We start from the raw sequence: 72,089 nt of genomic DNA on the forward strand, positions 1-72,089 counted from the left end.
CGGCTATTTATTTTTTAAATTTTTAGGTCTTCCCTTTAAACCTGTAGGTCTAACCCTTTAAACTCGTAGGATTAGTCGTTTCCGAGCTTGCATAAAGAAAGGATTTCGGGGCAAAGCTTTATAAGGTGCAAGCCCCATAGAAATGGCATCTTAAATGAGACATTCTTATCATATGACTGGATTAATCGAGCAGTTTTAGCACATAGTTCATGCTCGTTAAAAAATAAACATAAGATCGAGCAAGTGTTTCAATCCGCGTTTAAGCTCGTTAAAAAATGAACTATCCTCCGGTAAATAACCACCGTGAATGTAACATTATCAGCCATTAAAGCCTTGGTCGTGTTTGCACCCTCACCTCCACTTTTCCATTTGGCCGATCATTCACCTCCATTTGATTGTTTACCCATTTTGAGGAACAGCTGCGAAGAGTGATTTCACTAGCCATCCCTGTAACACTGCCGTGATTGGAAAATTCCAACCCTTACCTGGAATCAGCTGCTACCCGTTTTATCACTCGTTCCTCAAAAGACGAGTCTTCTTTAAGCTCTTTTCATCTGACTTGTAAAATATGAAAAGATTGCCGAGTTTTGGCCTTCCAGCTCGTTAAAGCGACCGGAAGTGCTATCCCTCCTCTAGATTTTAATCTTTTTGGACCTGAGGGATTATTGCACAGAAAGATCGAGCGCTTGTTTTGTTCGGCTCGTTAAAACTATCGAAAACTCATCCCTTCTGTATTGTTTTATACTTTTTCAGACTTAAGGTATTAGATGAAGAAAAAGGACTTCTAGAGTTATCTTTATGTACCTTTTCAGACTCTCTAAAAATGAAAAGGGCCGAATTATCTTTGTCGTTAGACTCGTTAAAATGATTAATAGCGACAAACTTGTCTTTAGACGAGAACGAGTTTCACTATCACTAGGCTCGTTAAAACATAGCGATGGGTTTGCCCGAAGGGCAAATTATAGAACAAGCATATGTTATCCTCCTCAAGCTTGACAAAAATAAAGAGGTACTGGTCAGCAATGACTGGGGAAAATTGGGAAGAAACTCAAAGAACTTTTATTGGTAGCAAGTCGCTCTTGAACATGACACTTCCACTCCATGCCTGAGTCGGGTTGGGTTGTTTCATTCACCGGTCACATAACCATGGTCTCGCCATACCATCCATCTTTGGGGTAAATGCTACCAATCCATCACCTAAGTGTCGCCGATATGTTCAAGAGAAGTCATCCAGAGAAATCAACCGTGTCCCATCCACTACCATACATTATCCTTCATTCTTTCATGACCGCCACCCTGAACCATATATCATTAGATCATTTTCACCTCCATAAAAATCATTTGCTCCGTTTCGTGTCACTGATGTGGGATACATTAAGGCCCTCCTTTGACGGATCGCTTCTTGTCGACATCAGCTCATTATCCAAGAAGTTGATCTAGGAACACCCCCCTCAGTACTTTGAAGCTTGCATGCCTCAATGGCAAGTTTCTCACTTCCGGCGACAGGTATACATCAATGACCTTCGACCGAAAGATTTTGCGTGGTGTTCGACGCCAATTCCTCTATTCACACCATGTGAATTGTACTGCAGTACCTTGAGGGTCATTATCATTATTGGTGATTCCTCTCGCGCTTGTTAACAGTTTACATCATTGACTGGTAATCAAGCGATGTCTTTCCATGTTCGACTTCAGAACATTTCTCACATGGATCGACTTGTACTTAGAGTGAAGATCGGACGAGATTGAAGACCCTAGATCTAGTTTCATCCATACGGGCTGCGATATATATTCAGGAAAAATAAATACATTGACATGTACAGCATTGTAGCACAGATAATCATCCTACCAAAAGGATGATGATTTCATCAAAATCATCAGTCTACCATCAGACGATTGTCTGTTCTATGTATAGAAAAATGAATTTATAAAGCTGAGCATGGGAATGCCCGCCTCAGCTAGATCATGAAAACACTATGTGTTACACTAAAAAATGTCACCTTGACTACTTACAGTTAGTATGGCTCAAATCAACAGTCATGCTACCCTCTTAGGCAAGTCTCATGCCTCTGTTATCCATCTCAAACTCAAAGAAGAGAGAAAGTCTTGTAAAAACTATGTTTATCTCTGGGGTCGCAGGTTCTCTCTAGCCTTACCTGCGGGGACGCTGACCATGTTCACAAAATCTGCGTCCATGGACGCTCTGTATGTTAAGGGACAGGTGCGTCCCTCTGTAAAAGGCAAAATGCGCGAGTTTTATCTTGAAAAAGTTACTTGTGGTTACTTCTAGAACATTCTAGAGGTCGGTTTGATGAAATGGATGCGCCTCCAGTTGGTTCATGTATCTCTATTAAGGGGGAACTTATCCCATCAATAAGGGAGCTATCCCACCCAAAGAGGGGGATGATCCCATTGATAGTGGACCTGAATAACCTCTTTACAGCACTATAAATAAAGGCATTGAGCCAGAAGGAGAGGAGGTTGGAGCTATACATTTTCTTTGGGTAAATGCTGCAGGATTTAGGTCTTCCATTAGAGCCTTTGTGAGGAGAGATTGTCTTCACTTGATTCTACTTGGGAAGGGTGAGCTTTGTCAAAGTAGAGGAAAACCCTTGATGGACCCTGGGAGGAACTTGCACAACACCAAGGCCAGGTTGTAAGAGTTTCTTTGTTTCGTTATTAATACAAACTGGTTTATTTTTCTCAATAGCTTGTGTTAATGAGTTATTTCATGTGTTCCTTGGTCTGCATGTTGAATATATGTTTTATTATATGAAATGCAAGTGCTTGGTAATTGTTTGATTGTTTGTGGTTGCAGGAATTGACTTGAAGGAGGAGCTCATCCGGATCGTCAAGAACGGACTTCAACAACAGCGTTTTGGAATAAGGTAAGCCTAAACACTTGTAGTTTTCATGTTGTAAAAGGTGTATTTAGAGAAAGATCACTCCATTTTGTCTTGTTTGTCATTAGAATGTCTTAGACTTCTAGGAAGGTCAGTCGTGTCCGCACCCTTGACAAATTCCGTGTGACAAATTGGCGACTCCACTGGGGAATCCATTAATGAGAGAGTCTTTTCCTTTATATGAACTTTGCTTTGAGAAAATCATTTTTATTTTCTGGTTTTTGACTGTGAGAATTAGTATTTGGGTGGCTTAGCTTTAGATTTAGTTAGATTTGGTTTTTCTTCATTTTTTCAGAAGGACGCACCCTCTGAGTACTGCACAGTGCGTCTTTGGACGCGCTGTTGTCGTCTGCACAGAGCGGGGCCGCACCTGTGACAACGGGTTGCCTGCGTCTTCCTGTAAACTTTAAGAAAATTCCATTTTTGCTTTAAATTGCTTTTAGATTTTGTTTTTCCTTAGTGTTTTCTGCCCAGATCCTTTAGTACCCTGTCAAGAATTTTCACCTGAACTTGTTTTGTGAGCTTTGAGTGTTTTAGTGGTTTTCAACGAAGTTTAGACCTAGGGTTTGATTTTTGGAAAGGCTTTGTAGTGACTTTGATAGTAGAAAGTTGTCCAGCCTTAGATCTCTCTGGTTAGTCAACCTTCTTAGAAGTCGGGCCTGTCGTAAAGTCTCCTTTTGTGAGCAACTTGCCATTTGAGTTGTTTTGGGTCAAATTTCGAATTGCTTGTTTATAAAGTATTGATTTCCATTTTACAAAAAGAACAAAAAGATTAGAATTTTGTTTTGACTAGTTTTTGGTTCTGCAATAAGCTAGTCCTTGATTTGATTGTGATCAAGTAAAACACCTTAGAAATAATCATTGTTAGTTTTGGCCTCGTTAAGATTGCTTAGAGTAAATTTGCCTTTAGTTTGCTTATGAGTGCATTTTCATAGATTTTAAGAGTTGTTAAGATTGATTTTTGGTTATATTAGATTTATTTGCTTTATTAAAAGAAAAATACAAAAACATCTTCTTAAAAAGTCTTGTTTCAAGTAGCTTTTTGTTTTTGAAAGAAGAAAAGAGTTTTTTCGTGCATGTAAAGAGAGGTTATGTTTTTATGCTTGGAAAAGAAAAACGAATTGTTTCTTTGATTGTCTTCAATTAAGAAGTTGCTTTTATAAAGATTGCATTCTCTCAACTTTTTAGTTAAGCAATTCATCGAAAAAGTAAAGTAGTGGATAAATCATTCTAGGTGCATTTTGTAGTGGTTTCGAGTCGAGTCAACACACCACTGGTTTCACTTCCATCACCTTTTGACTTAAGAAACAACCTTAAAAGTAACGCTTAAATTAAAATCAATCTAGTAATCTTTATTTTTCTAGGGCTCTGAAGCACCAACATAGCTTAGGCTAGGGTCTTGGAGTAGGTGAGTACTTAACTCTCCAAGACTACAAAACCAAACAGATAGTCTATCTTGAGTAGAACAAATCCAATTGTTTCAGTTACATTCTGGGAAAGCTCCTCTTAAAGGAGAAGCACGAGCTCGTGTCCGAACCAGTGAGGGGATCATTCCTCCCTCGTTGGGAACGACGCCAGGCAGTACGTATTACAAACGGTAAACCTCGGATTAACCATTGTCGAGGAGCCAGGGGTCACTTATCGGTAAACCTTGGATTGTTGTCAAGGAGCCGGTAAGGGGATTGGAGCTTGCTACTCTGCCCTTGCGTGCTGTCGGAGTTTAGACTGTTCCCCCAGGTGTAATTGTTGTGATTGGTAACCTTAGTGGCCATAATATCTAGGATTCTACCCAAGGTGACGGTGGAGGGAAGGTCCCACTGTACCTGGAGCAGACGTCGGTTATACTCACTTGGATTTTCTGGGGGGTTCGCTTCACTTCGAGACGGTTAAAGTGGAGGAACTTGGTCCAGTCTATTCATTAAGCAGGTTGCCGGGGTAACTGTTCCACCCACCATTTCTGTACTGAATCCTGCGAGGTTGGGCCTAATCACCAACTAGCGCTTTTGGTCCGGAAGACTACTGTTTGTGTGTGGTTTGACGCTCTAGATTATTTAGGCGTGTGCTTCAAATTTGATTGGTTCTTTAGAAGACTTTAGGTGGTTTGATTTGAAATTTTTTACTTTGTTTTCGTGTGTTGTAGTTAAAATCTTTAATTGTGGCGGAATTACCGAGACAGTCCCGTAGACTTCGGGGCAAGTCTCCTGAGATTGTTACCGGAATAGATTTGTTAAGAAAACTCCGTAAATCGCGGGGTGAATCTCCTGAAGACATTCCGGGTCATTTAGAAGGGTTAAAGGTCCTTGTAACTCCTCCTAGTGGCAGTAGAGTAGGATCACCTGAAGAAGGAGAATCTTCCTTGGTAGTCCATCCAGATTACCAAAGTTTAGAAACAGGTTACAATCCCGAAGCTGTTACAGTTTCCGAGCTTGCTGGTAGTTTTTCATCTGCCAGTGAAACAGGCGAAGAACCTGAAATTTCCGAACCTGTTACTCCAACTCCTAGTGTTCCTGATTCACCAAGAATAGAAAGAATTATCACCGAAAATCTTCCTGTTGGATTAATTGCTATAGAAGAACTTGTTCCAGAGGAAGAAATAGGCGTTTCTGATTCTGAAGATCTAATTACCCTTGATCTAAGGGAGCGTGAATCCATCTTTTACAGTCCTCCTAGAAGTGAATCTTGGTACCTTGCATTAACCAATTTTTTAGACAACTCAGTAGGTTTTTCTACACCTCGTACTCCGGTTCCACCTAGAGGAATTCATTCTCCTGTAAATATGTCTGGTCAGTCATCTGTGTTTTCACAAAGTCCTGAATCATTTTTACATGGCGGTCCTTCTGTTCCTACTGGGTATCAATCACTTTCTGGTACCTTTGCGGGAGCATCTCCTCAACCCGTTGATCATGGGTTATTAGTTGGAAACAGTGGTAATGTACCATTGAGTATAGGTGACGTTTATATGATGTCAGGTTCAACTCCCATTAACCAACCTCAAGGTGGCCAATTACCGCCTGGGGGGCAACCTTCGTTAATGCCTGGGGGGCAACCTCAAGGTACTTCATTCGTGACTGGGGGGCAACCTCAAGGGTATCAACCCCAAGGGTATCAACCCCAGCCTCAATATGTACCCCAAAGTCAACCTCAGTATCAATATCAACCTCAAGGATGGCAACCTCAAGGATGGCAACCCCAAGGGTATCAACCCCAAGGGTATCAACCTCAAGGATACCAACCTCAAGGTCAAGGTCAACCCCAGTATTCGTATTTACCTCAAGGTTATCAACCTACGGGTCAATACCCTGGTCAAGGTTATCAACCACCTCAAGGGCAATCATATGGGACTGCACCTTACAGTTATCAACCCTATCCTCAATACGGCTATGGATCTCAGTATCCTCAACCTGTTACGAGTCAATACCCTGGAATGTTAACATGGGATCCGTCACAGGGTCAACAGATGTCGCAACCAAGTATACAGTCGGTACCTCAAGCAGGACAACCTGCAGTTCCTGGTCCACCCCAGCAACCGCAACCTGTCCAGTCAAGTGTTCAGACCCCTGTAACTTCCGTAGTTACTCAGCCGCCAATTGCACCTGGTACTCCACCTCACACGGCTGCAGCAACTACCGCTTCATCTACCATGCTTACTTCTGGAGTATCGGCAGCTCCGGTTTCTACTGTCCCTGTAACCACTCCTCAGACATCTGTACCGTTGTCTGGACCCACGGTTCAAACCACAGTCCAGATGCCTGCAGGCCAACCTGGTACAAGTACGGTTGTTACTACTCAACCTCAATTTGTTCAACCTCCGTACCAGGGACAGTATCAACCTGGGCAAGCTGCCCAACAACCGGTTTACCAGTATCAACCGTATCCTGGGTACACTTATCAACAACCTCAGCAACCCCAGTACGGTCCGGTTAATCCTGGTTTTCCAGGAGGATATAATATCCCAAATGCGACTCCTGTTCCTAGTTATCCTGGATATCCTCCTCCTGGGGCTGGTATTGTGACTCAGAGTTTTAGAGATCCTAACCGGCAGTTACCGTTTATTGCGACTTTAGATTTACCCGACTTGACGCGCCTAACGAACGATCCAATTCAATATCTTCAGTTCTGGCCGCCAATGCCAAATAAGTTGCCCAGCGATATACCCAAGTTCGAAGGTAAGTCTGGAGAGGATCCGTCTAATCACGTGATGACTTACCACCTCTGGTGTGCATCAAATTCCATCTCAGATGATTCCATCCGCTTACGTCTTTTCCAGCGTACACTCATTGGTCTCGCAGCCAAGTGGTACATTGAGTTACCACGGGCCTCTTTTTACAACTTTAGCCAGTTAGCTACCTCGTTCTTAACTCATTTTCAGTTACCAGTCAGATACGATAATGGTACAGAATTATTAACTTCGCTAAAACAATCGACATCCACGTACATTTCTGATCACATCCATGAGTGGAGACGTCGAAGAAGATTAGTGAAAGTTTTTATCCCGGACCAAATCTTAGCTGAATGGTTTGTCAAATCATTATTACCAAGAATTACTGAAGATGTAGCTAAGGCCGGAGTAGTTACTGAGGAGCAAGTCATTGCTCAGGCACAATACCTTGACTTAGTTTACACTCAGTCGGGTACGTTACACGAGAAAATTCCGGATCTTCCAAAGTCAAACCAAATCGCTGCTGCTCCTTCGGGATCTCATGCCGCTGATGGTATGATTGGTATCGTGACTACGAAGAGTAAGAAGAAGTCTTCCAAGACCTCCAATACTCCAATTATCACTTTGCCTGATTCTCCGACAGGAGAGTCTTCTCCTCCTGAACTTACCGCCGACATTCACGCTGTAGAGTCATCTACGGCCAAATCAAAAAACGGTGGAAAGAAGAAAGGAAAGAAGAAGGCTAAAGCAGACAAGGCTCCAAAGGAGAAAACGGAAAAGTCGGAAACCAATGACGAAAAGCGCAAACCTCGCTATCCTTGTCTTATTTGTGAAGAAGATCATTTTACGAGAGACTGCCCTCATCGGGCCGAGGTAGTGAAAATAGTACACCGCGTCTCCCCCATCAAATGGCTTTCCAAATCCCAGTGATAGTCAAAAACAGGCCTATTCATCGGACTGTGATTGATGAGGGAGCTTCTACGTGTATTATGTCGATTCAATGTTGGAGATCGCTTGGTTCTCCTTCGTTGAACCAATCCCCCACCATCCTTAAGGCCTTTGATGGCCGTGGGTTCCGTCCGTTTGGTATTCTACAAGAATTGCCTATAGGGGTCGAAGGTAAAACCGTTAGTCTGGATGTGGAAGTGGTTGATGCCCCTCTAGACTACAACCTTCTTTTGGGTCGAAGTTGGTCATATGCTATGACAGCGGTCGTTTCATCGGTCTTCAGAGTCATTAAGTTTCCACATAACGGTAAGATCGTGACTATTGATCAGCTGACATACTTTTCATCCGACCCAACCTCTTCAGAAACTATCCAGCATGTTGGTAAAACGACAATCCCTTATAGGGACATTGGTGTAGGTTTAGTTAAGGATTCCGGTTTACTGGGAACTTTTCCTCTCCCTCCACTCAATGCAGACCCTTCGTTTGCAACAATTCATATGATCACGTCAGAAAACATTATTTATGATGATCCTTGGTATGTTCCCTCTGACTCTGAGCTAGACTCACTCGGTGATGTTATGCCGTTGAGTCCGTATGAGATTGCTTATGAAGCTCTTATGTCTTTTACCGACTTTCATTCAACCGAAACCGACCAAATGAATGTGGTCAGTGAAGAGTCACTTTTCACCTCACCCTTAGAACGGATAACGTTTCCCGAAGAAGTGTCATCTGACGAACAACTTCGCGAAATCCTAAGTGTAGATGATCTACCATGGGAAGATCTCCATCACAGATCTTCGTTTTTACCTAAGGATGATGCATTTGAAAATGATTTTTCATCTATCTTTACCGCTGAATATGTCAAAGACGCTCAGGATCCAACGAAACATTCTGATTCAGAGCTGAATTTAGGGAATATTTCTCGTACTATTCCCATTGATATTTCAGTGAAGCCCGGAATCGAGGAGAACATTCATATAGGTGCCGCATGTACTGAAGAAGAAATCCAAACTTACAAGGCCCTATTCCAAGAATTCCGCGACGTGTTTGCCTGGTCTTACGAGGAAATGCCGGGAATTGATCCTGCCATTGTTGTTCATGAAATCAAAACCTACCCGGATGCTAAACCCATTCGGCAACGGTTGCGTCAGATTCACCCTCGAAAAGCGGCTGCGATTAAAGCAGAAGTCGAAAAGCTGTTGAAAGCAGGTTTCATTTATCCGATCCCGTTAACGGATTGGGTATCGAATATTGTTCCCGTCAATAAAAAACAAGGAACAATAAGAATCTGTATCGACTATAGGGATATCAATCGAGCTTGTCCAAAAGACAACTATCCTACGCCTTATATCGATCAAATTATTGATGATTGTGCCGGAAGTGAGATGTTTTCCTTCATGGATGGTTTCTCAGGCTATAATCAAATCAATATTCTACCTGCCGATCAACCAAAAACGGCATTCATTTGTCCATGGGGGACATTTGCTTATTGCAAATTACCTTTTGGGCTTAAGAATGCCGGCGCTACTTTTCAACGGGCGATGTCTTATGCATTTCATGACATCAAGCACATTGTGCAACCCTATCTCGATGATTTGCCTGCTCATTCTTTACAACGAGCTGATCACCTTGTCCACCTACGAGCAATCTTTATGAGGTGTAGGCATTATCGAATTCGGTTGAATCCCCACAAGTGTGTTTTCTGTATAGAAACAGGTCGATTGCTGGGATTTGTTGTTTCAAAAGCCGGCATTCGCGTCGATCCCTCGAAAGTCGAGGCTATCATCAAATTGCCTCCTCCTTCGAGTTTGCGCCAACTCCAAAGTTTGCAAGGGAAAGCGAACTTTTTACGCCGATTCATCCCAAACTACGCCGAGGTCACTAAAGGTTTTACACGGTTGTTGAAACAGAACGCACAATTCTTTTGGGACGAGATTGCCCAACAATCTTTTGATGCACTTAAACACGCGTTGACCCATGCACCGTTATTGCATCCTCCCAACTACAACCAGGACTACTTCTTATACCTCGCAGCTTCGCATTCCACCATTGGAATGGTGTTAGTTCAAGAAGATGAATTCAAAGCAGAGCATGTGATATATTATCTTAGTAGAACCTTAAATCCCACTGAGTTAAAATATTCGCATGTGGAGAAATTGGCCCTGGCAGCCGTTCAAGCTGTCCAGCGTTTTCGTCACTACATTCTTCTCCGCAAAACTACAGTTATTTCGGATTGCAACCCTATGATTTATATTTTGACAAAACAACTGCTAGGGGGCAAGTACTCTAAATGGATTGTTATCCTGCAAGAGTTCGACTTGGAGTTCGAGAAGTCCAAGTCTAAGAAATCTTTAGTTTTTGCGGAATTGATGTGTGATTTCCCGAGTGCTGACACAGAGACTGTGGCAGAGGAGTCCATTGCGGACGAATCTTTGTTTCTTATTAGCACTTTAGATCCGTGGTATGGGGATATAATCATCTATCTCCAAACCCAAACCTTTCGGCCTGAAGCTTCCAAGGAAGACCGTCGAAAAATTCGGTTTCGATCCCAGCAATACAGAATTATTGGAGATACACTTTATCGCCGGGGGGCAGACTTAGTTTTTCGACGTTGTTTAACTCACGAAGAGGCTGAGAGAGTTTTGAATGATTGTCACTCTGGAGCATGTGGCGGTCATATGTCTGGGTATGCCACAGCTCAGAAGGTGTTGCGCGCTGGCTATTTCTGGCCGTCTATGTTTAAAGATTGTATCCTTGCCGTCAGAAAATGCCACAACTGTCAAGTGTTTGATCGAAAGATGCGCGCTCCACCTGCTCCTCTCCACCCTATAATTGCCGCTGGTCCATTCGCCAAATGGGGCATTGACTTTATTACTTGTAACCCTCACTCGGCCGGGGGGCATGCGTATATCATCCTCGCGGTTGATTATTTTACAAAATGGGCCGAGGCGATGCCTACATTCGACGCAAGCGGCAAGACAGCTGCAGTTTTCGTATTCAATCATATCATAACTAGGTTTGGTGTCCCACAAGCAATCATTACTGACCATGGGAGCCATTTTCGAAACGTCATGATGACTGAGCTTACAAGCCAGCTTGGTTTGCGCCACGATAGCTCTACTCCTTATTATCCGCAAGCCAACGGTTTGGTTGAGTCAATCAACAAAGTTCTAGTCATCATGATTCGACGGATCATTGGTATCCATCGAACGAATTGGCATAACATGTTATTTTCGGCGCTATGGGCATATCGAACTTCAGTGAAAAATTCAACAGGTTTCACCCCTTTCCAGCTAGTTTATGGCTTAGAAGCTGTGTTACCTATTGAATGCGAAATCCCATCACTTCAAATGGCTGTCGAATTACTTCCAGCTACTTCCGAAGAGGAGAAACGGTTATTATACTTGGCTAAATTAGATGAGACTCGACGTGACGCTACTTTAGCTATCGAGACTCACGCGAAACGAATGAAAGCTCAGTACGATAAAAATGTAACCCCTCGAAGTTTTTCGGAAGGAGACCTAGTACTATTATATGATCAAGCTAACGATAAGCTAGGTGCCGGAAAATTCGTTCCCATGTGGCATGGGCCCTACATTGTAAAGCGAAAGCTAGCAAAAGGGGCTTATGAGTTAGTTGATTTTGATGGGGACTCTTTGGGTAAACCCAGAAATGGACTTTACCTAAAGAGGTATTATGCTTAAAATGATGGGTATGGAGAAATTTTTAGATAGGTTAGATTTCCTTTCTAGCTAGCAAGTGTGTTAGTTTAGTCAGTGTGCTTAGCTTAGCGAGTGTGGTTTTTCGTCATTATTCTGGCTTATCTTGGTTTTACTCTTGATATTGTAGATGTCGACGCCTCTCCAAACATACATTGGATTTGCTGATGGTGCTTGTCGTAATACACGGAATATCTCTTCCGCAGCTTGGGTTATCTATTCGCCCTCTGACGAGTTAGTTTCTATGCATGGGGTAAGCCTCGGTCAAACAACGAATAACATTGCAGAATACAGTGCAGTGGTTGAATTATTATCCGAATCTATTTCATTTGGAATTCGACGTTTGATAGTGAGGTTAGATTCTGAACTTGTTGTATTACAGCTTAATAGAGTTTATGCCATTAGAAATCCTGTGTTATTAAGGTTGTTTTTGAGAGTGCGTCTCTTGGAACGTGAATTTGATTACATTGAATATCAACATATTCCAAGGTCTTTGAATACATTAGCAGATGCAATTGCTTCTCGAATGTTGGACAGACATTTACGATAATCATGCAAGTAAATTTAAAAACATTTCATCACATATGTTAAACAAGATAAGCCGGTAATAGTGATATATATAGATAGAAGTGTGTCAAAAAATATATACATCGTCTTCGATCATAGGTTTAAAACACCTTATGATCGGCAAAATGATAGTACAAAAAGTCAAAAATGTCACATGTGACTACAAAAGTGACTAGTCAATCACTGGTGGTGCTCTCTGTACGACACCACTGCGCGGGCTACCTTACGCAAAAATCTCCTAAACGGTCCAGGGACCGCGACTACGAAGCGCTGAAGCCTGATAGGAATGTCGTCCATAGTAGTCTCAGGTATATCTGCCGTGAGACGCTCTAGATCATGCTCCAACTCAGCTAGTACTTCTGCTGTCGCATCCTGTGGGGCCGGTACCGGTGCAGCTGGATGTAGTCTATCATAAGGCCGGAGGTTGGCTGGACGCTGTGGACCAACATCTGCATTTTGAAAGATTTACTATTAGTTTTGAGACGATATATATAAAAAATACAAAAAATACATAATTAGAAAACTTGTGAAAATAAAAGTACCTCTGTCGTCCCATTGTTCTCCCTGTGGAAGAACCATGTCCGGATCACCTCTGAAATCCATTCCGGCATACGGAAAGTCCTGTATCACAAAAAGCTGGCCCTCTAACCAGTCAAAATAACTATCTGAGAATCGAACTACTGTCGCGCCCTCGTCAGGATGCCGGGCCATCACCGCAACCCATCGTATCAGCTTTGGCTGCCGAGGACCCAAGATATCAACAGTGAGTTGCTGAGGGATCAGCATTGGAATTCTCTCCAAGGCAAAGCTCACGACTATAGGCCCATATCCAAAAGTCTTTAGTCGTCCGTTCTTTGCCTTGGTCAGTTGGCTCTTCATATGAGCCGACACAGCTTCACACCAGTTGAAAATGGTGCCTTGGTAACAGTCAATTGCCATCCGCATTTGGGATCCGGAAGCAATGTGTAAAGCGGCCGCGCCGCAAATTCTGGTAACCGTGAACGCTATGACTTTGAGTTCCGGTAGAGTGATGTGTTTTATCTCTATGCCTTTTGAATGGTGAGCCCCACGTGTGCACCAATCCTCGCGGAGACTATCAAGGGATTGGCCACCCGGCCTAGTCCCCGCAAGACTGAGTTGCTCACCTCTGTTTGGCAAGCCAGTGAGAAAGTATACATCCGAGGGCTCTATCTCGAGCTGGTGCCCTCCTATGTAAAAGCATTGTTCTTGTACGTTCCATCGCTCAACCAGCCATTCCAAGAATCTTACCTGGCCCCTCATGCCCGGTATGGTCCAATATTTGTATAATCCGCATGCTCTTAGGGCATCCAGGGAAGGTTGATGATTTATTGCAGCTTCATCTTCCTCTACATGCTCTCTTTCTCTCCAGTCTAACATGATTAATGCCCTGCATATCAAAAATAGCAATTAGAAATTGATTTGGGAATTTTTGGTGGTTTTTTGAGAGAGTTGGGGTTTTGAAATGCGCATTTCTCGGAGGACGCACCCCGGCTTTGTAGCACAGGGCGCCCGGACGCAGCTGGCCTGAAGGCGGGCTGCGTCTTCCGACCGTTTTCCCGTATGAGAAAAAGTCGGGGGACGCAGGTCACCCGAAGGGCACCTGCGTCCGCCGAGAGGCGCATTCCAAAACCAAAACCCCCCCAAAAAATGAAACTAAAACCTAAAAATTGATTCTAAACGGATAGAAATGCAGAGTAGGATGTGTAAAATACCTGGATGAGACGGCGTTCGATTCCGACGGTCAGATTTTCCGCAGCGACCACGGGAAGTTTCTTGTCAAAAGCTCCTTTTTCAACCTCAACAGTGAAACGGTAAAAATGACATGGTAAAAGGTCTTTTTATAGGTTTTTTGGATGAATTAGTTCATTTTTTACCATGAAAAGATGTTTTTGAATGTATTTTTGCCTATTTTAAACAGGTATGAGTAATGTGTCGCTTTTGTGCAGGACAAAGGGATTTCGAGGGAAATTGTAATTTTTCACAAACAAAAATATCAGAGTCATCTTTTAAGCCCTTTTCTGACTCCTAAAACATGAAAAGATCGCCGAGTGTTTCTTTTACACTCGTTAAAACGGAATTAAAAGACGGTCCCCTTTTAGCTCTTTTCTGACCGCAAAATCAGGAAAAGATTGCCGGGTTTTTGTCGTTTCAAACTCGATAAGGAAATAAAACGACGTGTCCTTGATCGCTTTTTACTTTTCAGGTTGACGACACTATTATGAAAGTACTCCTTGGTCGCAAGATCAAGCGGTTCCCCCAGGTATTATTTTATACTTTTTCGGGCTTGAGGGACACAAATATACGAAAAAGTTCAACGTGGAGTCTCCTTTAGTTTTTTCAGACTCTCTAAAATTGAAAAACGCCGAGTTTCTCCTATACTGGGCTCGTTAAACTTTTACAGTAGAGGACCTGTTCAATTACAAACAGGAACGAACCACTCCTTCCTAGGGTTCGAATTTAAACTAGGTTGGACTCGTCCGAAGGATGAGCTTATAATCAAGCATATGTTATCCTCCTCAAGCTTGTTAAAAATAAAGAGGTACTTGCCAGAAATGGTGGGGGAAAAGAGAGAAGAATGAACCTGTTTGTCACCTTTTGTCTCAGAAGAAACTTTATTACCACTCTTGAACACGACACTTTTCATTCACCTGGGTTGGGAAATCTTTTACCTCACAGTTGACCAAACCACTTTGAAAGTCTTTAACCGGGTTCTGGGATTAACTTTGAGTTATTCGTCACCAAGCCATCTGTTGTGTCGTTATGTGTTCAAGAGGTCTGCAAGCAAAAACTTTCATCTGCAAAATACTTGTCATCCATTTGACCATCCCTGAGTCAGTCCTTACAGCAACATTTCTTCAACTTGAACAATGATTTCGTGTTGTGGGCTTGCCTGCAACGGGTCGCTTTCTATCGACATCGACACATTATCTAGAAAGATGACTTAGGAATCGACAGTACCTTGAAGTCTGCATGCATCAATGGCAGGTTTCTCGCCTTTGACGTCAGTTTACATCATTGACTTTCGATCAAAGGATTCCGTGAAGTGTTCGACATCAAAACATCTATTCACATTTCACGGGTTGTGCTTGGTACTTTGAGGACCATTGACATTACTGGTGGTTTCTCTCACGCTTGTTAACAGTTTACATCATTGACTGGTAATCAAGTGGTTTCTAACATGTTCGACATCGAATCATTTAATCACATGCTAGAATCGTACCAATTCGGGAAGTAGAAGTGAAGACCCTGGATCTAGTTTCTACCATCCAGGCTGCGAGGAGTTTTGTATTCATTATCTATGTAGACTAATCATAAACAGATGGCTGCGTCCATACTGTGTCTACAAAAGTCTATAAAAATGATGTACTGCAAGATCATTCCTGTATCAGAATAGTTAGTCCATTAGTTAAAGTTTTGAATCTGAGTATGGGAATGCCTACCTCAGTGATGATATAATCTTATCCATGTATTTTGTGTTGAAAATTGCAGGTTCCAACCAGGCCATCCACAAGACAATCCTTGAAATGATAAAGCGCTTCACCCTTCCTAGAATTAAAACCCTACTCTATTCCAGGCTTCGCACTTTAGGGGGCAATCTGTTACACTAAAAAATGTCACCTTGACTACTTACAGTTAGTATGGCTCAAATCAACAGTCATGCTACCCTCTTAGGCAAGTCTCATGCCTCTGTTATCCATCTCAAACTCAAAGAAGAGAGAAAGTCTTGTAAAAACTATGTTTATCTCTGGGGTCGCAGGTTCTCTCTAGCCTTACCTGCGGGGACGCTGACCATGTTCACAAAATCTGCGTCCATGGACGCTCTGTATGTTAAGGGACAGGTGCGTCCCTCTGTAAAAGGCAAAATGCGCGAGTTTTATCTTGAAAAAGTTACTTGTGGTTACTTCTAGAACATTCTAGAGGTCGGTTTGATGAAATGGATGCGCCTCCAGTTGGTTCATGTATCTCTATTAAGGGGGAACTTATCCCATCAATAAGGGAGCTATCCCACCCAAAGAGGGGGATGATCCCATTGATAGTGGACCTGAATAACCTCTTTACAGCACTATAAATAAAGGCATTGAGCCAGAAGGAGAGGAGGTTGGAGCTATACATTTTCTTTGGGTAAATGCTGCAGGATTTAGGTCTTCCATTAGAGCCTTTGTGAGGAGAGATTGTCTTCACTTGATTCTACTTGGGAGAGGGTGAGCTTTGTCAAAGTAGAGGAAAACCCTTGATGGACCCTGGGAGGAACTTGCACAACACCAAGGCCAGGTTGTAAGAGTTTCTTTGTTTCGTTATTAATACAAACTGGTTTATTTTTCTCAATAGCTTGTGTTAATGAGTTATTTCATGTGTTCCTTGGTCTGCATGTTGAATATATGTTTTATTATATGAAATGCAAGTGCTTGGTAATTGTTTGATTGTTTGTGGTTGCAGGGATTGACTTGAAAGAGGAGCTCATCCGGATCGTCAAGAACGGACTTCAACAACAGCGTTTTGGAATAAGGTAAGCCTAAACACTTGTAGTTTTCATGTTGTAAAAGGTGTATTTAGAGAAAGATCACTCCATTTTGTCTTGTTTGTCATTAGAACGTCTTAGACTTCTAGGAAGGTCAGTCGTGTCCGCACCCTTGACAAATTCCGTGTGACACTATGAAAAATAATGTATTGTATTGTATCTTATTACGGGTCTCCTCCCAGCATTGGAAGAACTTCGGATCCTCCTAATAAAGCATTTCACCCGATAAACGGCCTCATACTTTAGGGGGCAACTGTTATAGACATTTTTGTGCCTTACAGCATTGAGCATGAAATTTCCTTAATCCAAGGGATCCAAAGTCCCTAAAAGAGTTGTTCCTTCCCCTAAAGGAACAAGGTCAACCAATGACAGCTTCTCCCAGAAGTTCTCCACCAAAAACCACTCAGAAACAGTCAATTCAGGATCAATTCAGAAGCTCTTCTAGCTGCCTGCATTGCAATGCACCCCAGTACACTAGCTAGGTGCATTGCAACGCACCTAAATGCACTACCAGGGTGCGCTGAGCGAGGAATGCCAAATGGCAGTATCATTCCGCGAGGTGTACAGACACTGGGCGCTTCCAGAATCTTCCTCAATGACACTTGCCTCAATGAATTCGACTAGTGATGAGTAAGAGGCTCTCAACCTCCAAGTGGAAGCAAGAACTGACAGAGAGAAGCCACAAGTCAAAACATAAGCTGACTCATCCTCTCTACTTACATCTATATATGGATCCCTCACCCAGAGATCCTGGAGGCTGGAATTTTGTACTTTGCAGAGAATTGTTGTTGGTTTGAGATTGAGATTAGTACATTGGGTGATTTATGCTTTGTTGGAGGAGAGGAAGGGATTCCTTTGCTGGGAGGTAGATGCTGGATCGGGACTCACTTGGTTGTATCTCCTCTTGGACTTTCTTATCATATCAATAAAACTATTTGAGTTTCTCCTATATGCTTGTATGTCAATGATGCTTTGTTATATTTGCATATTTAGTTTATATCTGATCCTAAACTAGTTATGAATGTAAATCCATGTCCTTTGTGTAGTTTTCCTCTCTTGTGATCTTGCAGGAACTTAGTGAAGCTGGATTAGTGAAGGAGCAAGCAGCGGGAAACGAACAAAGGAGAGAGTGATTGGATCGACAAACTAGTGGAAGACATCGGTTAGTTACATCCTTCTTCTCTATTTACATTTCATAAAGAAGAATACTCAGATAGTTTTCCTTGTTTGTTGCTAAGGTACTATCACACCTTAGAGTGGGATAGGGGCATTCCGGATTGGATACTTTTCCCAACAACAACAACAGATAGGGAAAATACTCCATCCAGTTATGTTCAAAAGAATAATCCAGAATCTCAAATTCAAGGAGAAAAAGGGTCTGGAGTACAAAAAAGAAGAACTCTTATAGGGACCTCAAGTTATATAGAATTATTATCCTCCACAGAACGTCAGAATCTAAATTAAGCTTTCAAAGATGAATGTTGGATCAACGCCATGGATGAAGAACTTGACCAAATTGAAAACAATGATACTTTGGAGTTAGTTCCTAGAACTCATGATAAAAATGTTATAGGAACAAAATGGATATTCAAGAATAAGATGAATGAAAATGGAGAAGTTATTAGAAACAATGCAAGACTTGTTTGCAAAGGGTATGCTCAAAAAGAAGGTATAGATTTTGAAGAAACATTTGCACCTATTGCCAGACATGAAGCCATAAGGATGTTTCTTGATCTTTCTAGTTTTCGAAAATTCAAAGTATATCAAATGGATGTAAAATCAACCTTTCTTAATGGAGATTTAGAAGAAGAAGCTTATATTGAACATCCATAATGATTCATTCTAGGAAATGATGCAAAACTCATATGCAAGCTCAAAAAGGCTCTCTATGGTCTAAAATGGGCTCCAAGGGCTTGGTATTACCACCTTGAAAAATATCTACAACAACAAGGTTTCACAAAAGGTTTTGCAGATATCAATTTATACACAAAGATTGAAATGATAAACTGCTAATTATTGTTGTTTATGTTGATGATATCATTTTTGGTAGCAATGGAGAATCCATGAGTTAGAATTTTGCTTCAGTAATGCAACAAGAATTTGAAATGTCCTTACTTGGTGAACTTAATTATTTTCTTGGTCTACAAGTACAACAAACAAAAGATGGTATCTTTCTTCCACAAACCAAATATCTCAAGTAAATTTGAAGAAGTATGGAATGGAAGAATCTAAACCAGTATGTACTGCAATGGCAACAGGATGCAGTTTCAGTTCTAACGATGAATCACCAGTAGTAAAACAACCTACAAATCTATGATTGGAAGTCTACATTATCTAACAGGTACCAGACATGATATCATGCATGAAGTAGGAATTGTTGGAAGGTTCCAAGAAAATCCAAAGGAATCACATTTCCAGGCAGTCAAAATAATTTTCAAATATCTTCAAGGAACTCAGGATTTTGGACTATGGTATCCTAAAGATACAGACCTTACTCTTCATGCATATACAGATGCAGATTGGGTAGGAAATTTTGATTATCGAAAGAGCACTAGTGGAGTTGCATTCTATATGGGTTCTCGGTTAGTGTCATGGTTAAGCAAGAAACAAAGTTCGATCGCCTTATCTATAGATGAAGAAGAATATGTGGTTGTTACATCTTGCTGCACACAACTACTTTGGATGATGCAAACATGTCTAGACATTCAGATCACATGCACTCCACCCATCTCCATTCCATGTGATAATACAAGTGCCATCAATATTTCAAAAAATCCTATCATGCACTCCAAGACCAAGCACATACCCATTAGGTACCATTTTCTATGAGAATAAGTGCTTGAACAAAAGGTTAAATTAGAGTATGTTCCCTCCAAGGAACAGTTTGATTATATATTCACTAAACTGCTTCCGAGAGAAACATTTGAATATGTCAGACAAAAGCTAGGATTAGTTGCTACATCATCCTGCCATTACATCTAGTTTTTAGAGGAGGGTTATTATATGCAGGTTTCATGAAGTATAGTTGTGTATACACGTCGGTTTCTATGGCTGAAGGAGCGTATATGTTTTTGTAACAGAAAAATAGTGGGTCAGACTTTGATATGGGTGCTCTGTCTGATATTTATGATTACAGTCTGACAATATGCTTTGTTCATTGATTTTTATCTGACTGACAAAGATGCCTTGATGAATGACTTGTTGACAATGCATAAGTAGCACAGGTTCAAGGGGAGCATTAGCCTTCACACACATTCTGCATGTTGAAAAGTGTGCAACAAGAAATGTAAAAATAGAAATTGCTAAAAGTAGCAATTTGGCCAGTGTGGAATTTTGGCCACCTTGGGTGAGAGGTGAAATTGCTAAAAATAACATCTAAAAATATCATTTCTGGGTCCCTTCCTATTTATAGCAGTCCTTGGTCTATCTATAGGAAGTAAATTTGAATTTGGTCTTACCAGTAGTTTGGAATATTAATTAATTAATTCTCCATGTGTTAATTAGTTAAGGAAAAGTAAACTTGAAGTCTTTGTGAGAACATGCAATTATTTCTCCACTAATTGGGGAATGTGTTCTTGATTTGCTCCACTGATTAAGGAATTAAGGATGAGTTCTATATTGAGAGGATCAGTTGACTTAGTTTAACTTAGTCAAGTTCAGTTAGATTAATTTAACAAGTTGTTAAATTAAGGAGATACAGTTTGTTGATGCTTGCATGCATGTGACAACTGTTATTTTTAGATAACTGTGTATTCACTCATGGATAACTGATGCATGTTAGTTCTGTCAGAGACCCAATTGAGATCAGATGTGGGATAGTGTACTATCAAATGCTAGGATATTTCTAGTAAGTATTCTTTGCATGGGGAAGGAAGCTTCTTCCTTCTATGACTGCGTAGTTGGATATGAGGTGACAACAGGTATGATCAGGCCAATTTACATGTGTTTTGTAATTGGACCCCAATCAAAAATGTGCAAGGAAATAGGAGCTTGGACCTGAGGTGTAGCCTTTATATATAGGGCTAGGTAGTCCATGAGCTTTATCATCAGAGTCCAGAGAGAGCAGGATAGCTTTTGAGCTGATTCTTTTTGTATGTTGTTGAGGATTTTCACTTGATTGATAATACAGAGATGGGGTTTTAGGCTACTGCTTTTCCCGGATAAATTCTTCTGTGTTATGTGTGATTGATTCCTTCTTATCAGTTATATGTGTTCATGCTTGATGTTTCTCATGGTTGATTAGATTCTGTAAACTTTATGGTAGATGTAGATCTAGTTTTATTCTTTAGTACATTGCATATATCAGTTAGATCTGTAGGTGAAATTTCTACATGATATCAGTGAGCTAGCTGATTTGTAGAGAAAATTCTACATGGTATTAGAGCACAAGTGATCAGGGAAGAACAATATACAAGAAGGAAGAAGTTTGATGTTTCCAGATATAGATATCGAGTTCTTATCACAATTTAGATTTCATCATTGCGTTCTATGGTTTGAGGCTTGAGTATGCACTTGATGGCAGCTCAAACTATATAGCTTGGAAGGATCGCATGGAGGTAGTATTGGAAGATAATGACCTTAAGGACTTCATTGGTCAAGAAGTCCCTAAGCCTACTGATGCTACTCAATTGGTGGAATGGAAGAGGTGTGTGACTAGAGCTAGGATAATTCTCTTGGAGGGAGTGCAAGATCACATTGTCTCGAGCCTCCATGGGAAGGAGACTCCATTTGCAATGTGGAAAACATTAAAAGATTTATATCAGAATAGTAGTGATCAGAGTAAGCTAGCATTGAAGGACAAACTTTGAAAGATCAAGTGTGAAAAGGATGAGATGATCTCTATGTATCTGACCAAGCTCATCACATGCAGGGATGAGTTTGAAAGTGTAGGGGTTATGACAGTTGATGATGATATGGTGAGTCTAGCACTCCTTGGCCTTCCTAAGAGCTGGCATAGCTACCAGGAATCAGTTAATGGAAGGGAGAAACTATCAGATTAGGAACGACTATGGTCAAATTTGATGCAAGAGGAGATTAGATGGAGCACCAGAGATGGTTCTTCATCCATGGAGGATGAAGAGAATTTTTCCTTAGTGAGTAAGGCAAAGAAGGGGAAGGAGAAGGTTTCTCTTTCCGAATCCAGTTCTTCCAACGGTGGGAAGAAGGTTGAAAAATCAAAAGTGCGATGCTTTCGTTGTCATGAGGTGGGCCATTATGTTGCAAATTGTCCACAAAGGAAATCCGAGAAGGGATTCGGGGAAGGATCTGAAGGTGAGGCACTTGCTTCACAGTTTGAGTTGGATTTCACACTCTTCGCATGCATGGTTTCATCCATGGTGGGAAGTAGTTAGTTTCTTGACAGTGAAGTTTCTTTCCACATGACCTACAATAAGAGTTTTTTCAGTACTTTGAAGGAGAAATATCTCCAGATACTCATAGCGATGGGTAATGATGAGAAGTATAGTGTCTCAGGTGTAGGCATGGTTATTTTTCAAAGGGAGCATGGAGCTTGCCTTACCTTGATTGATGTCAAGTATGTACCAGGATTGAAAAGAAACTTGGTGTCGATCGCGATGCTGAAAGGCAGAGGCTATGATGTAGTCGTCAGTAAGGGAAAGGTTTTCCTTAGACACATCATCACTAGACAGGTGAAGTAGATTGTTTCACGGATCAAGAACCTGTATGCTCTTGAGGTTCAAGATGCATGCAAAGCCTTGAGTAGCAAGGCAACTGATGGAGACTTGGTGGTTGGGAGGGAGGGTATGTTACCTCTCAACATGCAGCGCCAGAAGAAGTCTCAGACGATTGTGGAGGAGCCACGATTGGTGCAGCAACTTCAAGAGGTTGTGGAGCAGCCACAACAGGGGAAGCTAAGTGGAAATAGAGTATAGACATCTGCTCATGCAGAGACCTCTAGTAGGGGAAACTTTGAGCTAGGTGGGCAGAGGGATCACATGCAACCATACCTCTAGGTAGGAGGTGGGGCGATATAGAGTGATCGTCCCAAGGAGGAGGGGCAGGATACTTGAGGTACCCAACCTCTTGGATGAGACCTTGCTATGGGAGCCTTGATGTGGAGTAGCAGGAACTGACTGATTAGGTAGAAAAATATGTAGATGAAGTGGCAGACAGAGCTACAGTGTAGGGAATCCTAGGATAGTGCAGAGCATGCAGGCTGCAGCAATGCGAGAGGCACAAGTGTGTTGCACAATGCAGGGTAGCACAGAGAAGGGTGCAATGGTGCGAGATGCATGGAGATGTTGCATTAGCGTAGAGGTCAGAGAGGGAGCACTTGTCAGCAGCAGGTAGAGCTTCAACATCAAAGTATGTTTCTAGCCCAACAGAGTGGTCAGTTGGGAGTTTTTTTGTTCCGAGTGTTGCTGGAGCAACCACACTTGGTAGATGTGTTGCATGCAGAACATTCCAGAGTTACAAGATCGGGTTCGAGAGGAAGCCTTTCTTGTTGAGAGGGAGTGTTGAAAAGTGTACAACAAGAAATGTAAAAATAGAAATTGCTAAAAATAGCAGTTTGGCCAGTGTGGAATTTTGGCCACCTTGGGTGAGAGGTGAAACTGCTAAAAATATCATCTTCTAAAAATAGTATTTCTGGGTCCCTTCATATTTATAGCAGTCCCTGGTCTATCTATAGGAAGTAAATTTGAATTTGGTCTTACCAACAGTTTGGAATATTAATTAATTAATTCTCCATGAATTAATTAGTTAAGGAAAAGCAAACTTGAAGTCTTTGTGAGGACATGCAATTATTTCTCCACTAATTGGGGAATGTGTCCTTGATTTTCTCCACTGATTGAGGAATTAAGGATGAGTTCTATATTGAGAGGATCAATTGACTTAGTTTAACTTAGTCAAGTTTAGTTAGATTAATTTAACAAGTTGTTAAATTAATGAGATACAGTTTGTTGATGCTTGCATGCATGTGACAACTGTTATTTTTAGATAACTGTGTATTTACTCATGGATAACTAATGAATGTCAGTTCTGTCAGAGACCCAGTTGAGATCAGATGTGGGACAGTGTACTATCAAATGCTAGGATATTTCTAGTAAGTATTCCTTGCATGGGGAAGGAAGCTTCTTCCTTCTATGACTGCGTAGTTGGACCTGAGGTAACAACATGTATGATCAGGCCAATTTACATGTGTTTTGTAATTGGACCCCAATCAAACTGCGCAAGGAAATAGGAGCTTGGACCTGAGGTGCAACCTTTATATATAGGGCTAGGTAGTCCATGAGCTTTATCATTAGAGTATAGAGAGAGCAGGATAGCTTTTGAGCTAATTCTTTTTGTATGTTGTTGAGGATTTCCACTTGATTAATAATGAAGAGATGGGGTTTTAGGCTGGTGCTTTTCTCGGATAAATTATTCTATGTTATGTGTGATTGATTCCTTCTTATCAGTTATATGTTCATGCTTGATGTTTCTCATAGTTGATTAGATTCTGTAAACTTTATGGTAGATGTAGATCTAGTATTATGCTTTAGTACATTGCATATATCAGTTAGATCTGTAGGTGAAATTTCTACATGATATCAGTGAGCTAGTTGATTTGTAGAGAAAATTCTACATTGCATTGTTGGCACCATGGTTGCTGAGTTCAGCTATGGATTTGGATACTTATATCATTTGTTGCATAAGTCATGTAAAGATCTAGGATGTGATATGACTTCTTCTATCATGGTTTATATTTGAATGAGTCCTATTGGACATATGATGTAATTTGTATCCCCACTTTTCATGGGATGGATGATGTAATAATTTATGTATTTCTATCATGTATAAACAATTTGTATGTCCTCACTTGGTTGGGTGGATGATTATAATATGGTGTATCCCCACTTTGTTGGGTGATTGATGTATGTATGAGGCATTGGTCATAAGGAGGTCATACTCACTTAGTTGAGTTATAGAGTCATGTTATTCTTTTGAAACATATCTTTGCAGACTCGACATGTACTCAAGGGGTGCATGGATAGCATAATGTATTTCAAAGGGGGAGAATAGCTTGGTCTACCCTTTTCCCTTGATGTCAAAGATTTTGTGTTGCTTGTTATCTTTAACAATTTCTATAGCTTGCAGTAATCAACATCATCATGGTTTCCATCAAGTCCAATGGGGGAGATTGTTGGCATTACGATACAAGTGTTTTCCTTGATGGAAACTCACTCACAGATCAGTTCAGTTTTGATGAAAGGCAACCCATAGTGTAACAGGTCCATTTAGATGTAACAGGGCATTGGTACAAAAGAACACGAAGATGGAACTAAATTCTACCAATTAGAATGAAGAAGTTGAAGGTAAAGGATGGTGAAAAGCAGTTTATGATGTATACGCAAGTCCACTTAGTCAAAACAACATATACATGCTGGTTCACTGAACAAAAAGAGCGTATACGTATACACACACTTTCACAAGAATAAAAGTGCATATATGTTGGAAAATGAAGGAAATTTAAGAGGCGACAATACCAGGGGTCAATACCATGGTATTAGCCCACAATATTGAGCGGAGTAATGACTATTTGATCCCATCCAAGAATACCATGGGTCCTAAGTGATTTTTGTTTGAGGTATTGAGAAAGCCCTAAAACTTAATAAGGAGGAGAAGATCATAAGGCCAATGTGTGCCACTAAAAGGGTTTCCTAGGAATACTTCTATCTTAAGTATATTTTATGTTGTGGGGGCTATGTTTGTGATTTGATCTGAAATATTTTGTGCACCTTGAATTCAATGTTAGATTAGGATCATGAGACCTGAAATGACTTATCATTGAATGATTTGATATTGGTTGGGCCAGATCTGATTATGTACACCTACTTTATTCTTTAAATGTCATGATTTGGGTTTGTATGAAGTACAAAATAGCAGCGAAGTTATGAGTTAATATTTGCAGATCTATATGCTGGTTCATCTTTGTAAAAGCGTGTGTACACGGAGGTTCTACTCTTCCAAGTATCGTATACAAAGGAAAATCCTATTCTTCAGATCTGACTAATCTATTTGATCAATTCTATTGTTTTATCGTTGTTTGTCAACGATGTCTTCTTAGATCTGAATGTAAAACTAAATGCATAAGGAGTTTGATATTTAATTGATTGATTGTATAAGTGAGAAGAGTGATCTCTACTACTGCCTGTGTAGAGCTTTGAAAATTGATATTATATGTTTAGTATATTGCTGGTTGGTACAAACTTGATTCAAAAGTTTTATGTTTCAGTAGTTTTGAAGGTATACGTAGGTTTGATTAAAGGAAGTAGTGTATACACATAGGTTGGGTTCAGTAAAGTAGTGTATACATTCTGATGCATGATCTTTGAGGTTGTAGTTGGCTATGAATGATGATGCATGTTTTTGGGTTCATCACAATGTCTTGGTGACAGTGATCTGACTGTTTAGATTAATTGATTATTGGTTGTTGCAATTTGAAAGTTCTGATGGGTCAAGTATGAAAAATTGATGAAGTGAGGCCTTCATGTATATTGTTGTGTGCCAGGAGCATCCAGTCTGAAAATTTATGAAATGGGGCCCCTGGAAGAAGAGAGAAGATCATAGCCTTTTGTAGGCTGGTGCCTACGTACTAGTAAACACATTGGCTAGTACAAGAGCTAGGGGATTGCATCTCCCTTCCAGTGGAGGTGGGTGCCTGTGTACTGGTATGAATCTTCACTAGTACAATATTGTAAATATATTTTCTTATTATTGAAAGAAGACATAGATGACAACAGTAGGTGGTTTTTTCCTGCATTTGGTTTCCACCTTAAATCTTGGTGTTCATGTGTGTTTCTTATGTGTGATTGTTTATTATGGTTTTACACATTGTTTAACAAGTTACTGATTTACCAATTAAAGATCAACACATGATAAAATGATTAAATCATAACTTGTTTGGGTATACACTAGTTTCTCTAATAACAGTAGTGTGTACATGCTAGTTCACTTCACAGAAGTAGCGTATATAGATTTGTTTGGGAAATGAAAAAATATTGAACTAATAATACTGATTCACCCCCCCTCTCAATATTATTTCCAAGAATGTTTACGAGAAATAAATCATACTTCATCAACTTATTTTGGAAATATTGATGTAATATTTTCAAGTGACTTGTTCCAAGCACCATCGATCAAAGATTCTCTAATTTTTGAGCAACCAAATTAGCAGGAAAAAAAACAGTATACGATTTCAGGAAGGAAAAAGTCAAATGTATGAATTGCGTACCACAATGTGTGAAAAAAATAAAAAATTCATTGAAATCCTTAACAAAATGTGATTGAATCAACAATATGATAAAGGAATAAAATATGTAAATGATAAGTGCTATAGACCTGCTCCACTGGATCCATTGTTTCCATGCCTATTTTATAGAAACAAGGATACACAAGAATAATGAAAAAATGTTATCTCATGTGAATGAAGAGCTAATAGTTCTTGATGCATTTGATGAATCTCACAATATGGAAATAGGCTATGTAGTTGTTGATGGTGTTGGACCCACCAACATTTAGGGGATCCCCCTGATATGAAGTCCCAACTAGACCTCAAATTGTTTGGAGTAGGAGTCCTAGCAGTGGGTGGTAGTGTAATTCCTTGACCGTGGTAGCGCGCAGAGGTAAGTATGATAACTTTAGGTGAGAGCAAGTGTGTGACCCTGCAGAGAGTCAAGTTCAATGCATGGAGGTTCTAACACACAGAGGGGAAAAGGAAGTGAACCTCTTAGAAGCCTATATTAGTATGCAACTTGAAAGGAACACATAAGCAGAATGAAACCACAAGCTAAAATGTGGAATAGTCCACAAATTAAAGTGACAGGTTAATCCAACAACACACATTCAACATGATTCGTACAATTGCATACAAGTAGTTCATAAGCAAATGCGTAAGTTAAACAACATACATTTCTAAAGCAACCAGAATATCCCAACTACAATAAAAACATATTCATGAAAGTGTGTTGGATTTGATATTATTATTATAAGTGAAAGTTCCATCCAGACATACACCATTAATGCCCACTAGCCCCAATAGTGTAACATTACAGTCAAGAAAACCTGCTCCTCCAGAGAATTATACTTGCTTTACGTTGTCGAGAATCCAAGGCTCGTTAAAATACTCCCAAGCCTTCCCTAAGCTTAAGCCTAGCCAAAATCTTGTTCTATGAGTTATGAGGTTCTATTTATAACAAAGGGTGGGGTGACCCTTGACATTCCATTTTGTGCTCATTGACTATCCTCATAACTCTTAAACTTATTTACAAATAATTCATTACATAACATGATGATATTTGACATTCCACTAATGACGTTTGGAATTTCACTTACAACATATATACAAATAATATTACAATTTCCACATGTACCCATGTAAGACAAAATAGGCTAGATACAACCTAATAAGACAGAAAACTATGATTCTGAAGTTTGGGGAAAGGCCAACTCTCAGTCACATATTTATGGCAAGCTCGGTATTGTGTGATGATGTCCCCAAACTTCTTGATGGTGTCTTTTTGATAGTGGATTCTTGCCTCCATGGCATCCGGGTATATGGTTTTGGAACCTGTGTCCAACTCATTCTGAAGCATGTGCAGCATGGTGTTGACCATGATAGGACTACCAATGTGCTTCTGCTTTTTATGTGCACTCAGCTCCAAGTCATCCCTAGTGGCCTCTCGCCTTAGTTGCTCCATGTACTCATTGATATCTAGCCAGAATTGGTTCATGGGTCTAGCTTTGGTAAGGGAACCAATTGATGGGATCCTCTGCATTCTCACCATGACATCCAAACTATTCTACGACTGTGCATATGAGGCTTGTATGCTACTGACAATTAGCATCCAGAGCTTTTCTTTCTCCATCTCTACCTGCAGCTTCATATTATTAGCCAAGTGAAGCGAGGAACCTTTTTACCGCATTATCCACTAATGTAAATGGGCGATGGAAACATGTATGTTATTGAGAGTTTGGACAAACTCTTTGCTCCATTGTTGTTGTTGGGTGCAGTTTTTAAGCATATCTTAGACACCTCTTTCCCCATTTTTGATCATTCTCTCTCTATAAACCTATGGACTTTATGTCCTAATTACCATTTTCCCTGGTTATAAGAGAAATCCATTCTCAACATATTATTTTTCCATATTTCATTAAATATCGAATGAAGTGATGTATTTTTGAGATGGCTAACCAAGGTAATTGTGGAAGAAGTTTTCTAGCTATTTTTATTTCAGTTGTTGCCTACAACTAAGGACTAAGGATGAGAAGATGTTGTTGTTACTTGTTGTTAGACTTCAAGGATTTTTTGTTACAATCTGAAGTTTTGCTGTTACACCTCAAGTTACTGTTATACCGCAACTTCCAAAGAACATGGTTGCTGTCTTCAATGACAGTTGGAAAGAATAATGAATTATCTATGGATGGTCAAATTATCTAAGTAGTTATAATTGTGGAGATGGCATAACTTGAATTGGTATTTTATTGGGAAACTGTTTGTAATGCTTTCTGTTTTTCCCTTAATATTGATAAGCATGAGAATCATGAGATTCTCATGACTGATATGTTCCCTAATGTTTGGGGCTTGTAAAATTTATAAAAGGGTTTGGTTCCATGAAAGGGAACGATAACACAGGAATAACATCGACATTTTGATCTTGTAATTTCTAGTCATTTTGAATACAAAACACTTCTGGTGATATTCATACAGATCTCGTGTTGAGTTTTTAACCAATTTCCATTTTATCCCTATGCCTTGGTAGGGAGGAAGGGCCCTGCTCTATAGTAGGGATTACAGTAGTAGAATAGTAGTTGTTTTGGTTTGTCTTTCTTTTAAGTGTGGATTCATTAATGTTGTTGTATGAATTGTAGTATTGATGCACTTTTGTTTTCAAATTCATTATATGTTGTTACACATGATTGGTTAGAACTATAATATTTAATCAGCTGATACAATTTTATTAATGATGTGTGGTGCACATGTTCTTTGAGAAAAACATGAAGCGTGATTAGTGAATTTCATTCCTGTATAATGTCTTTTTAGTTTCTACATGAGTGCTTTAAGTTCTGCAATTGTGTTCAACGACATTTTCTTTCATTTATTTCCATGGATATTGTGTATCAGCATAGATAGTGCAGAAAACTTTGAAATAAAAAAACTTACCCTGGTTGACAATTAAATTTTTGTGGTTTAGTCAAATTAAATAGTGATTAAATCGACACAACATTTTGGCGTCGTTGCCGGGGAAGGCAATTGATGATACAGTCAGCCAATGTGTTTTGTTAGTATAGTGTTTCTAGTGCACAGGTGTTGGGCGGTTAGATGAGAGGTAAAAACCTGCACATCGCTCTAACATACCTGAGAAGTCTCACCACTATGATCATTAGAACATTCACAGTGTGTTAACTTTTGAATTTCCTTTTTTAGAACTATCCTTAGTCTTACAAATGTTGGGCAGTAAGACGAGAAGTAAGAACCTGCGCATCACTCTAATATACTTGAGTGGCTCACCACTATAACAAATGAGGCACTTCGAGTGTGAAATAATTACAAATAGGGTCCACGTGTAGAGTGTATGAATAGAAGAGACACGAAACATAACAACTCTAATAAAACTACAGGAAAAAAGAGTCATAAAAGGAACAAGAAAAGAGTAGATTTAGGGAGGAAAACATTCATTCAGAAATTAATTTCAAAATTAGAGAGAGAAATTCAAATTCACAGAGGGATAAAACAAAATAGGACCACAGAAATTTGTTACTCCCATATTAAGGTCATGAGCATCCGGTTCCTCCATCTTAGGACCTCATCATCCTCAAACTAGTATACATACTCCTGGAACTGTAGATTCAATTCGAGAACAACATAGAGAAACTAGTGGCCAGGGATTTGAATCTAAAGGCCAAGGGGAAGCTAGTGAGGAGCACTTAGAGCTAGAATTGGAAATACATTCGTTTACTTATCGATACCCATATTTAGGTAGTGCGGTGACACAGCCAGCCCTAGAGCAACCTGTACAATCATCACAAGAATCTTCATCCACAGGAAACCTACCTCAACGATATTTGGGAGAGGACTCATAAGAAAAATAGGGGAATCTACAATGGAAGACAATAACAACAATGACAACAATAATAATACTAGGACTGATGCCACTGTTACCACGTTTGAATTCCTAATAGGTGATATAAAGGGCAAAGCTCCCATGAAAGACATTCCCTTATCAACTCTTCTATAGTTTCAAGGAATGACTGTAGAATATCCTGATACATTATTGTTTGAATTTGATGTCTTGTGCAGGAGCTATGATTATACTTCGGATGCTCAGAAGCTAAAATTGTTCCCTGCTACTCTAAAGGGAGCAACATTAAGATGGTTCATGGGACTGAGCTCTGCTACTATTCGGACATGGGGATAGATGAAAACTACCTTTCTGTCAAAATACCAAGAATATTGTTGGACCAAGAACTTGAGGGAATAAAGATTCAAGGTGAAAATAAAAAAAGAAGAAAGCTTGGAGGATTATGTGGAATGATTCCACTATAATCTACAAAGATATAAGCATAGTGATTTGGATCCTGAAATATTGAAAACTATATTCATACAGGGAATGAGAGATGACTTCGTGGATACATTAAATATACAAGGGAAGGGAGATATATCTCAAGAATCATTTTAGGATATAATAAAACTCTACTTAAGATGCTTGAGAGGATCATCAAGAGGAAGAAGCATGACATGGTATGCCTCCATTCGAATACAAAAATCTACAAATAGAGGTGTGACCAGAGCCAAGATCAATAACCTGTTCGAGAATCTTAAGGTTGAACTCCTTAGTACTTTATCTACCCAAATTAAAACTGCACAAGTAAAAAAGGTACAGGATGAAGCTGAGAAATCTTTGGCTATATTCTACCCGAAATGTAAGGATGAACATTCCTTAAGGTATTGTAAAGTAGAGAGCATAATCTTGTGCATCATTTGTGATTTGGAGCATTCTATAGGCTATGTTCCAGATCTTCCCAGATTGAAAGCAGTGCTTAAGGAATCAAGTGAGGAAGTCTAGTCCTTCTACTTCATTTCAAGAAGCCTTGGAAGCCATGACAAATAGGTATGTCTCAATATTTTTATTTTAATCCATGGAATAATGTATATAATGCACAAAAATTTCCATGGAAATATTCCTCTCCTCTTCGAGCTCAGTTTTCCTCACCATGGAACCAATGGTCTCTCTCTTCACCTTTTCAATACCCTCCATCTCATCCATATTCTTGGCCCCAAAATTGGAGAGAAAATTCTTTAGTTCTATCCCCTTCTGCATTACCAATGCAACAACAATTGCAGCTTCCACCTCTCTCAACACTTGCTGCTACACCTCCCATACGACCCCAATTACCTATACAACCTAATCCTAACCGAAATAATAAGGTAGCCCAGGCTTTGTAAGCTCCTAATTTCTTCCAAACTTACTACATCACTCCCATTGAATGTAATGAAATCCATCTATGATCGGGAAAAGTAGTAAAAACCTCTCTTATAATCACTGAGGAAGAATTTGAATCTCCTAAGGATGGTCCTGCGGGCTCTCATGAGACTACTACAACATGTCAAGGTGATGCTATTACACCTATAACACCTAACCCGAATAATGCTGGTACAGTTGTATCAGTTGACACAACTGTTACAGTAACTAGGTACCCTTCATATCCGCAAAGATTATCAAAAACTAGGATGAATTCAGAACCTGGCTCTGATTTTCTCAGAGAGTTGAAAAATCCAAACATCAGGATTCCCCTGCCGCAAGCTATCATGGACGTTACCATATATGCAAAAACAGTAAGGGACCTGTGTGTTAAAAAACCTGGAAGAAAGCCTAAAGACCCTATCACTATCCATGGGATGGGGAAATTATTATAATTAATGATTGGTCACTCTCCATTGACTAAATATAATGATCTAGGGAATCCTACAGTTACCATTTACATTAATGAGATGCCCATCCGAAATACACTATTTGATTTAGGGGTAGTAATTAACGTAATGAATAAATAAGTCTTTACCATCCTAGGTTTGCATGGACTGAGACAAACACCCACCATACTTGGAATAGCATATAGATCCTTTGTTAAACCGGAAGGGGTATTAGAATACATAGTTATTACAGTGGATTCCTAGACATATCTAATAGATTTTATTATCTTGCAACCCAAATCAAATTTAGCGGGGCATCCCTTGATTCTGGGAAGACCCTGGTTGGCCACTGTGGATGCATTTATAGGTTGTAGGTTAGTCTATATGACAATTTCAGATGGTAAGGCTATGAAAAACATCAGCATTTATCCCACTACAAAGCTGAGTAGGGAGTTGGGAAACCCCTTGTGGGATGAGTTTGAACCTGAATCAGATAACTCCCAGCCACTTCTAACCCTTGGTAAAGCCCAATAATTTAAGGATGAGATAGAAGATGATATTATAAATGGTTTTATCAATAATCCTCTTTTTGTTACCTATAATGAGGACTCCAGGGAGGAAGAGGTTATGGAGGATTTGAGATTTGAACATATGAAGAATACTCCAAACATCAAGAGTGACCCAATTGAAATAGAACCAGGTAAACATTTGAACCTTAACTTGAACCTAACTCCAGAACAAAACAAAATGGTGTTATATTTGTTACATAACTATAAAAAGGCATTTGCATGGATGTTGTCTTGAGGGGGCCTAACCTAGGTTCAGAGATAATTAGCCAAACAAATCCTTGTACTATTGGCCCTTTCAGCAACAACCCATGGAGCACGGACTGAGGTCTCACCCTAAGTAGTATGGGGGGGTGCTCGAACCAAGTTTCTGCACCATTGAGATGTCTGAGGGGTCAGTTTAGTCCAACTATGAATACCTTCGTGCAAGTTACTTTGCATGTTGTCCTGACTTGCGAGACCTTTGTGATCTGTTATAATCACCTTTGCGCAGCCCTAACCAGGGGCTGAGGTGATTTCGCACTGCGCTACTTCACCAAGTTACACCACATATCTTACTTATCTTTTTATAACAGTTAGTTATCTTCGCATAAATAGATACCTTATCTTATATTCAAAGAAATGATGTAAAACTTCTCTTTATTACTTCTCCAACGGTTCGGTTACAGACTCGACTCACCCTGCGCACTCAACTGTGGACTACTAAGCCTGTACTCACTTAGCTGTAGAGCCTTCTCCTACTCTACGACCCAAAGACTCAACTCTACACTTAGATAAGACTCAATTCTTCATTATTCATTCATGACTATCCTGCTGTCCTTTACAACTTAGATCCTCGCTCTATTTATACAATCCCATGGTTCATGAACCATGGGTATATTTCTAAGGCCAACATTACATTACAAAAATGAGGGTGGACAACCCTATAACTCATTTACAATATTCGCGCTCTGTGCCCACAAAACACGGAGTCTTTACATCGGATTTGGTCAAAATCTGGGATTTAAGCCCCAAAACTTGCCTTGGGGGATGCTGCGCCCAACAGGCCCCCAACACAAACATCACAACTTTCCCTCGAGTCACCCTATCGGTATGGAGATCTTTGCATGGAGACCTCCCAACTCTGCTCAAACTGCTGCAAGATCGACAACACACTTAGCAATTTCCTGTTGTACCTCCTGCACGTGTTGTTCAAAGACTGTTGTATCTGAACTGCTTCCTTGTATCTGCTCCTGTGTTTCTTGCATTTGTTTATAGTCCTGCGCCTCCTTTTAGCTACCTAGAGCACTAAGACTGTGCTTCGGTGGGCTAGTCAGATAGTCGGGCCACCCGTGTATGGCTTCAACCAACTGCCATTCACTCTTCCTAGGAAAGGTTCTCCATTTAACTTTACCAACTGCATCGCGCATTTTACCAACTGTATAGCACAACCATCTGTGATTCCCTTAGTAACATATGGTCCAATCCAAGGCATCAAACTAATCAACTCTCGACGGTAGTCCCTAAATTTTTCAACGTAATCGTGTGCATCCTGTTTTATCACCACAATTTTCTTATCAAGAAAGTCCTTCTTTATTCCTTCCTCAAGCTTCTTGACTTCTTCTTCCACCATGGAACTTTTCTCCCTCAATTGAACTCTTTCATTCATGAGTGCTTGGAGCCTAAGATCACCTTGCTGAATCTCTTCATCAAGTCCCAAGCGTTTTTCTTCAAGTTTTTCGAAATGAGTGATCCCTTCTTCCAAGGCTCCGCAATCCATCATATCCACAGGTGTTGCTATGCGCGGACTAGGCATGATATACTCCATCGGCATTACAGCGTTCACTCCATAGGTCAGTCTAGAAGGCATATGTTCTGTCAGTTTCTTTCATGTTGTTCTATAAGCCCATAATATTGTTGGTACACACAGGTCCCAATCACTTCATTACGCATTAAATGCCTTGTTCAGTGCTTCACACACTTCGTTAAATGCTTCCGTGTGGATAACCTTCTGCCTACTCGTTCTCTCCACATTTTGTCATTCCATCTTGAGGAACCGTTCTCACATTTCACCCCCAACACATGCTTATTGACCGTATTTACCATCGCGCAGTTCATGTGTATCCACACAAGTTATTTACCATATGCCTGTACCCACATAGACAGAGGTGCATGCGGACCATCCTGTCCATTGTATTTATCCGCCAATCACACTATAGGTTTCCCAAACTGTGGGTGCAACATTTCTTGACATGCGCACCACTCTTCAAAGCTTCCTCTGTGCATATCCCACCACCTTGCAGGCATAGCGCACAGTACCTAATTCAAGGCCTAGAAATGTTGCTTTTCCGGCACCTCCCTTTCGAATCTATCCAAGAAATCATCTACCTCACCTAATCCATCATAAGTAGGGATATCTCTCACTTTTGTTGATATGCAATGCAGTGACCTTGTCATCATGTTAGAATTAAGTGTGGTTACCTTGTGTAACCAGTTCTCCCATCGTTCTATCTCCTCATCTGAATCTGAAGTGCAGGAGCTTTCGCACTCCCATGATGTTCATCCATCCGCGGTGGGATTCACCCAGTCTTGCTCTCGCACGGTTATCTTGTAGATGCAGTTCAAATTTTCGTCACTTTCATAGTCACACACCAGCTCTGTATAGCGCGGTCCCTCAACAGGGTCAAAGGGTATAACTACGCACAGAGACTTCTTCTCAAAAATCATCTTGTGCTTCTTCAGATTAATCACCCTGTTCATGTCAGTGGCCTAATCAATTCCTAAGAGTGTGGGGTAGGGATTGTTGTCATCAACAATCTCTATCACTTCAAAGTATGCTAGTGCACTTGCTCCCTCAATGTCCATGGTGATTCCTGCCAATCGCACCATGGGTAGTATCTTCTGTTGGTTTTCCATTCACAGCTGAATAGGAGACCACTGCAACGTAGGCATCCCCATCCGCTCCCATGTCCACTTCGGCAGAACGTTCACATCCGATCCTAAGTCCATAATTACTTGGTCCATGTCATATTCTCCAATCTATGTGGTTAGCGTCATTTCTCTCCCCGTCCTTGTCTTATGCTTTCCAATATTCTGGAATACTCATGGTTCTCCTGGCGTGGTCCCATCACATATGTTAATGAGTTCATGTAGTCCCTTTACAACCTTACTGTCATGCAGTAGCTTCATGCATGTTTCCAGGAAAATTGTAAGCATAGATGGGTCCATTTTCAGCTCAGGTCTATCTTTGCTTCATGAAGTGGAGGCATCAGCGAAGATCTTCTTAGGTTCCATGAAGGTTTCCTTAGGGTGCTCCAAATCAAACTCCACTTCCTTTGCCAGAGCTTTGCGAACCTAGGTACTATCTTTGGGTTGTTTTCCTTTATCATCTCTCATTGTAATTCCACTTCGGAGCACAATATTCACATTCAGATCTTCCTGATGCGGCTTAGCCCTCATCATCTACAGGTTCTGAGTAGGGGGAGGTGGTAGTGCTCCCTTGTCACATATCCTAGCTATCAGCGTAGGACAATCCTCCATCTCATGATCAAACAAGGTACAATATAGACATGATGGGTGCGTTGGATTCGTACAATCGTGAGCATAATGTCCCGACCCTCTGAAATTGTAGCATATCAGCTTCCCGTGACCTCTTCCAAGTCCTCCTCCACCTCGACCTTGTCCACGCTGCTGAAATCCGGTTCGCACCATCCCTGCACTCAGGTCTAGTGGCCACGATTCGGCCTGAACTCTGTAGGTGGGAGTTCTATCCATTATTAACTCATAGCTTCTACAATTTCACTCATCGTTTCCAAATGATCTGTAAAAATTACAGAACAATTGTTTGGTCAATTTAGTGTGTCCTAAATTGCTATTTGAAAGAAATTTTTGCTCATACCTTTGGAATCCTTGTCATTTGTTGTCCATTAGCCTTTAACCAACTGCTCTTTATTGATGTCTGGAGATGCTCCATGTCTTCATAGCATATGCTCAGTCACACCTGCATTTTCATGATTATTGCATGAACATTTTGACTGTAAATTTGAAAAACAGAGTGGTGGCTGCGGAAACTGACACAACACCCACTTGGCTGAACAAAGATAGTTAGATAATAACTAACTGAGTGGAAATGTTCCTGAAAGAGACATTTATTGATGAAATGGAATGAGATGAAGCGGAGTGAAGTGAAATGAAAATGAAATGGAGATGGAGTGGAATGGCAAATGAAGTGGAGTGAAAATGAAAAAGAAGGGGGGATTTTTTTTTTTTGGAAAATATAGAGTTTCAGGTGTCCCTGATTTTCACCCTACATTTTCTGTATAAGATCGCTAATCAGTGATTGGTTTTCAGGTTTATACATTTTTTTATTTATTTTTTAACTGAAAGAAACAAAGGTTAGGCTGATGGGGAAGAAGGATTCTTCTTCACCAGCCTTATTGCAGAATTCTCTTGAAACATTTTGACAAATTCCTCTTTTGAGAGTGGCTTATGATAAATTTTCAATCTGTGGCCATTCACAATAAGAGGAGGTTGAAATTCATCAATGGTCTTGATTCTTACGGCTCCATTGCTAAAGACTTTGTCAATCTCATATGGCCCAAGCCAATGGGTCTGAAATTTACCTTTGAAGTCTTTAAACTTGGAATCAAACAGTAGTTCCCAATCTCCCTCTTGAAACTTTTTCTCTTTGATGTATCTATCATGCCACTTAGCTCTTTGATGTTGAACTAGATCAGTTCTTAGGATTGCTTCTTGTCTGATCTCATCTAGCTCATTCAGCTGCTCCATTATGTGCTTTTGGGCTTCTGATAGGTTCATCCCCAACCGAACTGCCATCTTGAAAGTCTTGACGTGAAACTCAATGGGGAGAAGGACTTCTTTCCCATAGACAAGTTCATAGGGAGAATGTCTTGTTGTATTCCTCCATGTAGTTCTGTAGGCCCACAGGGCTTCAGGGAGCCTTTCTGCCCAATCTCTTCTGTGTAAATGAATAGTTTTGGTGATGATGTTCTCAATAACTTTGTTTGTAGACTTCACTTGGCCATTTTCTTGCGGATGGTAAGGAGTAGATTTTCTATGCTTGATTTTGTATTCTTCCATCAGCTTCTCCATCAAGTTATATGTAAATTGACTTCCCTGATCTATCACAATTTCTCTTGGGACACCAAAACGAGTAAAAATATATAAAGAAAATTAACAACTGAATTTTCAGTAGCAGAAAGTAATGCTTTGGCTTCTACCCATTTAGTGACATAATCAGTGCATACCAATATATATTTCTTCTATTTAGATGGTGGATTAATGGGTCCAATGAAATCTAAAGCCCATTTTTCAAAGGGTTCGATGAGTACCTGTGGTTGTAATGGCATTTCATTTGAAAGAGTTGATTTCCCTACTCTTTGGCAGCTATCACACCTTCTGACATATTGTTTTGTATGTTTGAAGAGGGAAGGCCAATAATATCCTAAAGAAAGGATTTTATAGGCCAAAATTTTGTCAGCAAAGTGTCCACCGCATGGTTCATCATGACATGCCTTGAAGATGTTAGGCATTTCATATTCCCGAACACATCTTCTAATCACACAATCTAGCCCTGTTTTAAACAATTCGTTAGAAATCCATGAATAATTTGAACTCTCCTGAATAATTCTTCTTTTTTCACTAGGAAATAAATGTGGAGGTAGCTTCCCTGTAACCAAATAGTTAGCAATATCTGCATACCAAGGAGTCTTAGTAGTTACTGCAAATAAATATTCATCTGGAAACTTATCCTCTACAGGAGAATATTCATTAGTATTTTGGATCCTAGACAAGAAATCAGCTACTGTATTTTGTTTCCCTGGTCTATCCAATACAGTAATATTGAATTCTTGTAAAAGTAAGAGCCATATTGTAACTCTGCCATTAGTAACAGGTTTTTTCATTAGATACCTAATTGTTGAATGATCAGTATGAACAAAATTTTCATAGCCTGTTATATAATGTCTAAACTTATTTATTGCATAAACAACAACTAAGAACTCTTTTTCAGTCACAGTATAGTTCAACTCAGTAGGAGTCAGATTTTTATTGGTATAGTAAATGGCACAAGGAACTAAATCCTTTTGACCCAACACAGCTCCTAGAGCTGTATCTGAAGCATCTGTAGAAATATGGAAAGGAAGTTTCCAATTTGGTCCTTTCAAAATTGGTGCTTCAGATATTCTTGTTTTCAAAGTTTCAAATGTAGATTGACAAATAGGATCCCATTTGAATTCACAGTATTTTGTAAGTAATTTGAAGAGTGGAGATGCTATTTTGGTGAAGTTTTCTATAAATATTCTATAGTATCCAGTAAATCCTAGAAAACTTCTAACATCTTTTTGACAATTTGGAATAGGCAACTTGGAGATGGCTTCAACTTTTGATCTATCAACTTTAATCCCATCCCCTGAAATATGATGTCCTAAAACAATACCTTCAGTAAACATCATAAAGCATTTTTCATGATTCAATGAAAGGTTTGTTTCTTTACATCTTATAAGGACTTTTTCCAAATTCTCTAATGCCTCTTCAAATGAATCACCATAAATTGTAAAATCATCCATATAAACCTCTACACAATCATGGATTAGATCAAAAAAGATTCCTAGTAGTGCCCTTTGAAATGTTGCGGGTGCATTACATAATCCAAAAGGAAGAACTCGGTAAGGAAAAATTCCCCATGGACAGGTAAATGTGGACTTAACTTGATCTTCAAGTGCTACCTGAATCTGATTATAGCCACTAAAACCATCCAAGAATGAAAAGTACTTTTTGCCTGCTAGAGTATCTAATACCTGATCGATAAAGGGTAAAGGAAAGTGATCCTTCAAAGTTGCTTTGTTCCATTCCCTGTAATCAATGCATACCCTCCATTTACCATTCTTTTAGGTACTATAACCAAAGGAGAAACCCATCGGCTATCTGAAATTGGATAAATGAAGTTTACATTGAGTAGTTTTTGGAGCTCTTCTTTTACTATCTCCCTAAGGTTTGGATTCATCCTTCTCTGAGGTTGTCTGATTGGTTTACTGTTTTCCTCAATGTAGATGTGATGAATGCAAGTTTTAGGGTCAATACCTTTCATATCAGTATACTCCCATGCAAATGCAGTAGAATGATTTTGCAAGATTTTGGTTAGCTCTCCCTGTTGTGATTTTTCCAAGTTTTTGATGATATTCAATGTTTTACCTGGAAAGATCTCAATGGCGGAACTAACAAACTCTTCCATAGAGTAAAGAGACATTTGTCTAGATGATAGATACTTAATGTCAGAATCTAACTGAAATTGTGTGTGGTCATATTTTGAAGATGTTTGAAAGTTTTCTAATGTGTTCAGAATTTGACTATCTTCACTGATTTCAGAAATAGTAAAGACAAGTTGTATAGTATCCTCATCATCAACCCATTCATTATCCCCTACTTATGTAATTGCTTTTGCTGGAGGATACAGATTGAATTTCTTTGTCGAATTACCATCAGAAATATACATATCCCCTGATCTACAACCGATAAAAGCATCAGCTGTGGCTAGCCAAGGTCTTCCTAAAATGAGTGGGTGTCCTCCTAGATTACTCTTGGGAGTTAAAATCATGAAATATACCGGATATTCCCAAGAATATAAGGAGACTGAAATGTCTTCTAATACACCATCTGGTTTAATAATTGATCGAACTGCAAGTTGTAGTAAAGTAGGTGTAAAAAGAAGATTAGGAAGTTTTAACTGTTCCATAGTCTGTCTACTCATACTGTTGATAGCAGCCCCTAAATCAATCAAAGTATTTGGAATTTCTACCCCACTGGTATGTGTTTTGACAATTGGACTACCAAGATCTACATACTTCTGCATAGTAATTTTTCCCATCATGATATCTGCAATTTTTCCTACCAGGTGGATTCTTCTTGTATTTCTTGGTTTCCTTCCTGGTCTTTTAAGACTCAACTCCTTTATTGTTTTTGCTAAAAAAGGAATCTCTCTAATGGCTTGTAACAAGTGAATCTTGATACAAACATTCTTTAATTCATCTAGAAAATCATAATCAGGAAATAAGATTTGTTTTCCACCCCTTTGTCAATTTGTAATCTTTCAGGAAAAGGAGGTGTAGATTTAGATGCAGGTTGCTCAACTATAGGAGTTGTGGGGGTTGACTCTTTTTCTTTTTCTTTTTGAATGCTTGGGTTTTGAAGAGGTGCTTCAGAACCTTTATTGAATTCAAGAGAATCTTCCTCAGAAATGATTTACTTTTGAGTATCTATAGAAGGCTTGTCTAAAACTCTACTAGATCTGAGTTGTACATCATTAAGAGGAACAATCATATATGTAGGAAATTGTTGTCCTTCTACCATGTAAGAATTTTGAGGGTTTTTATTGTTGGGGTTTGGCAATGGCTGGGAATGTAGTTGATTTGTCTTCTGTTGGAATGGAAGCAAGAGTTGAGAATTTGGATTATGTTGAGAAGTTTGTTGTTGTTGTGGAAATGGCAATGATCATTGTGGGCTTTGATTTGGAAGTTGTGGAGCTTGTTGAATTTGAAAAGATGGAGGATATTGATAAAATTGAGCAAATCTCCCATAAGGATTTTTCATACCTTGTACCCTTGATTGAAAAGGATTTTGAGGTTGGGACCAAGGTTGTTGCCAAGGATTCCAATTTGGTGGGGGTTGAAAGTTCATAGAGTTGTTAAACCCTTGATTTTGGTGCCCCTGCCAAGGTCTCCTTGCAACAAAACAGAGAGACTCAATTGAATTTGGATCTTCTTGAAAGACAGCTTTGAGCCCAGGAATCGAAGGACAATCCTTGGTCTCATGGTTTTCTGAACAAATCACACATGTTTCTACAACTTTTGCATCCAAGGGACATTCCCTTAGAGCATGTTTCTTCCTACATTTTGGACAAAAGATGGCCAAAGCTTCAGCTTCTGCTTTCTGCTTGTTTTGTATCTTAAGGGTGTCTAGTTTCTTACTAAGACTCCCTAAAATATCAGTTTTGAATTCATCAAGCATGTTGCCAATATCAGCCCTACTTACTGATCTAGTTGCAGATTTATTTGATCTAATGAGAGAAGGCCCTTTTCCAGTTTTAGATTTTCCCCTTGAGAGATGGACACATAGCTCTGCTATATCATGAAGTGGAAGTTGAGATATATCTCCTTTTCCCATCATGTTCAAAATATCTATCCATTCATCTCTAATGGCTTTTAATAGAACGACTTTCAAGGTTTCCTCATCTAAGTTATTCATTTTTGCTCTTTTCAGGTTGTATTGAAATCTTTCAAGTAGATCCTCCAAGTTTTCATCTTCTTTTTGCACCATTTTGAATACCTCATCCTTGTGATTGGTGGGCATACAATAGTCCATGTATCTATCCAAAAATGTTTGTTTCATATCATTCCAAGTCCTAATGGATTGAGTGACTAATCCCATGAACCATTTCAAAGCATCTCCCTTCAATGTTGAAGGAAACAATTTGAGTTTTTGAGATTCTTCCAGATAATCATAAGTTCGACACACGACTTCAAACTCAAATAGATATGTTTCAGGATCCTCATTTCGTAACCCATGAAAGTTTGGGAGGACAGATGGTGAGATGTTTTTCATTGTTGCTCGAGAATCCTCATCAACTATTGGTAGAGGGAAAAACTCCCCTAGGGATTTTTCGGTGAAACCCTAGCAAACTGAAAGTTGTCTATTCAAAGAAACATGCATTCATACAGCCATTATGCTATTATAAGCAAATTCTATGATAAGGGTACGTACCTTTAGTCCTATGTTTGAGAAGGCCTTTAGGGTTCAAACCCTTCTTGGAGTTCCCTTCTTCTCTTTTGTCCTGCAAAACAAACAATTCAAAGAACGCAGCAGTACATGGACAAAAACTTATAAAGAAACCATCTTCATGTTATAAAGAAAGGTAGTTAGTTATGAAATCCAAACAACCATTTACACATGAATTCAAAACATGAATATCATTAACATAAAGAGGATTCAATTCGGGAACCAAGACATGTGTTTCTTTTATTATAGACAAATAAAGTACATAAAAAGGAATATGTTCACCTGAGTCACCTTCAGCAGGCTCCAAGCAAAGCTTCCTTCCGGATCCGTTCCAGCCTCAAGCCTCTAACAAAAATCCTTCCATGACTCTCTCCATGATGTCATAAATGGTGGATGAACATCAACACACAAGGAAACAAAGGTTTCCTGTACAAAATGGGGGAAGTGCAGAAGGCACAAGGGACTTCAGACCTGGTCAAGGGAAAAATCTCAGCATAATAACCTTTCTCTCTATCCTCTCCCCCTTTAGGCCTTCACTTTGAGGTCTTTTTATACCATCTCCAAAGTAGTTTTTTAGTTAGGAGTTGGTTGGGAACAGTTGGGCCATGGGCACTAACAGGTGATCAACAGGTAAAACCCGCGATCTCCGCCCGAAAATAAGGAATTTTATATTTTTTTAAGTGTTTTAATACATACACGCGGGTTGGATATACATAGACCCGCGTATACACGCGTTTAACTCAGGGCAATGTCGCGTATAAGGAATAAAACACTGTTTTTTAAATTTTAGGACCAGGTCTAGAAGGAGGGGTTGCCCTAGGCCATAAGTACAGCATCACAAATCATAAGAGTGAGATTTGGAGATATAACAGATGCCCCCTAATATATGAGGTCAGAAGGGGTACATGATGGCCGAAATATATTATGCGAGTACATGGAAAGGAAGTCTGTCAAAAACCGAGGAGGACTTCACCAAAATTCAGCCTGCCAAGCCACCAAAGGAGATCAGAAAGAAACACTGTCTGAGGCGGGCATACCCATGCTCAGAAAAAGTAAAGCATGTCCGCATATCAAGTACAAGCGGATCCACTAAGTATACAAGTATAAATGACTGAAAGATACATAATGGATCATCTGATCATAATGAGCAAGTACATGTCTGAATATCACATATAAGATTGTCAATGATGCTGAAAGATGCAACGGATCACTGATATCAAAGACTGATCCTACAAGGTACCAACTGAACATGATGGAATAGGATGGTACTACACTGCAAACTCAGGTGCCAGCATATAGAATGTCGCCATGACTGACTGCAACATATAAAGTGGAGTGGTATCAACTAGCAGCAACAGGAGAAACTGTCAAGTGAACCAATGAATGCTGATACAACCTGAGGTCTTCACCGACCGTCGTGGTACATTTCTACACCATGGGAATAAATGATCTAAAGTTGACCATGTGAGAAATCGTTTGATTACTGGTCATTGATGTATACCGTTAACAAATGCGAGACTACTCACCGATAATGATAATGAGCGTCAAGGTACCTAGTACAATCTAACAAGTGTGAATAGATGGGCTGGAGTCGAACACCTGTAAGAATCTATCGATCAGGAGACAATGATGGTTTCCCACTATCGATAGCGAAGGATCTGCCACTAATGACTGCAAACCCCAAGGTACTGCCAAATGGACTCTAGATCTTTGCCCCAGAGCAATGAGTCGAAGTCGATAGGGAAAGATCCGCTAGAAGGAAGGCATTAAGGCATCCTCCATCAATCTAGCGTGAGTGTAACCCGTAGGCCAATAATGTGGAAGGAATCGGACGAAAAAGACGTAGTAACCCAACCAAAGTACGTTTCCGGCATACACAAGATGTGGCTAACGCACGGCAGAAACCCTCTGAACCAACCAATAATGAAAGCCGACACAGAGGTGAGGTATCCACCAATAGGGTCAAATGGAAACCAAGGTACTGCACGAATCCTAATGTGTGATAATGTAAGCTGATGTCGAACACAAGGGAAACCACTCAGTCAAAGACCCATGATACTGATCGATGCTGAGCACAAGGTGACCTATCAATAATGAAAATAGGGCCAGGGTGCGGCTCTAGGCCTGTCCTCAGAGCAAGGTGTCGCCGTCGATAAGGACAAGACCCGCCAACAAGAAGTCAATGGGGACCTTCTCAAACCGGCATGAGTAAAGGACCAATATAACTGATGTGATGATAGACATGACACTGACAACCAGGGATGGCCGACTGAAAAATGAGTCAAGAGACACCGCAGAGAGGCCGACTCAGGCTAACTTCCCTTGAACAAAAGAGGACTCAATGTGACTCTATGGCAACATATGATGACTTTGTATAAGTTCGCCATGCAGGAGGCACGAACGAACCCTCCATATGATTGGAAGAGATAACCAATCGGGGGAGAACTGACTCAATAACAAGGTTATGGTGTACCTAAGTCAAACTAAATCCCACCCATGCGGAGGAGACTTTGTTTTGAGTGCTTTGTTCAAGGGCGACACGACTAACTCTAGCTGCCAACAATAAATGGAAATAATGTCCCTGTTCCCGCTCTTTTTTGGAATATTTAATTTTTTTGTCTTTTTCTGTTAAGCTGAAAAAAGAATAAAAGAATGCTATGGTACAGTGGAAAGAGCGAGTGTCGGTGAAACATATGATCTAGTTCCCGAGACAGGAACGTTCCTATGCTCAATGCAGGGAGGTGAACACTGCTCAGTGACACTCAAAGGTATGCTCCTTCCACGGGTCAAGGTGTGTCAAGCTGCAGAAGTCAAAGGTATGCAAGGTTGATTTTGCAGACGTCATGGTCAAAAGTTGGCTTAAACATGAGTCCAAGTGAAGCCGGCTCTAGGCCAAAAGGTGCAAGTGGTCAACATGCAATGCAGTAGTACAACTCAACACAAAGGAGCCTCTAGGGTATAAGGCCAGAACAAAGCGGAGAAGCTAAGAGGAATGAGTCTTCAATGCATAAGTCATGGCAGGACTACAGAGGACTCCCGAGCCTACTCAAATCGGAGCAGCATGGGCAACAAATGTCAGTGAGGTGCTAACTAGGATGCCCATGTAAAGGATGGTTCTACCATCGTGTCATGATTTAAAGAATCGGCGAGTGAAAATGGCTTACGAACCATAACACGATGGGATCGACCCTATGGCAGATGTATCGGTCAAATGGAGGCTAGTATGCATAATGCAACGGAAAAATAGTGTCCCTAACTCATATGCCAGTGAAAACACGATACCTGCCATGACGGGTCAGCAGTCATGGAACCGTCTTGAACTGTCGAAAAACGTCCAAAATGTCCTGAAAAACAAACCAATCTCGACATTCCAAGCTCCCAAGTTAGAAGTCACATGAGGCCAAACAAAATAAAATTTTGAAAAAAATTTGCATTTTCAAAACTTATAAAAAGCATTTTGGACTCACCATTTTTACCATTTGAGTTTGAGAGCAAAAGATTTGGAGCAAAAGGAGCAATCTTCCCACAGCCAGATTCAACCGTTCAAATTCGTCGAATACCTCCAGGTAACCCTTATACTTAGCTTGCAATTGATTGTGACAATTTTTAAGATTTATGATTGAGGTTTCACCATTGAACTTTTGTCAAAAATTCGCTCGCGACGTATACGCGGGTTGGTAATATCGAACCCGCGTATACGCGAGCCCTACATGCGACTGTGTGCAAAGGGACCCGCGTATACGCCGCGAATCATTTTAAACAAAAAACTAACGGTTTAAACTCAATTTTTTCTTAGGATGCCTATCACGTGGCGTGAAAGAGAACATGCAGCGGTAGACAATGAAGTTATGAACAGTCCAGAAGCATTGGATGCAATCCGGGGATGCGGTTTGCTTAAATTTTTCAAATTGCCAAATATGAAAGCGAACACGCGATTGCTTGAGATGCTCATTGATTATTGGGATGTCGATGAGGAAGCTTTTATGATCGATCAGATGCCACTCAGGGTAGAAGTGGAGGACATCTATTTTATCACGGGCCTTTCCCGAAGGGGAGAGGTAGTACAGTCCCGGGGCAGGTCACGGAGTGCCCTCTCGATAGAGGACTATGTACAGATATACTACCCTGGACATCCCAAGAAGTTTGGGAGCCAGATTTCCATTACACATGTGGCGAGTTTGTCACTTAGGATAATCCTATTTACCATGGCTCGAGTGAACGGGTCATCCTCTCTGCATCAGGCATCACGGCAAAACATGAGCGTGGCAGTTGACTGTCTTACTACTGTGTTTGACTGGTGTACTCCTCTTCTGGCCAACATGAAGAGCCAGCTCACTTCTATCAGGAGGGGTCAGACTAAAAACTTTGGCTATGGAAGCATCTTGTGCACTTTCTTTTTCGAGAAGGTTCCCGCACTTTGCCCCAGGGTAGCAATTTCCATCAGCACCCCACGCGATCCACGCATGGGCCGGTGGGCTGATCTGATGAAACGTCTGGGGGGTGGGGAGGTCCCAAGGACTGCATTTGATGATGACTTCTTCACCTGGTGGGATCAGCAGATCATCGCCGTGGATGACTACCCCTATGTTGGACTGGATTTCCGAGGAGATCCTGATTTAGCGTTGCCACCAAATGCAGCATGGGGCGAGATCGGTAAGATTTTTTGATTTTATGATTTTTTTGGATTTTTCAAATATAATGATGAATTTTGAAAAATATTTTTTGATGAGATTCAAATGACTGATATGATGATCATGTTCTAGACATTGGGCCTGTACGACCAGATGGATTCCCGCGGCATGGACGACGTGGCCGAGGAGCCGAAGAGGCGGCTGCTGATACAGAACGGACTCTAAACAACGTCCAGCGACACTTGGCGAGACTGAGCTGCCGAGTACCGATGGCCGTCATAGAGGACCTTCCTCCGGATATGCAGCGTCATGTGGTTGGCATGCCACGTGACTGGGTTCGCATCTTTCGGCGCGTGGCCACTGCTATAGTGACATACTTAGACGCTCATCCTGAGCCGAGGCATTAGATATGCCGGACATGATTATGGGCATTTGAGTCCCAATTTTGTATATTTTTTGGACACACATATGTACACTCGAGACGCTTTACGATATATATATATATATATATACAGTTTGACTTTTTGATGCATGATTTTATTGTGATGAATGATTAATATGCCAGTCTAATGCTTGATTAGCGATAGAATCAGCTAACCAATTATGAGATCTTGGAATATGCAAATAATTAATATAAGTAAATGATCTTTGCAACAACCTCACCCTTAAATACTGGCGATATAAAGATTGGTCCCGTACCCGATAAATGTTATTTAATTGAGACACTATCAATTGAGAATCAAGATAAACTACCAACGAGTCGATCCCCTGAGAGATTGCCTCGGATAATAAATTAATAACAGCAGTATACTCGGCCATATTGTTTGAAGCAGGACCGATGCACACGCCTCTTGATGCCATCAATTGACCAGTTGGATAATAGAGTACCCAAGCTGCGGAAGCAAGATTCCGAGTGTGCCGACTAGCACCATCGACGAACCCAAAATAAACCAAATCATCCATCAACACCTGCCAAAGCAGACCAAAAAGTGCTGATATCAGAAAAATCTCGATGATATATGTACAAATATACATAAAATACAAAGAAGCCATTGCCTGGTAAAACTAAGCGAAGTACTTCTTTAGGTAGAGCCCGTCAGGGGGCCCCGCCAACTTACTCCTAGGGATGTTTATAGGTACGATGATCGAAACAACCAATATACTCTCTTCGGAAAATGAATGTGTTGGAGCCAAAGGGACCGTACAAACATCACTAGTCGAACTAGAGGACCGAGATTCGACTTCATGCACAGGGGAACAAAAGTGTAACTGACGATGTAAATCTTCCAACGGTCAATCTACAGCCGTCATTGCTTCGAATATCGCTTCGTCCGATGGAAAAACAATATCCGAGCAATCCGATGCAGAGGTGGAATCAAGGGTCCGAAAATGAGCCACATCACCATCTATCTCCTTCCCAGAGGAAGAAGTAGAATGGTTATCTGCAGAGTTATCTATAGATTCACATCTAAGCTCTACTGCAGATATAAGAGATTCTATTCCACCCACCTCGTCATCACCTGATGTGGTCACAGATGAAGCTAAGGTTCCAGGATTCGAAGAATAAGGAGTTTGGACAAACTCTCTCCGTAAAGGATCCCTGGAGGATGAAATTGTATCTATACCAGTTGTAGGAGGGGGAAGGTTAAACGTACCCATCAATGAAGAGTACATCCTGACTCCTAGACTCTCAGTAGGCGGACGGGGGTTACCCACTAAAGGAATAGTAGAGTCAGCGTTTGCTTGAGGATCAACTGGGCAATAGTCCAACTGATCAACCTTAACGATTTTCCCCTCATGAGAAAAGCAAATAACATGAAACAGAGTCAAAAAAATGGCATCCATCTCGTATACCCAGTTCCTTCCTAATAGGAGATTATAGTCTAGGTTAGCGTCTATGACCTCTACTTCAATATTAACAACCTTTCCTCCAACACATACAGGAAAGGTCAGGATAATCCCGTATGGCCTATGAGAATGACCATCAAATGCTGTCAATAGGGTAGGTGACGGAACAACCGACGGTGATCCAATGGCCTTCCAGCATGACATAGACATGACACACGTGGAAGCTCCCTCATCTACAACCGTCCGAAAAATATTCATTTTCTGGTAGGTAGACTTTATCTGAAAAGCCATGTGATGAGGAAGTCTCTTTTTGACATTATTCATATCAAAAGTGAGAGCTAAGGAATTACTTGGATCCACTGCCCCCATTGCCGATAGCAAGGCACTTCGTTGAGTAGGACACGACTAGAGAACCTCTAACGCGGACATAGCACATGGACTTTGAGCCAGATCCTCAACAATGGAGTAATTCTGGGCTGCCCTAATATTAGGGTTGATAGTCGCGCGTTTTGCGGAACCTTTCGGTACCCGAGGTATAGTCTCGACAGAAGGTCGCTCAATATGAAGCGGGTTGTTAGTTTTGGGAACTGATTTACCCTTGGAAGTTTCACCTTCACCATAATCGCGTGACCGTGTGGTCACATTAGCGTGAGCACCCATCATGAACACATTTGATGACTTGTCCCCTTCCTAGTTGCCCCCTGCGGAGGTACCAGGATTTAAATTCGCGCTAGCAAAAAGTTGCTGCCCTTGGGGAAACGGGTTGTTTAACACAGCTTGAGAACTAGAAGTCCCTTGCTGTCCTAACAAGCACTGAGCGTCTTCAATCTTAGGGCAGAGATGAGTTAGATGGTCTCCACTGCACAACTTGCATGGAAACTTGACTTTCTTTCTCGACTCATTTCTACCACCACCAGCATTGTTGCCAGATTTATTTGCATCAGGCTTCCCATCCTGGTTCTTTTTCTTACCTCGTCCTTTCTTTTTCCCATTGGAATTTTGATTTCCTTTGGGATTATCAGATTGGACGGCATTTATTGAAGAAGTTTGGGAAGCGGGGGATTAGACGATGTGACTTGGTTGTTAGAAGTAGTTTGCAAGGACAACTGCTGCAATTGATTCAACAAGTTCACGGTAGTTGTGTCTACTAACCCGACGATACCATCCACGTGCGGACCTGGCTTCGACTTAGCTACATCAACCTTAGATCCAGGAGCATCTGGCAAGTACTTTTGTAGGATCCCAGACTGAGAGTAGATCAATTCTAATTGCTGGGCCCTAAAAATGGCTTGCTCCTCAGAATAGACCCCAGACATGGAGACATCCTTGGAGATCTCGGGTTGTAAAGACTTCAAAAACCACTCGAGACGGTACTCCGGAGGGATTTCGGCTTTAATGAGCCTCTTTCTCCATCTCCATTCCTGAATATGATCAGAAATGTGGGTTGCCTTATCCTGACGAAAGGTGGCCAGAAGTTCAGTTCCGGCATCATAGCGGACAGGCAACTGGAAGTGATTTAAGAAAATATTGGCTAAGTCAGTGAATGATGTAAAGCTGCACCCTGGCAACTCTATATACCATGGCCGCATTACCAGTCAAGGTGCGCTGAAAGAGTTTCAACCTAATCAAGTCATCGATAAGGGAGTTAGATGAGCACCACAAATGGAATGTGGTTACATGGTCACCTGGGTCTGCACCACTCTTCCCTTCGAATTTTGGAATGTCCGAAGGGAGTTTGGTTGGGACTGGAGGCCAGGTCGGATTGTACTTGATTGGGTCATTTGTTAACTTAGTGAGATCTGGCAAGTTTAACGTTGCCAGAAACGGAAGCCTAGGAGGACCTTGGGGATTCCACCCAAACTGGGTAGAACTCCCAAAGCTCTGAAAAGATTGTCCTGGAATATGGGAGGCACCAGGTTGCCCAAAGTGACCAGTAGAACCGGCTGAACCAAAAGGCAAGCCTTGTGGTCCAGCAAAATTCGGAGTTTGACCAACTCCGGCCGTATAACCTCCATAACCAGCAAAGTTTCCTCCTAAAGGATTGTAGGGAGTTGATAACCCCTAATACGGATTCCAAGCCGAAGCAAGGGGAGGAATACTTTGAAACATGTTAACCGTGGAGTACGGCCTATTCCCTAGTTGGCCGATAAACGAATTCCCAGTTCTCGCGCTACTAACCCCAGGGTTATTCCAACCTTGGAAAGGATTGCTACTTTGCCCTACAGAAGAAAAAGGCATGGATCCTACCGTCGGGTTGGAATGTGGTATATGACCACTTCTGAAAGGAAAACCCTGGAATGAAGCCGATCCGCCCATCATGGATGTAACAGCACTAAACGGAACCGATGGAATACCCTGTGATTGGGTGCCAAAAGGGAAGAGTCCAGTACCAAAAGCATTGGTTTTGGCATTTCCACTCGTGGACGGAATGGAGGTAGACCCAACTAAAGATGTGCTAGCAAAAGATCCGAACAAGGAAGCGGAGGGGATGGAAATGGTTCCTCCCCCTTGCACCGATGTTGGGGTTTGCATAGTCGTAGCACTCGTAGAAGCCATGCTTCCAGTAGTGGTCATCGATGGTAAGCGCGTTGTGTAACCTGGACTTGATGGTCTATGCGTCGGAGTCCCGACGTATTGCAATACGTCTGGATGACTAGATGGTAGTGGAGAATTTGGAGCCACTAATGACTCTGGAAGTTCTTCTACCTCTATGTTATTCTCCGCTTGAAAGCGAACTCGAGAAAGGACTGGAGTGTCCCTCTCTTGCTCAGAAGTGTCAGGCCTTGCTTGGCCGCTAATGCCCCCGAGAGGAGGATCAATCCCCGATGCGTCAGCCGGCGTGGGACGGAACCCACCGGTAGTATTGCCTCTGTGCCTTCTAGGACAAGGCTCTAAACTTGGTGGCGAGAGACCACGAAGTCTTCGAGACCGTCTTGGAGATCGGTCAGCCACTTTGAATTTTTTGTTATGATCTAACTAAAGACTCAAAAAATTGAAAGCTAAGCCAACTAGGAGCACAGAGCACACACTATAAAGTCCCTAAAGATACATCCAGTCAAACAACTTCCAAGTATTTCCGCTCCGGGTGATTAAGACCGGACACCAAAATACGAGAGAGTGAAATAAGGGGCCTTCCGAAGATAGTCTGGGATGATGAGGGCCCAGTCCTATTAGCGAAGGTATTAGAGGAAGTTACGTTGACCTCCTAACAACAGCCTGCGTCGGTGCAAGCCCCCAAGCTTCGCAAGGGTGCCCTCCAGTAGTACTGTCGAGAGTGATGCAACGTCAACCTCAGGTGCCACGGGATTCCCCTCCGTAGCCACCTGTGTAGTTCCCTAGGAGAAGCAACTATGGATACCAACTCGTCGCAGAAGCTAGGCGGAATAGTCGTGAGGTAAGTTCAGACAAGTAGGAGAGGGGGTATCTCTCTTCCCTGTCTTCACAGACCCTCATGCTTAACTCCCAGATCCGGAGCTTTCCTGGTCTTCCTAACGCTATTGGATTTTCTCTCGTTATTCAGACTCCTACGTTCGACGTTTATACGGCCTTGGAGAGTTAACTCTCCACTCGCCTAATCCAAGGTCCTGAAATCCTAATCTTGTTGGTGTAACTGACTAAAACAAAAAGTTCTAGTGAATTTTAGTTAGCGCTTGATTTTATTAGGCTGTTCTTTAAGTCACAAGGTAACGGAAGTGAAACTAGTGGTGTTTTTTGACGCAAAAGAAATTAATAAAAACTTAACTACATGCGCATGCACTTTTTCGTTTTTCGATGAAGAGCAATTTCTATAGGGTTCAGAGGTACTTCCAATAAAACAAGTTTTTCTTTTCTTTTCGTTAATACACACTTCACACTCACAAAAGTTAACAAAGCTATATATGCCTATAAAGGGATGCAAATCTATCCTAATGCAACAACTATATGTGGATGCAAGATTCAAAACTACTCTAAAAACAAAAATGAAAGTTGCTTGTTTATCAAACTTTATCTTGCCACTTAAGATGCCTAGATGGAATATGAGATGTTTCCATTCATTTCATCTAAACACTAAAAACAAGTTCTAAGACAAACATAAAGCACTTTCACTTCTCTAAAAGGAAACCAAATGAAAAACAAGTTCAAGAAAGCAAAACTAAGATTTTCAAAAGATTTTCTTCAAAGCAACAAACAAAAAGTCTTTTCAAAAAAATGCTCTCAACAACACTGAAACTTGTGATTGAAGAATAGGCAATTAAACACTTTTGCGAATCAACACCACTTAATGGATGAAAACCCAACAAAAATACATGTGTTTGAAATCGCTCTTAACAATCAAAATCAGCAATGAAAGCCTTGGCAATGAAAACCAAAAAGATCAAAAAGACAAATTCCAAGAAAGTGTCAAACAACAACTTTCATGAAACATAGAAGCAGATGGTCACAAAAAGCGATTTTGTCAAGCAAACAAAAAAGTCACCAAAAGCAAGATTAACACAAAGATTTAATTCAATCTTCCTACCCTGATGAAACAAAGCAGCCAAGATTCCTAGGCAGAAATCCTGCGTGCTTTATCCAAAAACGATGACGCTTGCAATCAACAAAAAGCCAAACCAACACTCCTTATAATCAGAGAGAATTCAGAACGAGATGCTCGCTGTGAAACAAATAACTGATACTGGAAAATAATTGTTTCAGACTGACTCAAACCACCAGACAAACCTTCAGAGGCCAAAAAGATTTACAAATCTTGAAAATTAGAAAATATACGCGACTGTACTGTAGTACAGATTGCGTGTATACGCGACTGTGTTTGAGGAAACCTGCGTATATGCGGGTTCACTCAAAGAAACAAGCGTATATACGCTTCTGTATCTAAGAAAAACAGCGTATATGAAAAGCTTCAAGAAAAATAAAAAAGACAAACTGAAGAAACTGGCAAAGCTTAAAGTTCAAGAACAGACCAGACAGTAACAGCAAGCAGACAAGGCAGCTGAGCCCTGATTGGCTTGAAAAACACCCAAACTAGGAACAATAAGAGTGTTGTCCCCAGCGGAGTCGCCAATTCTAGTAGAGGGAAAAACTCCCCTAGGGCTTTTTGGGTGAAACCCTAGCAGACTGAAAATTGTCTATTCAAAGAAACATGCATTCATACAGCCATTATGCTATTATAAGAAAATTCTATGATAAGGGTACGTACCTTTAGTCCTACGTTTGAGAAGGCCTTTAGGGTTCAAACCCTTCTTGGAGTTCCCTTCTTCTCTTTTGTCCTGCAAAACAAACAATTCAAAGAACGCAGCAGTACATGGACAAAAACTTATAAAGAAACCATCTTCATGTTACAAAGAAAGGTAGTTAGTTATGAAATCCAAACAACCATTTACACATGAATTCAAAACATGAATATCATTAACATAAAGAGGATTCAATTCGGGAACCAAGACATGTGTTTCTTTTATTATAGACAAATAAAGTACATAAAAAGGAATATGTTCACCTGAGTCACCTTCAGCAGGCTCCAAGCAAAGCTTCCTTCTGGATCCGTTCCAGCCTCAAGCCTCTAACAAAACTCCTTCCATGACTCTCTCCATGATGTCATAAATGGTGGATGAACATCAACACACAAGGAAACAAAGGTTTCTTGTACAAAATGGGGGAAGTGCAGAAGGCACAAGGGACTTCAGACCTGGTCAAGGGAAAAATCTCAGCATAATAACCTTTCTCTCTATCCTCTCCCCCTTTAGGCCTTCCCTTTGAGGTCTTTTTATACCATCTACAAAGTAGTTTTTTAGTTAGGAGTTGGTTGGGAACAGTTGGGCCACGGGCACTAACAGGTGATCAGCAGGTAAAACCCGCGATCTCCGCTCGAAAAGAAGGAATTTTATATTTTTTTAAGTGTTTTAATACATACACGCGGGTTGGATATACACAGACCCGCGTATACACGCGTTTAACTCAGGGAAATGTCGCGTATAAGGAATAAAACACTGTTTTTTAAATTTTAGGACCAGGTCTGGAAGGAGGGGTTGCCCTAGGCCATAAGTACAGCATCACAAATCATAAGAGTGAGATTTGGAGCTATAACAACTATAGGAAATCCGAATGAGTTATCTCCATCCCTATTTCCCCCATTGTTACCTCTACCTCCTCCATTGTTTCCTCCTCCTCCTCTACCTCTACCTCTACCAAATCCGTTTACTACTTCCTCTGTCATGATAGTTTCCTCAAAGACTTCAGAGTCCTCTGGTTCCTCTACCAATGGCAAACGAGGAGGAATTTCTCCCTCTTGTTCTTCAGGTGATTCTACTTCCTCAATTACAATGTTTTTTCCTATAGAAGTAAAGAAAGGGTCTTTTCCTCACTCAGATTCGGTGGATAGTGTGGGAGAGTCTCCTAATTCAACTACTGCCCCTTGAACTCCAGGAATCCTAAGGCTAGTAGTGTGAGTTGGAGATGATGGAGGTGTTTCTTTTCTATTCCTTGAAGTAGATGGAGTTGTAAAAATCGAACTCTTGGCCCTAGCTAAAAACCTTCCCCCAGAATCTCTTGCTCTATGCATGTCATTTTTTTTTCTTCAAGTCGCGGTAATAATTTTCTTTCTAATCTTCCAGGTCACTCTAGGTGCAAGAAGAGAGCATACTCAAGAAATTATTAAACCAATAATTTTCTTTTCTGATCCTCCAAATCACACTAGGTGTAAGAGGAGAGCATACTTTGAGAAGTTATCTTCCTTGAAATTTTCTTGTTTTTTTTTTTTTAAGAAATTGGCTACCTAGTTTCACTTCCCTGGAAACAGCGCCAAAATGTTTGGTCAATTTAGTGTGTCCTAAATTGTTATTTAAAATGTCAATCCGAGAGTCGTAAACTGCTGAAGTGAAGTGCACTGTATATGCAAGATAACCGATTTCTTATTTCTTTGTCGTTTTTGAGTTTTTGGTTTGTTTTTGGGTTTATCTTCTGTTGATCCCCTAATGTGAGATGGCAGAATTGAAATCAAGTATGGATGGAAATGGTGACTTCTACAATGATTTTCCAAACTTTAAATTTCTCAAAAAGGTTTCAAACTTGCTGTGATGAAATCAATTCCCAAAACAAAATAAATATGTACCAAAACAGTGAGCTAGTGACAATGAAGCCCAGTATCCTTACTGTTGTATAAAAAGAAAATAAAAATTGAACTCAAAGCAATTCAAAGACTGTAAGCAAAGCAAACTAAATCACACTACTTCAACTCATATTCTGACCTCTTACCTTTCGACTCGCTCTGGCTATAGGAGGTAATCATAAACAAATTGAGTAATCTGATATCTAAATTGTAGGAAATGAAATTGTATAAATGAAACTAAGATTAAACTACTCATTCATACTTCAATCCCTGAAAATGACATAAGTAATCTAATCACTAACTTGCAGAAAAGTAAACTAAATCATACTACATCAAATAATATTATGATTCCTCACTATTTGAGTCGCTTGGCTATAGGAGGTAATCATAAACAAATGGAGTAATATGATATCTAAATTGCATGAAAGTAAATGAGAAAAATAGAACTGAAAGAAATGATAATGCTGGAATTAAAATTCAGAAAATAAATCAGCAAAAAGGACAAGATGATTTCATGTCATTAGTCATTAAAAATATGTAAATTTCCCGTGCTGTCTACAAGAACCTAAAAGAAAAACACTGATCAGTTAACAATCATGAAAAAGCATAAAAGAAAAGATGGATAGCAGTTAACATGAATATCAGAACAGTGTAATATATACAAGCAAATGATTATAAAAGCAGTAACATAATGAAAGAAAGCGAGAAACTATACAGAAGATACAGAGCCTTGGTGTACAGGGGCCCTCTGCAACCTCGGCCAATCAATACTCAATCACGAATTGAACTTAAGAACGTTGTCTTCTCATATATTATAATGCAGTCATAAGATAAGGATATAGCACGACACATTGGGCTTGTAAAACCAGTCAAGATTACATATAAAAAGCTAGCTATCAAGCATATGATAACGCATTATTTATAACTGAGGATGCTACAACTAATTCCTAATTTCTGTGATGCCAAACAGATACGTGAACAACCACGTCCTGAGATCTAGCAGTATGGTAGCCGTGACAATTAAATCTATGGAGTGGTGGTTGTTCGATTTGGTTCATGGATCGATCCATAGGTGTTAGCACACCTCCAGAGATTGAGTAACTTGCCACGCAAATCTTCACGTGGTAAAAATAGAGTCGTGCCACCGCAAAACTCTTGGTTTGACCAGTGCTTTGACTGCCCTTGACCGTGGCTGTTTGTGAGTGATTTGGCTGAACCAAGGGGACACACTCCATGTACACATCATTTGTAGCTTGCCCATGTGGCCGGATTATCCAGTGGACACCTGTAACATAGTCTTCAACAAAATGGCTGCGGAAACTTGAGCTGGCTGCGGAAAGTGACAAGTTTCCGCAGCTGATTGAACAAAAATCTAAATCAAAGAGCAGTCATAAGACATAGTTATGAAACCATTTTATAAGCTCTTTTTAAACTAATATGCAATGATTTGACAGCTTGGTGGGTCAAGTAAATGGAAAAGAAGTCTGAAAAGGTGTATAGGGAAGATGCAAGTTTGGGACTCAACAAAATGGCAGTTGTCCACAACATGCTTTCCTCCTATTTGACAAATCGCGCACCATAAAGCAGGTGCCGCGCTAGGTCTTGCTTACACTTCCACCCTCAACGACATTGGTCCTCCTCCCATGAGGTAATTCATGAACACCAGGCAATGGTCCCTGTCATGACCGTGACCCTTACATTTAATGCACCATACCTCTTCGCGGACTTCTGCTCGAGTTGCCATGTCCTGTTTCAGACTCTGCATTTTAAGGCATAAGTTTTTCAATTGTGCATGGATCTACTGAACTCCCAAATTAGGATCTTGTATTGGGGTTTCATGCAGCCCCATCGTGATCTCCAAGGCCTCTGATTGAATGCACTTCTGACTTCGGCCTACTAAATTCCTTATTTAACACAATTTGGATATCCACGATCCTCACATTCGGATTGTCATTATAATGCTTGATATACTAGGTCAATGCACGGTCCTGCAGGGCACTAACCAGTGTCGCTTTCTTTATATTGACATCTATAACTCCCTTCACTTCCCATACAACTCTTATCATGAACCAAAACTGGTTCGGATCCTCATTTCCTACTCCCTTGAACACAGGCAACTTTATCGTGCTTGCCATGTTGTCTCACGATGGTGGTGGAGGTGGTACGGGTGAAGATGGAGGTGAAAAGGCAATGAAGCTGGTGGCGGTGTGGGTAGGGGTGGTATGCGCGGAATCCTTTTCCTTATAAAATGGATCGTACCTCATGGAGAGACATTCGCAAGCTCTCCCTCATCCCCTTGCGAAGGTGAAATCAAAGGGTTATTCTCTGGTCCCTTACTTCCTTTGTCTCTATAGGTTTTTCCACTTCGTGTAGCTTCGAACATCAAGGTAATTTCATAACCATCTTTTCACACAATAGATTTTTAATCCAATTATTCAGAGACTTCACGTACATACCTCGCAGTCCTTTGAGGAAGTGTCGCTTTGCCTCGATATAGCTGACTGAAGTATCTACCACGAACTCAGTAATGAATCCTCCTATAATTTGATTGAGCCATAGAAAATATGGTATCTCTCTTAATCCAAAGAAGTCCTTTTTTTCCCTTAATCAACGAAAACTTTTAGGCTTCATTGTTTCAAAAGATGGTATCTATATTGATCCAGACAGAATTAAAGAGATTTCTGAAATTCCATTTCCCCATAATAAAAAATCCATGTAGTCATTTTTGGATCAAATTAACTTTGTTAAACGTTTTGTTCCAGATTTTTCCCAGATTATTTTACCATTGCAAATGATGATTAAGAAAAATTCAGTGTTTAAATGGGGATCTGCAGAAAAGGAGGTCTTTGATTTCATCAAACAATCAATAATTAATGCCCCTGCTTTAAGCACTCCCAATTTTTCTAATCATTTCATACTATATACCCTCGCATCCGCTTCGTCATATGCAGCAGTATTGACTCAAATCAATGATCAAAACTTGGAAGCACCAATTTCGTTTTACAGCTCAAATCTTCAAGGTGCTGAACTAAACTATTCAGAAGTTGAAAAACAAGCCTTTATTGTGTACAAAGCCATAAAACACTATAGGCCCTTCCTCTTAAAAGATCACACAAACGTTATAGTTCCTTTTTCAGCAGTAAGACAATTACTAGTTCAAAGGGAATTAGGAGAAAAGAGAGCAAATTGGGTCACCACATTACAAGAATATGACTTGGAAATCAAGCCAGCAAAGATTGTCAAAGGCCAAGGTTTTTGCAGGTTGTTAGCAGGAGCATCCAACATTCAAGAACCTGAAAATACAGAAGATACTGAAGAAATCAATCAGATAAGTATCACATGTTCTGAATCACAATATAGAGATCTAATTTTCTATTTAAAAAATGGGTACGCTCCTTCCAATCTGTCCTATAAAACCAAACGTGCCATTAGATTGAAAGCAAGGAACTTTACAATTATAGATGGTGTATTTTTTAAACGAAATTATGATTCAATTTTATTAAGATGCTTAGAAAAACTTGAAGCACAAAAGGTTTTGCAGGAACTTCATGATGGACCAGCAGGAGGACATTTTGGAACTGACACCACAGCTCACAAAATCATTCATGCTGGGTACTATTGGCCCACCTTGTTCAGGGATACTCATGAATATGTAAGGAAATGTCAAAGCTGTCAAACCTCTAGTGGAAGACAAAGAAAGCCAGCTTTCCCTTTGCAACCAGTCAACGTTGAGCAACCATTTGAGCAATGGGGATTGGACATCATCGGAGAAATCACTCCACACTCATCCAAACAGCATAAGTATATCCTTGCTGCCACTGGTTACTTTACTAAGTGGGTTGAAGCGATTTCTTTGAAGACAACAAATTCTGAGGCAATTATGGAATTCATAGATCAATTCATTATTACCAAGTTTGGTGTCCTGAATGCTCTTGTTTTTGATAATGCATCTTATTTCTCTAGAAATTCTATGTTTGAGTTTGCTATCAAAAGGGGATTTAAATTGAGGTATTCTGCAAATTACTACCCTCAGGGTAATGGTTTGGCAGAATCCACCAATAAAAACCTTATTAGAATTATTAAGCGAACTATTGAACAGAATCATAAAAACTGGCATAAATCTTTGATATTTGCACTTTGGGCTGATAGAATAACTCAGAAAATCTCTATAGGTACTTCTCCATTCAATCTAGTGTATGGAAAGGAAGCTGTCATACCAGCTAACTTAGTGCTTCCATCTTTAGCTTTAGTGCAGTTTATCGAAGAATGTCCCTCATCTTTTATTCAACTAAGACACGATCAAATTTTGAAACTAGAAGAAGAAAGGGGAAAAGCCAGAATTATACATGCAAAACATCAACAAATTATCAAGTCATCTTTTGATACAACTTCAACCAATTCAAAACAATTACAAGTTGGTGATCTAGTTTTGAAATGGGACAAAGCCCATGAGGATAAGGGAAAACACACAAAGTTTCAAAAAATGTGGCTTGGACCATTTCAAATCAATGAGAAGATAGGCCCTTCTACTTTCATTATGTAAGATCTATCAAGAAAGAGAAACTCTCTTCCTGTTAACGACCTTATCTTGAAAAAATTCTTCAATTGAGAAGGTAACCCCTTCTCCCTTTGTAAATATTCAATTTCCAGCTAAATTTGTGTACATACCTTAGATTTTAGGATGTTAGAAGAATAAAGTTGGCCTTCCATTGGTATTTACTATATTGAAAAGTTTCTCAAAAGAAATGGTTATGATATTTGCTTTTAAAATGAAAACCTTAAATGAAAGGAAGATTTCTAAGAAGTTGGGTATATTTAGATTCTGAAGCCCATTTTATTTCTGTAAACTCTGCTCAAAGATTAGAAGTACTGTAAATCATTTTAATGTTTTTAAGCAGCCTGAAAACGGTTATCAATACAAAACAGATACTGATTCAATCTTAGCATCTTCAACTCTTATCCTGTCATCCATCCTCTCTTAAGGAGAAAATTGTTCATCCCATTCATCAAGGGTTATAATTACTCAAAGTGTAATTCTAAAATATACTTGAGGTAAAAGATAAGAGGTCTTATCACAAGCCTGCTTACCATGATCATAGGGAAATAGTTCAACTGACATTACCAATACTGCATAGCAAAACAGGGTAATGTCTTATGATTATAAGACAAGGGGTCTCATCATGAGCCAACTTGTTCAGTTAAATTATCACCAGTGAATGGAATTGTCAAACAGCTGGCTATCAAACCAGGACAATGGATTTTTATCTTACAAAATAAAGAAAAAGGAAAATGATACAAAAATATGAAAACATATTTCTGGATTCATTCTTTTAAATTATACTCTGAAATGGATGGGATAATGAACAATCAAATGGTTAAAAGGTATCCTTGTCGAAACTATAGACGTTTGCTGGTAGCAGAGGCTCTACCTATGGCAAATGAGTCATTATAAAGCTAAGTTGGAGAAGTTCTTGTTTTATCATTAGCAACCAAGCAAGGCTAGTTTGAAACATAGAATGTATTTAATTATAACATGAGAAGAGGATAGCAGAAATAGTTATCAATACATTCAGAATTTATGTTTGCCTAGTTATATTAGAATCTTTCACTTAGATAATATTTTTAGATTAAAAATGTTTAAGTATTTTAACTTTTCCCAGAGATAGTTGTTTCTCTCAGTGAATCGCCAATTGTTGTGCTTTACAACAACCCCCCATTTCATAAAATTTTTCTTTGAAATCATAATATGAAATGGGTCCCTTTTTAAACATAGATATGTGAATAAATTGGTATTTACTTATTATTAGAAAAACCCTCATAAAAAAGTCCAATTGAAATATGATTTCCCTTTTTAAAACAATGAGAAAAAGGCCTTTTTAAAAAAAATCATAAATCTTTTATTATTACGATAAAGCGATTGCAAGATCACATATCGCAATAATAAAAGGAACATAAGTAAAGGCACATTGAATAACTCCGATCCAAAAAGGGAAATCGCTATCGGATATCGGGGAAAGACAAAGCGCATCATTTATAAAGCATCCCCCATTCCTCTGATGTGATAAAGGCATCGCTATCGGCAATCGGCTGTGGTAATCAATGCGTTAATTGTAACACCTTCAAATCCCCTGATGCGATAAGGCGTATCGCCATCGGCGATCGACGATTTCGCAATGGCATAAATAAAGTGACCCAAGCCCTGCCCCGATTGTGATGCATTAAATCAGGGCGTGTGTTTCTAAACATAATAAATATTGGCATGCATTGTATCACCTTTGGTGATTGAACGATATTTTGGATTATTATGTAAACCCTCCCTTTCACGACGCCAATCATCAAATGCGATTAACCGCCAAAAATATAAGCCACGCTTGAATCAATATACGTTATGATGGATTATTTAAAAGCCTCCTTATCATGACTGACAGATGAAGCAGCCAATTAATGAAGGAGTTATGCCGAGATTTTCCACTTAGATTCTATCTGCGGCAATTTTTATCACGATCTTTTATTATTCATACCTCTTTCATATTGGCTCTTGCTATCTGTTTCTCTGTATCACGCTGGTTTTCCTTCCTTGTGCAGAATTCTGTCGAAGTTTCAAGTTTTAAGCAAATGGGAAAGAAATCTAAGAGGTCCACTACGGCAGCAGCCCCTACAGTTACTATTCAGCCCACCAGTGACCCAGGACCAAGAAAGAAGGGATCGATTTCAGACACTACATGTCTCGGCCTGGGAAATACCAGCTAGCAAAGCATTTATAATCTGATTGAGGCTGAAGAACCAAAGGAAACAGAAGAAGAAGCTACTGCAGACTCAACCAGCAAATCATAAGCCTCGCTAAAGGATTTGGCCAACTTGTTTTTACACAGGATAGCAGCTCGGGAGAAAATTCTCCCTTACACTGATGTGGTTAGATGGGTGGTCCAACAAATTCCTGTTTCTAATAGGACCTTTTGCACAGTTGATGGAAGAGTTTTCGGTTCGTTTCAGCCTGACGGCTTGAGAAAAATGTACCATTTGCCTGAGCCGGAGAAGAAATACAACAAAGCTTTGCCAAAGAAATTCACAGATGAAAATGAGATGGAATCAGCCCCGATTAGACAGTGGAGACAGAATCCAGCAAAGCACAAACATGAGTCATCAGGTAAGTACTCCGTGGATTCCTTAGCATCTCCTTACTTTTACGCTGGGGCAATGATGTGTAGGATATGGGGGATGCATGATTCTGCAAAATTTGATATCAAAATGGTTCCTTTAATGGAAGCAGCAACTAGTAGTTATATCATGGATGGGGCCAATATATTGTTTGATAAATTAGCTTATGCAATTCTTGATTTTAGATTCAATTCACGCAAAACTACCTGGACTATTCTTCCCTTCTATTACAATGCTTATGTTATGGATATGCTTTGTTTTAATTGCGAATACCCGATACTCGGGTGGAGGTGGACACCACAGGAACCCAAACCAATTCACATATACCATCAGATGTTATGGAAGGCACATTATAAAGACCACTTGTATCAAATCTGTAATGGTTTCATGTTGCCCATCTATTATGCTATCTTTGATAGGCCTGCCCCAAGGATTTTTGAGGAGGTCAAAATTGACTTGACTGTTGTGGGGAATTGGTTCAGGGAAGATAAATTTACGTATATACAGGTGTTTGCTAGTGCCACAAAACCCCATGTTCTCCCATTATATGTGCCTGATAAACTGTTGGCACGTGAATTAGCCTACCAAATCACAACCGCTGGAACGTCCAAAAACCTTAGAACTTCCAAAAAGTAGCTATGGCCCATATTCCTTTTAAGATGTGGTGTTTACACCATACTCGATTGGAAACATGCTGAAAAGGAGGAAGGCAAAATTAATATGCTCAACCTTGCAACCATCCTTAGCATGCAATTCAATCCCTAGAAGGTTGCCTAAAATGTGCTTGAACGGGCCAAACTCACCAAGTTTGACCATGAAAAAGATCAATTTGATGATTTTTTTTCTTCAGCAGAATCTTTGTCTCAGGTTAAATCATTGGCCAGAATGAAATATAATGTTGAAGCACTGGTAGAATTCAATAGGCTCAGAGAACAGAGGTTGCAAACTCTACCTCTGGACTTGTTGGCCACTACACCAAAAACTAAGTCAAGTGAGCCTGGGCAAAAGAGTATTGACGAGTCTCCCGCTACAGAGGAAATTCCCGAAAAAGAAACAGAGCAGGAGAAAGGAAAGGAGCAGGAAAAAGAGCAGGAAAAAGGGAAGAAGCATGACAGTGAAGTTATTGATTTGGAGACTCAAATTGATCCCAAACTCCTCCAAGAGTGGCAGCAATTTGACTCTATTATTAATAATCCCGAGACTCAACCAGGATTCGGCATACCCCGAGTAACATTCAGTCAAGAAAGAATGACAACTACGGTTCCGATGGAAGGAACCAGTGGCCTACCCAGTAGTAAAGATGCAGAAATAATCCCCAGAGATCCATCCGATCAAATTGTTTTACAGGTAGAAGACATACCACCACTAGACGTCTTTTACAGTCCTAAACACAGGGCTGTGGTGAAAAGATAGAGGAAAATGAAAAGACTTGATCAATCTTCCCTTTTGCCAGATCAAACAGAGATGGCTAATGTGGTGTGGAAGGAGGAATTGGACCCTTCCGATGACCTTACAAAACTCTCTTAGTATGCCGGAGCATATTCGGCAGCCACTATGGATAAGGCTTCGGAAGTGAGCAGTCTCCTCAAGGAAAAAGATCAAATGATTGATTCATTGCAGTCGCAGGTGTCCGAAGCACAGCAGAAAATAGAACAATTGGAACAACAACTATCAACACAGCGGCAGACAAAAAACCAATTAACTGAGCAATTACACAAAGAGAAACAGAGAATAGATTCAAGTGCAGTGCAGAAACAGAAGGAACTGTCTGAAGCAATGGCCAAATTAAAGGCGATGAATGAAAAAATGAGCAAGACTAAGGATGAGCAAATCGCTCACCTATCACAAGAAGTGGAAAAGTTCAGGAGCCTTCCTCAAATAGCATAATTCAGAACAGAAGTTCTACAAATCAATAAGGAATTGATTACACAGTTGAAACTGTTATGTCATAAAATTTCTTTGGTTGAACCTCTTTGTGAAATTACTACATCTATAGTTGATAAATCAGTTGAATCTAGATAGGAATTAGAACAGGCTGATGAGACCTTAACCAATTTTCTCGCTTGGCAAGACTCCCTTGAAGGACAGGCTTCAGATCTGCCCAAAATTATTGAAGCACACAAAGACATCCTGTTCCTAGAGTGGCAGACCCAATTAATGAAGGCAGAAAGAGAAACCTCGAGATGTCGGTTATCTACTAGCAATTTAATTGAATTTGTCAACGACACTCTTTATCTGTCTAATATGATTTCACAGTGTAATCCAGGAAAATTAACATCGGCCAAAGCCTTGGAACAAACATGCAACCAGGAGCTGGAAAAGAAAGGAAGATTAATCGCTGGCATCCAAAGTTTAACTTGGGATACCTTTTGGTTTTTCCTAATCAAGCCATACAGTCAGAGGGCCACGCTCAAGTGTTTAACTGATGCTATCAGTTGCATGATCCCTGAGATACAAGATGCCACATATTCAGCTCAACTGAATTCTCGCCTAAGCCGCCCCCCAGAGTTGTAACCGATGTTAGATATCTGACAGAAAGCCGAAGGGAGATCATTCGAAGCAATGAATCATGCTGCCGACTGAAGACAAGCCGATTTTGAGGAGATCTTCATAGCATAGTTGTACCAATTTATTAGCACTTTTATTTTGTAATTAGTTAGCTTAATTAGTATTTATAGGCCCTTTCATGCATTTGGAAAGGGTCCTTAGTTTTTTTATAAAATCAAATCAGGAAGTCACACTATTGTGCTTCTGATCTATTTTTTATAAAGACTGGGCTAGTATTCTGAATTTTGACAAAGAAAGCTTTGATGATCTGTGCACTATTGCCTTTTGTGGAAGTGTTTCTAAGTTGGAAAAAGGAATGTGAATGCGATTGATATTGGGAGTGACTCGAATAAACATATGGTACTATTATCTATACTCTTCTGTCATTTTTATGTGAATTTGCATTCATTTAAATTTTGCTATCATTGAATATATATATGTGCTTTAACAGCAAGCCTTGTACTTTTCACTATTGGATGTCTGAGGACTGTTATTCTTTCACTCATATCTATGTCTATGATATAAATGAGAAATAGTGTAATAATGTTTGCTTGATTGCTTTGTTCAACTATTTGGGCTTAGTAATTATCATATGAATAAACATATTTTCTTACCAACAAGAGTCATCTATATGCCTGTTTGTGAATGAAGACCATCCAAAGTTACACTATCAGTAGCAATTTCCTGGGATAGAATAGTTGTTTATATTTCACTTTTAGATTAGATCATTCATCCATTATCATTAGATATTTTAAAACCAATTATTTATCCATCCCATTTACCAATCATTGGGAAACTGGTCCCATTATATCCAGTCGTAGCCACCATACCAAACGGAAAAGGAGCTGCCTTTAAGGTCCGGACCAGGTGGTTATCCCTGATGTTGATGCAGCGATTTTCGAGGCATCAACAGGCCCCTTTACAATCCTTCATGGGTTGTGCCTCTGCCAATTTTGTCAGATACTCTATCACGGTGATGATATAGCACGCACCTGTTTTATTGCCTGGGGGATGAATTTTCCCTACAAAATCAATAGCCCATTTCTCAAATGGCTGTAATGACACCTGAGGATTTAGAGGCAGCTTATCCCTTTGTGATGGCCTGCCCATTATTTAACATGCATAACATGCCCTACAATATGCTTTGGCATCTTTGTGTAATGTAGGCCACCACAACCCGGTGCACAGAATCTTCTACGTCGTTTCCTTTCCTGCATAATGTCCTCCCACAACTCCTCCATGAGCTTCAACGAGGATGCTATTTCATTCAAAATTGGGCACATATCATCAAAGTATCTCATCTGATCCCATCTTATGCAAATGCCTGGAAATTTTTAAGAAATCTGTCATGCACACTACCAACTCTTTCTTCTACTGACAGGTGTATCCTTTTGGAGCCGTCCCTCTATTCAATAAGTGGATAATATCCGCAAAGTGGTTACCTGTTATGTTCATCATGAATATCTACGCATCAGGTAACCCTTCCTCCAAATTAGTAGGCTCTTCCCCTGTCTCAATGTGTGACAAATGGTCAGGTCCTGCATTCAAGCTTTCTGGTTTCACAATTACCTCAAAATCATATTCTTGAAATAGCAACAAACATTGTATATTCCCCCCCCCCAACACAGGCTTTTTGACTAGATACTTCAACACATAATGGTCTATGTACATCTTGAAATGTCCACCCAACAGATAGTGTCTGAGTTTTTGGAGCGCATATAGTATAGCCAATCCCTCGCTCTCTATCGCCGAGTAGTTCTTCTCATCCTTTGATAAATTCCTTCTCGCAAAGGCTATACGATGATCCATCTCCCCTTTGCTAGCCTGTGTTAGCACTGCTCCCAATGCAATACAGGAGGCATCAACATGCACATGGAATTTCTTCTTCCAATTTTGGAAGAACAAGATCAACACGGTGGCCATCATTTCTTTCAATACATCCAGACTACCTTGACATTCTTCATCCCAACAGAATGTAGCGTCCTTCTTGAGTAATCTGGGCATAATCCTTCATGAAATTTTAATAATACCTAGTATGGCCTAGCATTACGTGCAGTTATTTTGATTACGTGCAGCTATTTGACACTCCTTAGGGCCTCCAAATTGACTATCACAACGATCTTGGCAGGATCCACCATTAGTCCTTAGTTACACACTGCATGACCCAGCAAAATTCCAAAGGGGACACATAATAAGAATTTCTTCAGGTTCAACCTGATCTGGTATCTTCTACAGATATCCTACATTAAGTGTAGACTAGCTACATGGCACTTTACTAACCCAAACATTGTCCAGTCATCAAAATAGACCTCCAAGAATTTGTGAATGAACTCTTTAACGACGTGATGACTACACGGGAGAATATCATCAACGCATTCTTGAGTCTAAATGGCATCATTGTATACTGAAAATAGCCACATTCCTTCATGAAGGTTGTCTTAATCCTATCTTTTGGCATGATCTTAATATGATGGTACCGAGAGAACCCATTAGTGAATGAATAGGCCTCCTGCCCTCCAACATTTCCCAGTACCTCATCAATAAACAAGGTTGGGAAATGATCATGGATGCAGGCATCATTAAGCTTTCTTAAATCTGCACAAATCCTTATCTCTCCCTTATGCTTCTTTTCCTAGACTACCATTGGGCTCACCCAATCAGATTCATCCACTGGTTTGATAATGCTCTCTTCAAGCATCTTTTTCAATTCCAAGCAGACCTTTTCCTTATATTTATGATTAAGGTGATATGGTCTCTTCTTAACAAGCATCACGTTTGGTTTAAAAGTTATTTTCATCACACCCAAATTGCCTATGATGCCTTTGAATTCCGAAAATTTTGTAGGAAAAATATTCTAGTACTCGCGGAGTAACTCGACCACTTTATCCACTATGGGATCATCCCAGTAATCCCCAATCTTCACAATTTTTGGCTCCACTTCAATACCAATGTTTACTTGCCTAGTCTTCAACGGCGTGGTGATATTCGAGTTTTCTATCTGTAGAACTTTGACCTCGCGATGGCCTTCCATTTCTGGGATATTGATATTCCTTGGATCATCATCCTCTCCTTCAGAAATCACATTATAGCATTCTAGCACATGGCGCTGCTGGGTGATCCAATCCAGTTGAATCAATTCCAAAGGATCCTGCAGAATTATGAAGATTGTTGCCTTAACCTCCTGCAGTGCCTCATCAATCCTTTCGAATATGTCTTCAAAACTAAAGGTCATAAAAAATTCGTCCCTTAATATATCCCACTCTGTGGTTCCGTGGCAGCGCTCTATTTCCAGGTACCAATTCATAGAGATTATACCCAGAGTGTGACAAAATAAGTGCACCCACTCTGGCTGCAGCTTTGTTTTGTAGATTTTAGTCCACATTTCTAAATTATTGTGCAAATCCTTCCTCCCATCATATTCCTTAGTTAACCGCACTTAAGGATGACCAAATCGCATCCTCATCATCCTCCTGTAATTGCACGATTCATCAAAGTTGTCCTTGTGTGTACCCCACCATTGAGCGGCCATAGCACGCAGTGCCAAATCCAGAGCCTGAAAACGATGATCCTTTGGGACTTCTCTTTCGAAAGCATCCAAAATCTTATCTAAATCGGCTAAACCATCATAATAAGGAAAATTTCTTACCTCCTAGGACACACAGCATGGTGATCTAGTCATCATATTACAACATAGCATAGATACTTCATGGAACCTATTCGGCCAATGCTCCAATTCTTCATCTGAGTCTAAGACTGGATTAACCCAGTCTTGGTCTCGCGCCGGTCCTTCTGTAGGGTCCAATGGTACTACAATGCAGAGTGATTTCCATTCGAACAACATTGTCCACTTCTTCAAATTGATGACCCAATTCATATAGATATCCCAATCAATTCCCAAGAGCGCAGGGTATGGATTTTTGTCATCAACAATGCCTATCACTTCAAAATCATCCAGCGTGCTCGCACCTTAAATATCTATGGTCACTCCATGCAATCATCCCATAGGGATAATCATCTACTAGTTTTCCATCCTCAATTGAATCAGAGACCACTGCAACATAGGTCTCCCCATTCTTTCCCATGTTTGTTTAGGCAAAACATTCACATCAGATCCTAGATCCAGAATAACCTGGTCCATCTCATAGTCTCCTATTTGCGCAGTGAGCCTCATCTCACGCCCTGTTCTTGTCTTATCTTTATCGATCTTTCTGACTATGTGGTGTCCTTCAGGAGCATTTTCCTTACCAGCACACTTGTTTATCAATTCTTGTAGCCCTTTCATAGCCTTGCTATCACGCAGTAGTTTCATACAAGTCTCCAAGAAGGTGGTAAGCACAGAGGGGTCAACCTCTGTAGGTGTGCTGATTTCTGTTAGTTTGTTCTGACTTCTTGAGGTAGAGGCCTCAGCGAAGCTTTTATTTGCCTCCATAAATATTTCCTTCGCCTGCTCGAGATCAAACCCAACCTCCTTTTATGGGACCTTGTGGACCCACCCACGTTATTTAGGTTGTTTTCCTTTATCATCACCAGTCATTATTCCACTTCACAGTGCGATATTCACATTTGGATCTTCCTCGTGGGGCTTGGCCCTCATCATCTGTAAGTTCTAGGTAGTATGTTGAGGCTGCACCTTCTTCTCTTGTATCTTAGCTATCAACACAGGGAATTCTTCTATTATATAGTCAAACTGAATGCAGTATTTACATGACAGGCGTGTCTGACTCATACACTCTCGTGTGTAGTGCCCTGATGTTCCAAAATTATAGAAAATGACCTATCCACAACCTCTACTAGGTCCTCCTCCTCCTCGGCCTCTTCCACACCCCTAATATCCTCTACATGCTCCCCCAGTGCCCTGATCCGGAGGCCTTGTTTCTGCTTGCATTTGATACATAGGTGTCCTTTCCATCATTAATTCATAGCTTCGGCAGTGGCACTCATCACGACCCACCGATTTGCAGAAATGGCAGAACAATTCTTGTGGTTTCTACACGAATTTTGGCAACAAGTGACAATTATCTATTACATGTTTTCCAGCCGCCTGACAAATAGCACACCATAACATAGCCCATGTACATGGTCCTACTAGAGCTTCCTGCCTTAGGGGAATTCCCCCCCACCCATGTGATATGATTCACGGAGACAGAGCAGTGATATTTATCATGCCCCTGGCTCTTACACTTGAGGCACCAAACTTCCTTGCGCACCTTCGACCAAGACGCTTTTTCTTTTCTCAAGCTCTGCAATTCCAAGCAAAGGTTCTACAACTCCATGTGGGTCTGTTGAACTCCCAAAGAAGCATCCTAAATAGGAGTTTCATGCAATCTCATCACGATTTCCAGAGCTTCTTCATGATTTCCAGTATTCTGCTGCAATAAAGCACTCCTCAGCTGGGGCAGGAGTGTGACTATAAACCAATTGCAATGCTAACTATCTGTGAGATTCATATTAGCTTTGCAGATCCTGCACTTTAGTCTCTGATCTAGCTTCCAGGGTGATTCACTAGGCCTCATCTTGATTTCCTTAAATCCAAATACCGATTGTGAGGCAAAATTAGGCTTACAAAATTATTTTTTTAAAGAAGTCTGAGTATCTGCTAACGATGCCAATGGATTATTAGTGCAGTACTTAACATACCATGTTAGCGTGTGATCCTTCAAAGTAATAACCAACCATGCCTTCTTTATCTTATCATATGTAATCTATTGTGCTATCCACATGGTATTCACAACAAACAAAAA

The sequence above is a fragment of the Pinus tabuliformis genome, chromosome 3_1 (assembly GCF_031772625.1).
Source record: "Pinus tabuliformis cultivar Carrire ecotype Pingquan chromosome 3_1, CPIR1, whole genome shotgun sequence".
NCBI classification, from domain to species: Eukaryota; Viridiplantae; Streptophyta; class Pinopsida; order Pinales; family Pinaceae; genus Pinus; species Pinus tabuliformis.